The sequence below is a fragment of the Dendropsophus ebraccatus genome, chromosome 10 (assembly GCF_027789765.1).
Source record: "Dendropsophus ebraccatus isolate aDenEbr1 chromosome 10, aDenEbr1.pat, whole genome shotgun sequence".
NCBI lineage: Eukaryota > Metazoa > Chordata > Amphibia > Anura > Hylidae > Dendropsophus > Dendropsophus ebraccatus.
In genome coordinates this window covers 83,818,750-83,890,838 of record NC_091463.1, presented here as the reverse complement: position 1 = coordinate 83,890,838, position 72,089 = coordinate 83,818,750, and the positions used below count along the sequence as shown (strand labels likewise).

At 44.4% G+C, this 72,089-nt stretch overlaps 2 protein-coding genes across 3 annotated transcripts; one reads left to right on the top strand and one right to left on the bottom strand.

The window, feature by feature from the left end:
* The first annotated feature begins 24,115 nt into the window (after positions 1–24,115).
* LOC138765653 (mRNA decay activator protein ZFP36L1-like) lies at positions 24,116–27,584 on the top strand. The gene is made up of 2 exons (XM_069942609.1): positions 24,116–24,229; positions 25,926–27,584. Exons 1-2 carry the CDS (start codon positions 24,155–24,157, stop codon positions 26,874–26,876), a joined length of 1,026 nt encoding a protein of 341 aa, XP_069798710.1. The 5' UTR covers positions 24,116–24,154; the 3' UTR covers positions 26,877–27,584.
* A 13,089-nt stretch (positions 27,585–40,673) lies between these two features.
* LOC138765652 (transmembrane protein 229B-like) lies at positions 40,674–54,468 on the bottom strand. Of its 2 annotated transcripts, none has more exons than XR_011358616.1 (2): positions 45,946–46,027; positions 40,674–43,048 (listed from the first exon to the last, which is right to left on the bottom strand). XR_011358616.1 is itself a non-coding variant. In XM_069942608.1 (2 exons), exons 1-2 carry the CDS (start codon positions 54,424–54,426, stop codon positions 42,567–42,569), a joined length of 507 nt encoding a protein of 168 aa, XP_069798709.1. In that variant the 5' UTR covers positions 54,427–54,468; the 3' UTR covers positions 40,674–42,566. The 2 variants fall into 2 exon arrangements, 1 of the variants encoding a protein (XP_069798709.1); XM_069942608.1 differs by lacking the exon at positions 45,946–46,027 and adding an exon at positions 54,402–54,468.
* Positions 54,469–72,089: the final 17,621 nt, after the last annotated feature.

Below are 72,089 nucleotides of genomic sequence, written 5' to 3'. Positions count from 1 at the left end.
AGGGAGCACACAAATAGCTCAAAGAGCAAAGTGATATCAATCAGCCGACTTGTCTCAGCTAAAAATGGAAAGGAGCTCGAAATGAGGCAGAACCCACAGAATAAACAAAACCTACACACCGCATGTGACTCAAAACAACCAAAGCAGCAGAGATCGGATGGTTGACACAGGAAGTGGACGCCTACTGCAGGTGAAAGTGAGCACAAGTGCTTACAGTTCTCCTCTAATATGTCTCCACTATAGTGCCAAGGGTCCATGGGCCCAGACTGAGAAGCCATTAGGTATAGAGGTAGCATAAGGGGAACATGGTATAGTAACAAGGTGATAAGAAGTCTCCAAGTAGTCTGGGGATGGGCAGGTGAGATACTGGAGAAATGTGTACAGTAGGCAGATTGGCGGAACAATGTGTAGGATAGGGTATGGAAGAAAGAGGGAGGGGTGGAGTGTGAAGAAGGTTATAAAGAAGGTTGGGTAGAGGCAGGGTCACTGCTTAAAGGAGAAATCTGGCAGATTGTAAAATCTGGCAGGAGCAGAGGGAAGATTGAAACAAGTACTAACTTACCTCTCCCCATACCCGCGGTGACAAGCCTCGAAACCCCCGCTGGAAGGCATTTTCCTCCGAGTTGTGATGACGTCACAAATCGTCGGGAAAGGCCTATCCTGGCTGATGGACTGGCCGCTCAGCCAATGAGTGACTAGAGCAGCATCCCACCCTAGTCACTGACTGGCTGAGCGGCCAGTCCATCAGCTGGGTCGTGACATGTCAGTGCCGGAGATCCCGTGGGCACGAGCAGAGGTAAGTTAGTACTTGTAAGCAATTTCCTCCCTACTCCCGCCGGCTGATGGATTTCATAATTCGCCGGACTTATCCTTTAAAGGGAATGTGTCATGACAAAATGACCTATTGTTTAAACCAAGTGTTTATGTTAAAGAGAACCCGGCCGACCCCCCAGGTGCAGACCCACATGCTTACCGCTTCCACGAAGACACGGTCCCGAAGCCCGTCCCACCACTGAGAAATCTCCGTCCGAAGCCACGCGCGCACCCATCCGAGATGAGTCCGGCGTCCATAGAGAATGACTGAGCCGTCATTCTCTATGGGCGTCTGACTCATCTCTGATGAGCACGTGCACGGCTTCGAATAGGGATTTCTCGGTGGCGGGACGGGCTTCGGGACCGGGACTTCGTGGATATTTTTTAAGATTTTTTTATTTTCCATTTTACTATCTATATTGTAGAATAAAATAAAATTTTGGCGACTAGACTTAAAATTAAGCCGACACTTCCTGTTCTGTACAGGTAATACACCAGCAGTGCCCTCCTTATCATCATAGACAGGAGTACAGTGACAGGTGTCCACAAAATAGTTGCTAACCAAAACATAGCCTACCCACAGGGCAGGGCATGCTCACAAACGTATCCCATAGAAAGAAGAGGGTGTGAGATGTTCATTGTGTCTATGACCATGAGGCTTGCCATAAAGCATGTCACTAAATGATGTTAAAAACAGCTCACGCAAAAAAATATTACAATAAAAAAACAGATACAGAGATGAGCAAATAAATACTTATTCACAGGCTGGCCCTAAAAAAGGTAGACTTTAGTACTCCGGCCACAACCCCTTTTTTCACAATAATCGGGAAGGGGGGGTATGAAAACAATTACATCTACTTACCTCCCTGGCTCCAGTGCTGCTGCCCGCATTCAGCTGCTTCCTGGTTTGAGACGGGACTTGAAATGGGACATGGACAGGCCCGTTCAGCCATTCAGTGGCTGTAGTGGTGTCCTACCTTTGCCCACATCATGTCTCAAGTCCCGTCTCAGACCAGGAAGCATTCAGATATTAGGAAGAGACCGGCACTCACCAAGTAAATTATGCTTCTTTATTGTAGTGTAGCACACATATGGTACAAGGACGCGTTTCGGCCAAGCATGGCCTTCATCAGCTTAGGGGTGTACACCATGTGAAGGCCATGCTTGGCCGAAACGCGTCCTTGTACCATATGTGTGCTACACTACAATAAAGAGGCATAATTTACTTGGTGAGTGCTGGGCTATTCCTAATATCTGAACATTTTTCTCACCTCGAGCACCACCGCCACGGAAGTGCCGTCTTCTACATATTTCTTCAGACCAGGAAGCATCCGGAGACCAAGGCCTGGAACAGCTAAAGCAGGGGAGGTAAGTGGATGTAATTGTTTTCAGTTACCCGTCCCCCGGCTATTGAGGAAAAAGGGGTCCGGACGGAGTGCCCCTTCAATGCAGCACTTTATTAGATTCAAAATACAGTCGCATTTTATATCTATTTTACTGTCATATTTGTTTTTTATTTTACTGTGTGTGAACATAGCCTTACAGATATTATATAGCGCTCATAATAGGTATAAAGCAGAGTTCCCCAATGTGTGGCTCTCCAGCTGATAGAAAACTACAACTCCCATCAATCTGGGCTATGGAGACACTTATAGCCAAAGGCATCTTGCTGGATGACTAACAAAAGGCATAAAACTAATTATAAGAAGAAGAAGAAGTGTCTTTTATGCCCCACGCAGATTGTTGTATGACACATACCGCTGGTATTCTAATAGCTGAAAATAACCTGTGTTTCCTGGACACGAGTGTAAGGAGAAGTCAATGAGGAAGGTGTCTATTCTTCTAATAGACTTTAAAGTGCAGCCCCATCCCCAATGTCTGATGATTTCTCTATAGGGTTACTCATTCATTGCCAAGAACCATGAATTGCCATTTCTTGGGAAAAATCAGTAGACTATGAGTTCACGTCTATATGTATGGTTGAAGGGTAATTTCCGGCTCATTACAAAAGAAAAACCTAGAAATATTAACCCTTCAGATTCTGCTACCTAGAGCCAATAGGGTTGAATATAGTGAGTGGCCTCCTGTAGGTAAAGGAAGCTTCTCCGTGTACCAATGTGTATGCCCAGCTTTAAGGTTTCCATAGACGCTCGTTCTGTTACAGCTGTTCCTCCCGGCCATACACATGCATGGAGAGGTGAATAAGTCAACATGCCCGATCGTGATGCCCCAGAGTTGGGATACCTCCATAATCAGTAGCTCAGTGGTCTTCAACTGGTGGCAAAACTACAAGTCGCAGACTGAAGACCAGTGCATTAGATAATTGACTGGTTCCACTGGTTTGGTGGACTTGTGTATGGGCACCTGTAGACCAGTTTATCACATTGCTTCATCCTGTGTCAGACAGAGACTCTTAGGGCAATCTATATGTCATGGCTTGATAGCTTTGGTCACCGTGGACCTCTTGGACCCTTAGCACCACCTTGGGTTTAGCAACTAAAAGAAGAGGAGCTAAAATGCCCTGATGCACCACATACTGATAGAACTGGATAGTGCAGACGTTGTTGGGTCACGTAGAGACAGAAAAAACTATTCGTAGAGTAGTGCAGGTTAGTGGGCAAGTTTACTAAGCAATAACAGATCTTCTACATATGAGGATAGTCTGTAGGTGTTCTGTGTTGAGGTCCCCATACACCTTTAGTAACGGCTTAATGGCTGTCAGTTATCTCCATCGCCCGCCACTTTTCCTCAGCGATTCTGTTTTCTCTTTGGGGAGGATAGGGGTTATATGATTGCTAATCATAGACAACCCACACAACATGTTATATCGGCGAACAACTTATTACACAAACAGATATGTGAATGATCGGTGAACTACCAACGATAATTTTTCAACATGTTGAAAGACAAAAACGACAATTTTTCATTTGTTGTTTGATCGTTGGGTGTTATTTCACGGACAGATAATCCCTCCACGTCATAGGGCCTTAACAAGGGGGCCAGGCGGTGATTTTCCATCATGTCCAACGCCTATCACCACCGACATAATCTGTCAGTGGTTGTTTGGGAGAGCCCCAAACACCTTGGACTGATGGCGGGTATGGCCAATAAATATATAAGTTGTATTGGGGACCTTTAGTCTCTGAGATGTTAGGTACCTGAGGTGGGGAGTTCCCTTTGGTTGGCTCCTATTGGTGCAAGAATGTCCAAATCTAACCAGAGGCCCACCATTGTTCTCATCTTTATGTTTTTTTTTTTCACTTGTTTAAATCTATTCTGCATGTTATGGATTATGGTCTTCTGTGGCATGTAATACCTTGGGCTCTTCTAATCATGTGTAGAGTATAGAGTTCTACATATTAGGGTACAGAGGGGTATTTGAATACACTTCAGTAGGGTCCATCCATCGCAGGGAGCAGCTGATAGTGGTACACACCCTAACTGAATACAAATATTTTAAAGGGTTATCCTAAGGGCCCTATTACACGGAGCAATAATTGGTTGAATCAGGATGATTCGTCTGGTTATCACTCTGTGTAATAGAGAGAACGATCAGACAAGGAAACGATCGTCGGCTGATCATTTCTTTAGGTCCAGACCTAAAATCATCGGGCATCAGGTGCGAATCAGCTGATGATTTTAGTATAAAATAATAAAGTAATTATTCACCTTACCACGTTCCCTGGTGTCCTCGGGCCTTCCCCGGTGTCTGCACTGACATGCCTTCTCTGCACTGACATGACACCGGAAAAGGCCAGAGGACACCTGGGAACATGGAAAGGCGAGTTATTATTTTATACTGAAGGCATGGGTTGCACAGACATCGCTAACAATGCCCTTGCTGCCCGATAGTCGGCCCGTCTAATTGCTCAGTAAACGAGCACCAGTCTAGCAGATCGGTGCTTTTTTACAGTTTATAATCGTGCAATGTAATAGGACCCTAAGGGGCCTATTCCACGAAGCGATAATCGGCCGAATCGGCCCGATAGGGCTGATTATTGCGCTGTGAAATAGAGAGAACGATCAGCCTATGATCGTGTCATTGGGTGATCGTTCATTTAGGTTCAAACCTAAAATCATCGGTCGCCACCCGCGCATCGCTATGTGGAATAGCGGTGCACAGCGGGCGACCGACTATTTAAAAACATTATACTTTACCTATCCAGACTGCAGGACTTCTCCTGTGCTCCTTCTCCTGGTCCCGGGCGCAGCAATAGCTTCGGAGAGGCCTGTCTGAGCTGACAGATTGCTCAGCCAATCACTGGCCGGGACCGCCGTGGCCTGTGATTGGTTGAGCAATCTGTCAGTTTAGACAGGCTGCTCCGAAGCTGCTGTTGCGCGCGGCACCGAAAGAAGGAGAAGACCTGCGGCCTGGATAGGTTAAGTATGAAACAAGGGCTGCAAAGACATCGGTAATATTCCTGGAGCCCTCGCTAAACGGTTATCGGGCCGTGGAATAGGAACAGAATCATGGATAAACAGCTTATCGGTGGGGGGGGGTTGGGGGGGGGGGGGCTGACCACAGGGTGATTTGTCTCCTGAGTGCTAGGAGTTGTAATATGTATGATGGGATAATTATTTACCACCCTAGCGCCCGCCTGCATGTTTTGTGTTTTCCACTACACATAAGGCTATGGGCAGGTTTAGCATCTACCTCAAGAGCTTTCCCTATGTACACGCTAAGCGGACATGATGAATGTGATATCCTTAGAAGAGTCAAATACTAAGGGCAGCTTTTGCATGGGGGCAGAAAGTAAAAGCAACTCTATCAAAATGAGAACATGGTAAACGCCAACCAGCTTTCAGCAGCTCCCTCCTTCTAGAAGCGATTACGGCATGAATGACTAGAGATGTATAACACCTCAGGAGACCTGCTGATGTTGACTCATGAAACAAGGATGTCATGTTTGCCCGGCTAAACACATTACCTCATGCCAGGAGATCACTGATTCACTGCAATATATGTAAACAAGTCCCTGAAACGTGATAGACGGCCCTATGGCCATGGAAGGCTCCGCAGGTGATCACACATAGGTAAGGCAGAGCATCAACAACAGTCATCAATACAGATACTAAGGGGTTGGTTTACAGGATATCATCTATGGAGAAATAGTCAGGACAGGAAGTCTATATAACCTGGGGACAGTCCCAGAATATACGATCCCCAAGACTGCTCCAGTGTACTATGTAGGTTATGGGCGGATATAAACATAGGGATTGGTTTTAAAGGGATATTCCACTCAAACATAACTTTTGATATGTTGCTGCCCATGGTGAGACTAACAATCCCTTCCATACTTGTTATTATCTATTCAGTCTCCTTCAACCAGTTCTAAGCTGCTGCTTTCTGCTGAAAACACAAAAATCTGTGTGTGAGCTTTTCTCTCTGTCTCCCCTCTTCCCCCCTCCCTTCCGAGACAAGTCCCTGGCAGGCTTTTTCTGCAACATTGTAGCTTCTTTATAATGCTGGGAGGAGTTATCACAGTGAGTTCATTAGCAACTTGACCTCAGAATAACCCTCCCAGCATTACAAAAAAGCTACAATGTTGCAGATAAAGCCTGTCAGAGACTTGTTTAAATCAGCTGTCTAAGAAGAGAGGGGGGAAGAGGGGAGACAGAGAGAAAAGCTCACACACAGATTTTTGTGTCTTGACCAGAAAGCAGCAGCTCAAAACTGGGGGAAGGAGACTGAATAGATAATAACAAGTATGGAAGGAATTGTTAGTCTCATCATATCAAAAGTTATGTACGAGTGGAATACTCCTTTAGGGTATAAACCCACACACCGTATATGCAGCGTATTTACTACTGCGATACGCAGCAAATACATAGCAGATTAGATCTAAATAACTGAACACAGCATCAAATCTTCACCATCACATCTGCTGCGTATTTGCTGCGTATACGGTGTGTGGGTTTTTACCCATAACACATGATTAACTTATATCTAACAACATGGCATTGACAGCAATACAACCTGGATGTGCAAGGAATCGGCAAGTTGGATGCCCCCCTATTTGGTGTATTGTCAAACAGTGAAGTTGCCCCGATAACAATGCCCTACATTGGCCAGATTGCACTTCTAGGCTATGTTCACACTACGTAAATTTACGGCCGTAGTTCTCGCCGCAGAACTACAGCCGTAGATTTGCGGGGTGGAACATAGCATTGTTTGCTATGGGATCCCGGCCGGAGCGTACACACATCATATACACTCCGACGGTTCCCATGCGGCGCCGCAAACAACTGACAGGTCCATTATTTGCGGACGGAAATCAATGAATTCCGTCCGCAGAAGGACCTGACAGTTCACACAGTGAAGCGAGCGGCTCTGGCACTGTGGGCTATGGGAAGCTCTGATGCGGGCACGTGCTGATGCGCCCGCATCAGAGCTCCACGGAGGAAAGATCATCCGGCCGGCACTTAAGTACCGGCCGTGATGATCCGGGCTGAGACCGGCCGTTCCGTGACCCGGCCGGAGTCACGGAACGGCTGGTCTCATCCGTAGTGTGAACATAGCCCTATACTGTTGCCTTAATATTAATATAATGTGTCACACCGCCACACATTGCAAAAAGAAAAAAAAAACACCATAGTGCGTACATAAAAATACCTCCATACGGTGAGCAAAATACACCAAGCAAATATCAGCGTATTGCACATCCACCATGCCAAGTGATACATACAACTACAGACTGGATAGTCATAAAAGGGAGCAAAAACATCCAGACGCACACCCCAAAATTTACCTAAAAAAAAAAGAGACACCTAGGAGGAGTAAAAAATCTCTGACCTTGCAGCTTGCATCTGAATATGTGCCAGGAAAACATGGCTCCAGAACACTGCACAGGATTAGGAAGCATACGGAGGGGCACAAGGGTCAGACATCACTTAGGTAACACAGGATATAGACAACTACAAAGAAAGCTACACAAAGGCCTGAAACACACAGCATGTACTAAAGGTATACTAAAACAGGAAAACACAAGCCGCTTCACTTCCCGTCATATCCCAGTGGACTCCATTGTTAGGCTTGAACGTTACGTCACGGTGAGAAAAGCTTCTATGTCCTTGGGTGAGATTGGCAGGGTCCAGCGCTATGGATTCACAGGGTAGGCGTCAACAACGGCAGCCTACAGACCATCTACTTATAGGAGGTGAAGATCTATGGGGAACAGTACAAGGGACTAAACCTTAGGGTCCTATTCCACTGGACGATTATCGTTCAGATTATCGTTAAATTGTTTGAAACTAAACGATAATCGTTCAGTTGAAATGTAGTTGACGATTAACGACCGAACGAGAATTCGTTGATCGCTTTATAAGACCTGGACCTATTTTTAATCGTTGCTCGTTCGCAAAACGTTCGCAAATTGTTCGCATTGAATAAGACGTTGTTCGGTCGTCAGCAGTAGATACGAACGCAATAGCGAAGAAATAGGGCAGAAAAAAACTATCGCAAATACGATCATAAGTAACGATTATCGTTCCATGGAAATGAGTGAACGTTTTCAGGTCTTTTGCAATTGCGGTCGTTTGAGATAGTTAATCGTTAACGATTATGCGAGCGATAATCGTACGGTGGAATAGGGCCCTTACGTAGGGACAACAATAAAGACACGACCCGTCTGACAGTGGAGAAGAAGGGACACGACCATCTAGACCAGGGATGGGGAACCTTTGTCCCTACAGCTGTTACAAAACTACAATTCCCATCATGCCTGGACATATCTAGACAATAATGGAGAGCTGAGATCTTGGCCTTGACTATATGCCCTAGCATTGCTGCTCACTATAGTAATTCATGATATGATGTAGGATGCAGGAGCAGGGAGTCCGGAGACAGACAGGAGTCCCTGCTCCTGTACATCTATACCATGGTGCGCTGTGGTAAGAGCACCCAGCCTGGTGAATGTACAGCATATAGTAGTGAGTGACTATGTATACACTGTATGCATCGCCACTCACTCTACATTTTAGTAGGCCAAGCTGAGCTGCCTATATTTTTGTTTTTCCTTTTTTTATGGAAATTTCCATTGAGCCATGCGGGTTGCAAATGTTGCAATAAATTGCAAAAAAAAAAACAAAAAAAAAAAACAGAAGGAAATGTGGAGATACACACAGACATAAAAAAGGAAGAATCTCACCACAAGGTGATTTCGAAATACATTGGAAATGGCATTGACTGAAGTCAAGGTGGTCGGTTCTTCAGAAGTCCCCTGCCTTTTTCTAACTGATCAGCAGGGGCGTAGCTATGATTCTTGGGGCCCCCCTCCCATACACGTATGATGCCTGCCCCCTCTCATATGTATATAATACCCTTGTATATACCCCTCTTATATGTATATAAGACCCTTGTATATACCCCTCTCATATGTATATATTACCCTTGTATATATATATATATATATATATATATATATATATATATATATATACATATACATGAATGTATTAGATACATATTAGAGGGGTGCTCTTGGTGAGCTGTTAGAAGGGCTACTTGTAGCTGCTACCATTACTACTATGGAGGCAGGCCACATGCTTTGCCATGGGTGCCCTGGGCCCCCCTGCTGCCCCATAGCAGCTGCATGGTCTGCCTTCATGGTAGCTAAGCCAGTGGTGATCAGTGATTAACCCATACCGAACCAGCTTCAGACAACTAATAATTCAAGGTGTATTTGGTCAGGATAGAACTGCTGGAAACACCACACATGCATACAGCATTGGGGGTCACTTTTCCAAAAATAATGTCACTCCCTACCAGTAAGAGTGCCGTAATTGTAACACATGCCCATTCACTGGGAAGGATTCTGCACCATGCCAGAGGAGGGGTGAAGAAGAACTAATAATACAGACCCTTTATCTTGCAAATAGCCATGGTCATCGCTATGTAGTGTTCCCCTACAGCCCTTGATGACATCAGCTAACGGCGGTGGGTTACCGTAGTTTACCACAAACAAAACATTTACAGTCCCTACAATTGGTCCAAGTGGTAGTTGTTGGGGATGATATAAATCAGCAGGTGTCAAACAGCTATACAGATTTGTAATTTTACTTCTATTTAAAAAAATCTTGTCTTCCAGTACTTATCAGCTGCTGTATGTCCTACAGGAAGTGGTGTATTCTTTCCAGTCTGACACAGTGCTCTCTGCTGCCACCTCTGTCCGTGTCAGGAACTGTCCAGAGCAGTAGCAAATCCCCATAAAAAACATCTTATGCTCAAGATAGTTCCAGTTATGGACAGAGGTGGCAGCAGAGAGCACTGTGTCAGACTGGAGAGAATACACCACTTCCTGCAGGACATACAGCAGCTGATAAGTAATAAAAGACTAGAGATTTTAAAATGGAAGTAAACTATAAATATGTATAGACACTAGTTGATTTGCAAACAATTTCTTTTCTTCCGAGTACTCCTTTCAGTAAGGGGGTAATATATACATGGCTGTGGTCCACTAAGGCCAATGAACCTCAACTTAAAGAGTTAAAGCACGATGTGGGCTACTGAGTGAGTGGTCTTGGCTACTTGTGCTTCAAGGAGAACCAGAAGCTTATTTTGTGTCAAGAACAGTCACCATTTCCCTTCACGCTCTTCACAACTTGCTGTAAAGGCTGCGATCAGAGATAACGCCAACCGCAACTGTTTAACCCTTAGATGGTGTGGTCAATAGTGCCAGTAGGGACAGTGACAGCTAAGCTAGAGTGAGGGTGCTCGTCTGTCATCCCATTGGCCCCCGTAGTGATGTGACTGCTGGTAGCCTAGTTGGCCCCCTTAGTGATGTGACTAGTTGTCATGGGAACCAGAGACCTAATGGTGTCCCCCTCCCCCCCGGTCTGCCATATTGTACCCGTATTGGATCCTGATCCAGACAGGCATCACAGCAATACAGAATTACTGCAGTGTATTATACAAGTGACTTTAGGACCTTGTGGAATTAAAAATACAGGTTTTTTTTTTTAACAATAATTATAAAAAAAAGTTTTAAAATAATAAAAAAAAAATAAGAAAAAATTAAGTCATAAAATGCCTGTAATATTGGCAAAAAAAAAAAAAATTCTACACACAATTGGCATCACTCATAACAATCCAAAATATAAAAAATATACACTGAAAATTTCATCTATGTGTAACCTTCCCTGATTGTGAAACACTACAGTATAGGTTGGCGCTATCCCTTTAATTGGTAGAGTTCCAGAGATTTGTCCATTCATGGATTGTTGTGGGAGTCTGAGTAATATGAACGCTCCACCTTATCCACAAGTGTTAGATTAGTGAACTGGAAGGTTTTATGGATCTAAAAGCTAAGACAGCTATGTGGAGACTTGAAGTATGTGGAATTGTGAAAAATCGTTAGTGTTAGAGTGCCACCTAGTGGATATCATGTATTACTGTGCATGTTGCGAACTGCAAGTTTGCTTCAGCCTTGGTCTTCGCTCAGTTATATGAGTTATAGATACTGTGCCCCCTGATGTCTATTCTAATGCATATTATGACAAGTGACCATCATCACGTATAAAGGGGCAGATGTATGAAAACCTCTCTTATTACAGAAAACAATTACAGCTCAGCTTGTATTGCTTACCCAACTCTGGTAAAAAGAAGGCTGAGATGTGACTGGTTTCTATGAGCCATAGACCATAACAATCATATGCCCAGTATAAGCAGCAAAATAGTCATTCAGATTGGCCTCAGATCTGCCCTCTTCTGCTCTTGTAAAGAATTACACAGTAAATAACCCAGAATTAAAGTGTCGCTGTCGTTATAACTTTCAAAATCTAAATCAACAGTAGATGTGATATAAAGCAAGTTTGCAATTTACATTCATTATTTTTGTTGTTGTTATCATGCTGTAATATAAAGCTGGACTTACCAGAAACCCAGGTCCAGTCTCCTGAAGGCAGATTTTCTGACTTGTGCTGCTTGAAAAAAAAACAAAACAAACAGAATAAACACAGGAATTCCGGCCAGTGCAGAGAGTCACAGCTCAATGTGTCCATCAATCACATGACTGCCTTCTCTCTGTCAGCGCTCAGATGGCCTGGGACACACTGCACTTCCTGTTTTCTGACTCTTTGTGAAAGAAAAAAAAACAGTCAGGAAACAGGAAGTGCCGTGTTCTCCATAATAACTAAAAATATTTAAAAAAAATTTAAGTTGCAAACTTGCTTTATATGACATCTACTGTTTATTTAGACTTTGAAAGTTATCACGACAGGTACACATTAAAGCCTAACAACATCCAGCTCACAGGCTGCATCATCTACTGCATATCAGAAGTACATGTATAGATAGATGATAGATAATAGATAAATAGATAGATAGGAGATAGATAGATAGGAGATAGATAGATAGATAGGAGATAGATAGATAGATAGATAGATAGGAGATAGATAGATAGATAGATAGATAGATAGATAGATAGATAGATAGATAGATAGATAGGAGATAGATAGATAGATAGGAGATAGATAGATAGGAGATAGATAGATGATAGATAATAGATAAATAGATAGATAGGAGATAGATAGATAGATAGATAGATAGGAGATAGATAGATAGATAGATAGATAGATAGATAGATAGATAGGAGATAGATAGATAGATAGAGATAGATAGATAGATAGATAGATGATAGATAGGAGATAGATAGATAGATAGATAGATAGGAGATAGATAGATAGATAGATAGATAGATAGATAGATAGATAGATAGATAGATAGATAGGAGATAGATAGATAGGAGATAGATAAATAGGAGATAGATAGATAGATAGATAGATAGATAGATAGATAGGAGATGGATAAATAGGAGATAGATAGATAGATAGATAGATAGATAGATAGATAGATAGATAGATAGATAGGAGATAGATAGAGAGATAGATAGATAGATAGATAGATAGATAGGAGATAGATAGAGAGATAGATAGGAGATAGATAAATAGGAGATAGATAGATAGATAGACAGACAGACAGACAGACAGACAGACAGATAGATAGATAGATAGATAGATAGATAGAGATAGGAAATAGATAGATGATACTAATGTTGGCCATGTTATTGATGCTCCTGCTCTACATGATAATACATCTCCATCCCTCCCAGGATCCTGAATCCCAGGAATGTGAGTGCAGCAGATGGGACCATTGAGACCCCGGCCCTCCCCATTCCTTCACCCCCTCCCCTCCGCTGTCATTGTGCCTCCATCCTATCCCACTCACTTTTCATTCTACCATCACTTCTATGGGGAGGAGAGCGGCTTGGAATACATTATCTTCCTACCCCTCATGGAGTCATGTAGGATCATCTCTCCTCCTCTTTATCTGTCACTTTATCTGTGTTCATTGGAGGATGGTAACAGGATTTAGGGAAGCTGGGCCCTGGGCGGAGGCAGTTTCTTTTAAATTACCGCCATATAGTGCCAAGGCAATACTGCCATATATACCCCAAATAAGGTTACCATAGTGATAGAAAATAACATCCAGTCATCCTCTGGCTAGAGTTACAAAACTCCATCTCTGCTGGCTGTGAGGGCATGCTGGGGGTTGTAGTTCTACAGCAGCTAGGAGGCCGCAGGCTGCTTTATCTCTTAGTATTTCCAACTTCTCCCTTTAAATATTAACCTTTTCCCCTCCACAGGTGGAGTCGCCCTCTTCCACACGTTCACACCAGATTTCACGCTCTTTTTAATGGACAATAAGACAATAAATCTTTTCTTTTTTTTTTTCTTGTCCTCCAACAGACAAAGAAAAGATGGCAGATCCTCATAAAAGTGGGGGACAATAGAGAGGGGAACCCCTTCCATTGTCTGGTCTATAGGGGGCATCCCATAAAGGCCTCAATAAAGGTTTTGTTGGGCTGACTTGTAATTTATGACTCTGCGGTGGAGACCTGGGTCCCATAGTCACGGCCACTGAGGTGGAAGGTCGAGGGCAGAGGGAGCATGACCACAATGAGCTCCTGCTGCTATGGATGATGGGTGAGTAGTCCATGTCAGAACCATCCATGACCCTCTCCTTCCCTTTGGAGTAAATATACCATGGTGACCCCTAAGGCAAGTGAATAGCGTCCATCATGGCCGTCACCCAGCTTTCCCGGTGACAGATTTCATTTGGTTTTACTAACTCTTTGTTATGTTAACCTTGGCGGACAATGGCGGATCTAATGGGATTGTGCAGATATTGTGCAGACAACACTAAGTAACTGGATAAGACTAATGATGACTTATTATGGAGGAGGGAGGGGGGTCGCATTGGTTGTTGACATCTGGCTGCAGGGTAGCGGAATGGAGAGGTTAAGACCCCGGTGACCTCCCCAACCCAAGCAACAAATTCCTGCTCCTAATGACAGCCAGCTGCCCCTTTAACCATCCTCACTGCATTGCTGCACAGCAAGTGACAGCCAGCTGCTGCTCCTCAGGTCCTCCGCAGAGCATTCCTCCGGAGCTGCTGACAGCCAGCTGCTTCTCACTGCCACTGCAGACTATCACTCCCTGATCAGGAGAGCAGTGGCAGGCAGATGCTGATCCCATCCATAGACGGCTGCTGAGGAGCAAGTGTATAAGCTGCTGCAAAACTACAAATCCCAGCATGCCCTGACACCTGAAGGCATGTAGTTTTGCAAAAAAAAAACTTACTGGGAGTTGTAGTTTTTCAATGGAATAAAAATTAGCTGGGAGTTGCAGTTTTCCAAAGGAAAAGTTTTACCATCATGCAAAAAACTTTCTGGAAGTTGTAGTTCTACAGCTGGGCAAAAATGTACCTGTGATGCTCAGATTTGTTGTTTTGCAGCAGGCATGCTGAAAGTTGTAGGGTATTTTTTTTTACAATTTACACTTGCTGGGAGTGGTAGTAATCCAACAGAATATAAACTTGCTGGGAGTTGTAGTTTTCCAACAGAATATAAATTTATTGGGAGTTTTTCCAACTGGATAAAAACTTGCTGGGATTTGTAGTTTTCTAACTGAATAAAAACTAGCTGGGAGTTGTAGTTTTCCAACTAAATAGAAACTTGCTGGGAGTTGTAGTTTTCCAACTGAATACAAACTTGTTGAGACTCTCAACAAGTTTGTATTCAGTTGCGAAACTACAACTCCCAGCAAGTTTCTATTTAAATGGAAAACTACAACTCCCAGAAAGTTTTTATGCATGATGAACTAGAACTAGAACTATGAACTAGACCCATCATGTCCAGGCATGATGGGAGTTGTAGTTTTGCAACAGCCGGAGGGCCAAGGTTCCCTACCCCTGGTTTAGTGTTGTATTTTAATAGACCTGATCTTTTCCCCCAGAGATAAGTGGAAGAACCTGGCAGCTGCTTATCCGGTCTTCCTATGGCATAAGACACAATTCTAGACTGTAGGGTCAGTTTAGACACATGGGGCATATAGGACCTCCGAACAAAGAGAGCAAGAAGTCCCAGTTACAATGCTCACTGCTGGGAACGGCTGGAAAAGGCTTCATGGAATTAGGAAATAGAGGCCCCTAAGGTGTGGAGGCCCCTAGGCATCTGCCCCTGTCTCCCACCCCTAAAGCTGTCTGTAAATGGGTGTGCTGGTCCCAGCTGTGGCCCTGGTGGCTGCTCAGTGTCAGGGGCCGCTCATTGTTGTGCTGCTGTCAGGTTGGCAGTCCTGTGTTCTATCCCCAGAAAATCAATCCTGTTGCATATAAATCCCACTGCATGGAATGACTCGGCAGCAAGCGTCTGCCATCTCTGTGCCGCCACCATCTGTGAGGACAGGCCAGCGGAGAATCCGAGCACGACTACCCCCCAAACAAGTACATGGTCACTATGGGGCGGATGACATTGGTGAACAGTAGTATCCATGTTATATTGCACTACTTTTATGATAGATGGATCCTTCTTGGGTTCTGCTGAACTGGACCCGAACCACAACTGGATCCTTTCACTGGATCCACTTAGAAGGACATTTAGGAAGGGTCTGGCGGGAGCATACACCAGGGAGACGGCGCAGATTCAACCCTTCTCCCTGGCGTACCCCTGATGGGCAGGGCGGGGAGGAAGTATGGCCATGCCAGGATCCAAATTTAGGGCCCATTGATTTTTATAGGTCTGTTCTCACGCTCTATATTTACACAATCCGCAAATTACTGACTAGTACGGACCTTAATGGCGTCACGGATTGTCCCATAGAAGTCTATAGGAACGTCCGTCCTTTTGCCGTAATTTTTACAGAAGAAACATCCGTAATGTCCCCAAATCCGTAAGAAATAATAATCATTTTAAACCATTCCCACCATTATTTACCTATCCCCTTCTCTGCTGATGCGGATGCAATACCAACTCATTTCTTCATATACAGTCCTGAAAAACTACGCAACATGTGAATGTCGCCTAAGTCCGCTCCAGTGGATTCACAGTCATATAACTGTAGACAGTACCAGCCACAAGATCCCCATTACAGTACCAGTCACAAGATCCCCATTACAGTACCAGCCACAAGATCCCCATTACAGTACCAGCCACAAGATCCCCATTACAGTACCAGCCACAAGATCCCCATTACAGTACCAGCCACAAGATCCCCATTACAGTACCAGCCACAAGATCCCCATTACAGTACCAGCCACAAGATCCCCATTACAGTACCAGCCACAAGATCCCCATTACAGTACCAGCCACAAGATCCCAATTACAGTACCAGCCACAAGATCCCCATTACAGTACCAGCCACAAGATCCCCATTACAGTACCAGCCACAAGATCCCCATTACAGTACCAGCCACAAGATCCCAATTACAGTACCAGCCACAAGATCCCTATTACAGAACCAGCAACAAGATCCCCATTACAGTACCAGCCACAAGATCCCCATTACAGTACCAGCCACAACATCCACATTACAGTACCAGCCACAAGATCCCCATTACAGTACCAGCCACAACATCCCTATTACAAAACCAACCACAACATCCTCATTACATTACCAGCCACAAGATCCCAATTACAGTACCAGCCACAACATCCACATTACAGTACCAGCCACAAGATCCCCATTACAGTACCAGCCACAAGATCCCCATTACAGTACCAGCCACAAGATCCCAATTACAGTACCAGCCACAAGATCCCCATTACAGTACCAGCCACAAGATCCCCATTACAGTACCAGCCACAAGATCCCCATTACAGTACCAGCCACAAGATCCCCATTACAGTACCAGCCACAAGATCCCCATTACAGTACCAGCCACAAGATCCCCATTACAGTACCAGCCACAAGATCCCCATTACAGTACCAGCCACAAGATCCCAATTACAGTAACAGCCACAAGATCCCTATTACAGTACCAGCAACAAGATCCCCATTACAGTACCAACCACAAGATCCCCATTACAGTACCAGCCACAACATCCACATTACAGCACCAGCCACAAGATCCCCATTACAGTACCAGCCACAAGATCCCCATTACAGAACCAACCACAACATCCTCGTTACAGTACCAGCCACAAGATCCCCATTACAGAACCAACCACAACATCCACATTACAGTACCAACCACAAGATCCCCATTACAGTACCAGCCACAAGATCCCCATTACAGAACCAGCCACAAGATCCCCATTACAATACCAGCCACAAGATCCCCATTACAGTACCAGCCACAAGATCCCCATTACAGTACCAGCTACAACATCCCCATTACAGTACCAGCCACAACATCCACATTACCAGCCACAAGATCCCCATTACAGAACCAGCCACAAGATCCCCATTACAATACCAGCCACAAGATCCCCATTACAGTACCAGCTACAACATCCCCATTACAGTACCAGCCACAAGATCCCCATTACAGTACCAGCTACAACATCCCCATTACAGTACCAGCCACAAGATCCCCATTACAGTACCAGCCACAACATCCTCATTACAGAACCAGCCACAAGATCCCCATTACAGTACCAGCCACAACATCCCCATTACAGTACCAGCTACAACATCCCCATTACAGTACCAGCCACAACATCCTCATTACAGTACCAGCCACAAGATCCCCATTACAGAACCAGCCACAAGATCCCCATTACAGTACCAGCCACAAGATCCCCATTACAGTACCAGCTACAACATCCCCATTACAATACCAGCTACAAGATCCCCATTACAGTAACAGCCACAAGATCCCCATTACAGAACCAGCCACAAGATCCCCATTACAGTACCAGCCAAGGGATTGCCCATAACAGTACCAGTTACAGGATTATTATAACAATACCAGCCCTAGGATCCATATAACAGTGCAGCTATAGGATCACAATGAGAATAACAGCTATAGGATCCCCACAACAGTACCAGCTACAGGATTATGATAACAAAACCAGCCATATGTTCCCTATTACATTACCAGCCAAAGGATTTCCTTAACAATACCAGCTATAGGATCCCTATAACAGTACCAGCCAAAGGATTTCCATAACAGTACCAGCTAAAAGATCATAATAACAATCCAAGCCATAGGATCCTCATAACAGTACCAGCCAAGGGGTTCCCATAATGGCATCAGTATCTAAATAACAGCACCAGCCACAGCGTCACAATAACAGTATCAGCCACAATATCCTCATAACAGAAGAGATGGTACTGTGCTGTGAGAGTACATGGTGCACATCCAATATACTGTGCCAGATGGTGAACTGATGGCCGGGAAGGATTGTACATGTGACCTTCTATAATGATGATGAGATTGAATAAGGAGACGACTACCGGGGAGAGCGGGGCCCGCAGGACCTTTGTGTTGTTTGCTTTTCCTGTAATGAGTGAACAAAACAGTGAGACATGACACATTGTGTAAGAGCGGCCTAATGATCCTGCACCAATCATTAACCTCTGACCCTGCACATCGCTAATGCATCAGGTGTCCAACAGTACCAGCCAAGGGTAACCATAGCAGTATCAACCACAGCATGCCTATAACAGTACCAGCCAAGGGATACCCATAGCAGTACCCATCACAACATGCCCATAACAGTACCAGCCAAGGGTAAATAACAGTACCAGCCAAGGGTAAATAACAGTACCAGCCAAGGGTAACCATAGCAGTACCCATCACAACATGCCCATAACAGTACCAGCCAATGGTTACCATAACAGTATCAACCACAGCATGCCCATAACAGTACCAGCCAAGGGATGACCATAGCAGTACCCATCACAGCATGCCCATAACAGTACCAGCCAAGGGTTACCATAGTAGTATCAACCACAGCATGCCTATAACAGTACCAGACAAGGGATATCCATAGCAGTACCCATCACAGCATGCCCATAACAGTACCAGCCAAGGGTAAATAACAGTTCCAGCCAAGGGATGACCATAGCAGTACCCATCACAGTATGCCCATAACAGTTCCAGCCAAGGGTAAATAACAGTACCAGCCAAGGGAGACCATAGCAGTACCCATCACAGTATGCACATATCAGTACCAGCCAAGGGTAAATAACAGTACCAGCCAAGTACCCATCACAGTATGCCCATAACAGTACCAGCCAAGGGTAAATAACAGTACCAGCCAAGGGATGACCATAGCAGTACCCATCACAGTATGCCCATAACAATACCAGCCAAGGGAAAATAACAGTACCAGCCAAGGGATGACCATAGCAGTTCCCGCACAAGAAAGATCCCCAAACAATACCAATCAAAGGATTCTCATAGCAGTACCAGCGAAGGATCCACATAACAATACCAGCCAAGGGATAACCAGAGCAGTACCAGCTACAGGATCCCCATAGAAGTACCCGTCATAGCATGCCAATAACAGTATCAGCCAAGGGATTCTCATAGCAGTATCAGCACAAGATCCCCATAACATTACCAACCAAGGGATAACCAGAGCAGTACCAGCTACAGGATCCCCATAACAGTACGAGCCAACGGATAACCATAGCAGTACCAGCACAAGATCCCCATAACAATACCAACCAAGGGATAACCATAGCAGTACCCGTCATAGCATGCCCATAACAGTATCAGCCAAGGGAGTCTCATAGCAGTATCAACACAAGATCCCCATAACAATACGAGCCAAGGGATAACCATAGCAGTATCAACCACAGCATGCCCAGAACAATACCAGCCAAGGGATAACCATAGAAATACCAGCATAAGATTCACAAAGTCAGACGATACTTTGTCCTCACGGTGTCTGCTGTGTTTTTAATCATGGAATAAAGATTGGACGTTGGATGATGAGTGCAGCTTTATTCGTATTCTACACTGTATTGTTTTACTAGCATAGGATTCCCATAATAGTACCAGTCAATGGATACTCATACCAGTCCCAGCACAAGATCCTCATAACAATACCAGCCAAGGGATACTCATAGCAGTACCAGCAAAAGATCCCCATAATAGTACCAGCCAAGGGATAACCATAGCAGTACCAGCACAAGATCCCCATAATAGTACCAGCCAATGGATAAGCATAGCAGTACCAGCACAAGATCCCCATAACAATACCAGCCATGGGATAACCATAGCAGTACCCATCACAGCATGCCCATAACAGTACCAGCCAATAATCCCCATAACAATACCAGCAAACAATAACCATAGCAGTATCAGCACAAGATCCCCAATAACAATACCAACCAAGTGATTCTCAAAGCAGTATCAACCACAGCATGCAATAACAATACCAGCCAAGGGATAATCACAGCATGCCCATAAAGGCTTTAGCTTTGACTGCGCAGGCATGATGGGAATTGTAGTTTTACAACAACTGGAGGGCCACAGGTTTGACACCTGCAAATTAGGAGATAACTAAAGGTCTCTGTGGGCCTTTTGTGCCCCTGTTACCCCCTGTTAATATTTTGGACACTTACGTTTACTGTACCCAAGTACATATACAGTACATACATACATAATACATACATATTTACATAATTTAATTTACACATAATAATATATACACTCATATATTCAATCCCATCAAAACAAAACTGTGTATGACTTCTCTTGCTGGGACAAGTAAACACTACATATCAAAATGCTGCCCCCGCAGGCAGGGGGGAGTGCTGCCTGAGCTGAAGATCAAACCCTATGGGCTATTTGCCACTGGTCACATAACTCGTTATTAGGGTTTATGGGATAACGATTGGCTAGAGCTTGGTAATGGTTAATTTTAAACACCAACTAGAGGTGAACACTCTCACAGATATGAATGCATACAGTGTTTACCAGTCATCAGTGTAGGAAACTTTTTCTTCTCGTGGGCCGGAGAGCAAATCCCTCAATCAATACCAAATTGTGAGTATATATATATATATATATATATATATATATATATTTTTTTTTTTTTTTATAAAAACTACAACTAAATTTCCAGCACAAAGCTGCAGACAAGACCTCGGCATTTCTACTTCATGTGAATTCTCCTTATTCATTGGCTCTCAAAACAGATCTTCACAAACACCCCCGGCCTCCATAGTGTGTGCATGGCGGCATCTTCCATGGAGGCGGGGGAAGGGATATAAATTGCTCCTGTGGAGGGGGAGGAGGTTGTCTGTCATTCATCTTATTATGAGGCGATCTTCTTGGGATCACTGAACACACATACAGCCCAGTGGTGTATGCACACATCAGCTCTGCTACCTCTACAAAGAAGATCTCCTTTGTCCTTAGAGCCATGGGGGGGTGGGGGGTAACCTGTATGAGGGATGGAGGAGGGGGCTCTCCATGCAGGATGGGGACGTACTCAGATCTTGTTCTTCTTGGACTACAATGGTCAATAGGAGCAGGCCCGGTCCTCTTATGGCCATATGGAACATAGGCCTTACAATCTAATAGTGGTGTTTCCCCACTATAATCTCAGTGGTTTCCCTTATATCATATACATCCCATATATATATATATATTTTTTTTTTTTTTTTATATATAATGCAATGTAACTATGCAGAGTTACAAAAGCTGACATGAGGTGTAAAGTGGCCATAATGATTGTCAGCATCCAACATGGAAGTTCCCTTTAAGCATTATACATGTACAGATGTTCTGCTGTGTAGTCACTGATTCTGACCCAGTTGTATTGGCATATAACTCTACAGTCAGCCTCTCCCCGGGCTGATATAGACAGCATTTATGTCTACACAGCAAGATAAAGTACACAAGTCTTTTTTTCTTCTTTGAAATCAAGTGGTTTTAGAAATTTATATAGATTTGAAATTTACTTCTGTTTCAAAATTATAAGTATTCCAGTACTTATCAGCTGCTGTATGTCCCGAAGGAAGTGGTGTATACTTTTCAGTCTGACACAGTGCTCTCTGATGCCACCTCTGTCCATGTCAGGAACTGTCCAGAGTAGTAAATCCCCATAGAAAACCTCTCCTGCTATGGACAGTTCCTGACACGGACAGAGGTGGCAGCAGAGAGCACTGTGTCAGACTTGAAAGAATACACCACTTCCTGCAGGACATACAGCAGCTGATAAGTACTGAAAGAATGGACATTTTTTTTTTTTAAATAGAAATAAATTACAAGTCTCACTTTCTGACACCAGTTGATTTGAAAGAAAAAGATTTTTGCCAAAGTACCCCTTTAATACATACATAATATGGCTACAAATCCCAGACTTAGAGTCCTATTAAACAAAGCCATTTTGTATTTTATTTAATATTCACCATTGCAAACAAGCGGCCTGAAATTGTTCACCATAATAAACTGAAAGCCCCAAACTGACAACGTTATAGACCTTTATGATCGCTGTAATCTCTATGATCCCTGGATCTCTATGATCTCTGTAATCTCTATGATCCAAGAGGCTTACTTCCCATCCATATTACAGCCGTCCTGGCCCAACCACAGGTCTGATGATCCAAATGGATAGCTGTCACTTGAAATTGTTGACCTTAAAGGGGTACTCCAGCGGGGGGGGGGGGGGGGGCACTTTTGTGCTGGGACCGGGGAGGAGGTGGCCGAGGGAAAAGACGTCCACTCACCTCCTTGGTTCCTGCGGTGGGTCCCGCATCACGACGCTCCGGTGCCGGTTCCCAGCCGCTTCCGGGTGTCTGACGTGACGTCTCAGGTCCGCTCAGCCACTCAGTGAAGGAGGCGGGATCTTTTTCAAATCCGCTCAGATCCCGCCTCCTTCACTGAGTGGCTGAGCGGACCTGTCTCGGGCCTGCGTCAGACACCCGGAAGTGGCCAGGAACCGGGCACCGGAGCGCCGCGATGCGGGACCCGCCGCTGGAATCGGGGAGGTGAGTGGACGTCTTTTCCCTTGGCCACCTCCTCCCCGGTCCTAACACAAAAGTGCCCCCTCGGCAGCCAGCAGGGGGAAAATTTGATTACAAGTAGGAACTTACCTCTCCCCGTGGCCAGGGTGACTGGGACTGGCCTCGGGACCCCCTGAGTTGTGATGACGTCACGAATCCGGGGGGGAAAAGGCCTGCCCTGGCTGCTCAGCCAATCAGTGACTGGAGCAGCGTCCCGCCCCAGTCACTGACTGGATGAGTGGCCAGTCCATCAGCTGGGTCGTGACGTGTCAGTGCCGGAGATCCCGGAGCCCGTTGGGGGTCCTGAGGCCGGTCCCGCCACTCACCGCAGGCGCGGGGAGAGGTAAGTTCGTAGTCTATGCTGCTGACAGAAAATGACACACACTGACTTCTTCCGGCTCGTTCTCCTGAACACTCAGAACCAATCAAAACTTTTGTTAAAAGTTTTTTTTTTTAACTCCCTGCAAAAATGCCACCAAAGCATCCAACAAACCACCAGTAGTTTTTCATGCTCATTGGCAGTTTTTTTTCCAGTACAAGTCATGTGATTCTTTATCATGTAATTCCAGGTGTTAAAGTATAGAAATTGGGGAAAAATGCACAAAAAAACAAGGACTCCATATCAAAAACAGGACCAAAGTCTGGGAGGGTCAGCTCTGATATCAATGTGGATTTTTCTAATCTGAACATGTTCTAAAGGTTCGTCAAGCTTTTCCCAGACCCTGGATGGCCTATACATGCGCCTCATTTCTGCTCTGACACAATGTCAGTCCTCACTGCTGCTCTGGAATTGTATTCATGAAGCAGGAGGCTCAGGATGAGCAGAGCCATAGGTAAATATTTGAAACTGTTCCAGGATTATGGCAGAACAAAGGATTGGAGAGGAGAGTCTGTGCAGATAAACAGGAGGAGGAGGAGGAGAGAAAAGTTTTGTGAGGGGCTGGAAGTTTTTGTGCAGTCATCATGGCTAATGTGGGACCAGTGTGGGTGGGTGGGACAGGCAGAGGCGGGTCTATGAGGGGCTCACCATCTGCCCTGCTTACAAACATTTCAGATCTGCAGGACACGAGGTGGAAGTGGTGAGAGGGACCTCCAGACCATGCCAGCAGGAGCCCCCAACATGCCCTCCAGCCTGCTCAGCCCCTTCCCTGAGCTGGACACTGACATCTCCAAGGTAATGCAGGGGGGGCTGCATGCATGCATGGGAATGTGCTGCATTGTTGCAGCAAACTTGTTGCATGCTTGATAATAGAGTATGTGTTGTCCAGTACAAGGGCTGGTGCAATGTGATCTACCAGCCAGCTTGGACCAGTCCTATCACACTGTGATACAGATGGGCAAAGTCTCTGGAAACTTCTCTAACTTAGTTTTGTTCCTCAGATTGACTTCTGGATTGCTCAAACTGACTCTGGTCTTTCTTTGCTTCCTCTACTAACTCTATAGCAGCAAAACTACAACTCCCAGCATGCCCTGACAGACTTTGACTGGGAGCTGTAGATTTTGCTATAGGGAGAAGCTGGGATGATCTTGGGCTATGTTCACATGGTCAGGTGTTATTGTAAATGTTGAATATAAAGCTAGGAATGGATGTGAAAACTCCTTTGTGCCTTGTGTGTATGACAGGTCCCTGGTGTTATTGCAATAAAAAAAAAAAACCTGAATGTGTGTACAGACCCCTAGGATGTGGATCCAGTTCTGTTAATTTGTGTAATTTGTTCCATTAAGTGGTTTGGCTTCAGGTGTGAATATCACAGGTTGATGGGGGTGGCTTTGGGCATCAATGGGGGATAGCTGTTAATGATGTTTCTGTGTTTGTTACCAAAATTCTTAAAGGGGAAGTCCCACCATCAAGTTATCCTCTATTCATCAGGGTTGTGGATAACTGTCTGATTAGTGGAGGTTTGGCTATGGGGTCCCCCAGTATGAACAGAGGTCACTGTGAGATGTAGATGGCAGCCAAAATTGCCCCCATATTCTGCTTTACCACAAACTTCTGCAAATCTATTGCTGTTGGTAATGCTGCGTTTACACGGAACGACTATCGTTCGAATTTTTGCAATAACGACTGCATTTGAGCGATAATCGTTACGTGTAAACACAGCGAACGATCGAGCAACAAGCGAAAAATCGTTCATTTTGATCTTTCAACATGTTCTCAAATCGTCGTTCGCTAAAAATTCGCAGATCGCTTTGTGTAAAGTCTTTCAAAGATTTACGCTATGTAAAAAGGGCTTAAGCGATCTTAAAAACGATCGCAATAACGATTTTTCTTGCAAATTTTCTAACGATTTATTCGTCTAAATGCTGATCGTTATAAAAAAACAAAAACAAATCTTTGCTTCAAAATCGTTAAACGATTGGGCGAATTATCGCTTCGTGTAAACGCAGCATTAGCTGATGTATACCTGCAAAACCGGTGTTTGTGGCTTCAACTCGGCCGCCACATAGGATGTTTTTTGCCATCCCTTACATGGGGTCTAGTTCATACTCTGCAGTTTATGTGCAGGTTTTTCATGCAGCTGTTTTAGCAACAAGATTCTAAGTATGAGTAAAAGCTTTAGGAGTTTGTTCAGACATGGTGGAGTTTGTTGTGCAGATGCTGCTCCGCACGTCTGCCCCAGTTTCAGGTATATGTAAATTTCAATTTAAAAATTAGATCCGTTCAGCGTGGACAAATGTGTATGAAAAATTCCACTTCTACTGTGTCAAAACTGCTTGTGTGAACAGGGCTGACCATGGCTTTGCAGGTCCTTGTCATGTATGCCTCCTGTTGGCTGCTGTGGTATCAATGTAGAATTTTTGGAACCAAAAAGTTACAGATAACCTTTTGATGTTTTTTGTTCCTTTTTCTCTTTTTGTTTACTTTATAGGATTTTGCATCCCTGCTGGCAGGGGTAAGCCTGAAAAGTCCTAAGAAGGAGCAGTCAAGCGCACACACCTCCTGTCCCGTCAACCTCAACGAAGACACAAGGAGCAAGGAACTGACGACTGATTCCACTACGTGGCCCATACCAAGCCCATGGAGTCGGGATTCGGAGCTGCCTGTTTCAAACGCCCTGAGACTCATCCCTTTCCAAGCGGAGCGCTCCGTCAGTATGATCGAGGAAACTAAAAAGTCTCCAACTTCTTCAAAGCCATCTTCCTCCCGCTACAAGACTGAGCTGTGCCGCACTTACCATGAGAGCGGCTCTTGCAAATACGGCACGAAGTGTCAGTTTGCCCACGGGACTGGGGAACTGCGTGGCCTGACCCGTCATCCCAAGTACAAGACGGAGCTGTGCAGAACTTATCACACCATCGGCTTCTGTCCCTATGGATCCCGCTGTCACTTTATCCACAATGCTGAGGAGCAGAGGTTCAGCAGTAGTAACAAGGGGCAACGCCCTCCGCTCCTAAGACACAGCGTCAGCTGCTCTGGAATACCATCATCATCGTCTTCATCCTCCTCCTCTTCTCTCTCCCTTTTATCCTCTTCCCTTGCCTCTTCTCTTACTTCCTTATCCTCCTTCTCTCCCGGTAGCCCGGTGACCCCTACTTCCAATCCTTTCTCCGCTGTAAGCTCTGGTTCCTCGGCCTCCTCTCCAGTCACACTGGGCCTACCACTATTTGGGTCCTTGTCTCCACCTCCCTCAAGTGCAGAGAACCCATTGGTCAGTAGCCTTCAGCTGCCGCTTGTTTCTTGGGAACAACAAGGAGAGCCCAAAATGGTGGATGAGTGGGAGCCCTTACCAAAGCAAGAGGGCGAAGAAGAATCGGCATCTGTTTGTGCTAACCCTCAGGAAGCAAAGCGTCTTCCAATTTTCAGCTTTCTTTCAGACTAAAAGGGCTTCCTGTTCTCCTAAGCTTCTTTGTGCTTGCCTTTATTGACTGACTATTGGCATTGAGCACTCAGAAGAGAGCAGAAGCCGGGTATCTTATTTGGGTATTAATCTTCTAGATATAACGGGACAAGTCTTGTTCCGGTGTTCTTGTAATGGGGTGTTTAAGCAACAAGTCCATACAATTGTCCTGCTGGGACTAAGTGCCTACTGATAAAAAAAAAAAATGGGGTTTTAAGTTCTGTAGTGTCAAAGAAATAGAAGTTACGTGACTCGTCCTGTGGTCACAGTTGTCTTTTTAGAAATTACTGTATGGGTTTCTCTTCCATTTTTAGCTGCTTTTTGGTCTAGATACAGATTTTCTTTTTTTACCTTTTTTGATCTTGTTCATCGTTACATTGACGAGATGGATCAACAATTGTTGAAACTGAGTGATCCCCAAAATTTGTATGGGTGGTTGTGTGGTTCCTCCAAGAAGTCTCCCATATTTTATAAAAGGTTCATGAAGAATGGGTTTGGTCATCCTACAAGATGTTAACCAATGGTCAAAGTGGAGAACCACCAGTTTGGGCCTTAGTCTAACTAGATCAACAAACTATTTAGATGCTTAGGTGACTCTGTTACTCTTCATGGACTTTTTATGGTTTCTAATAGGTTAGTTCCCAAGAGCTGGGAATTGGGGTTTACGGTCTTCTATGACCACCATAGGTGAGGGGCTCCATTCTACCCAAAGGGCAAGTGTTGACTACACAAAGAAGACCCAAAGATAAGCAGCTCTTATCTTTGGGTCTCCTTTGTGTAGTAAACACTTGCCCGTTGGGTAGAATGGAGCCTCCCACCTATGGTGCTCAAAGAAGACAACCCCCAGTTCCCAATCATCCCTAATCAAAAGGGATTCCTTAAGTAGTTGTCCTAAAAGGTGGTCATGTGACCCGAGCCTCATCTTTTACTGGTAATTCTATGTTTGCCTTTGGCAGATTGGTTGTGTTTTCTATGAGAACACCTAGTGTAGGTTACTTATCCTCTATAGTATAGTCCTTGATCCTAGTACTCCCCTACGTTCCCAGTTTGGGGCGCTTGTTTTGTCCTTTTTTGTGAAATTTAAAACTGAAATTCAGTAATGATTTACGTGCGATAAACCAAAAGAAAGACGTTTTAACCTTTTTGTTGTCAGTGTTGCCTGGTGTTTATTTTTAATCTTATATAGTTAGTATTTAAATTTTAAGTTTATCTTCTGTTTTTAGGCATCGATCTGTCAGTCTGTATCTATATGCCCCTTGTGTCTATCTGTCATGGTCCTTTGTGGTTGTGGTGTAGGACCCTCACCAAGCAGCTGGATTAAGAATTATTTATCCTTGTAGTAATGTTACTGGGGTTCTGTAGCTTTAAGTAAATCCTTAAGATCCAGGGCTTATAGTTTCCTAGATTCATCATGGACTAAGGAAATGTTCACCAAAACCAGACCAACACCACTAGTCCTCAAGGAATCCCAGCAGGCCATGTCTTAGAAAATTAAGGAGAACCTAAAGACAGGGATGGGGAACCTTCAGCCCTCTAGCTGTTGCTAAAGAATTTTCCATCAAGTTTTAGCTGTCCAGGCATGATGGGAATTGTAGATTTGCAACAGCTGGAGGGCCGAAGGTTCCCCATACCTGCCTTGAGCCTTGACCTGGCCATAGGTGATTCATTTGGGTCCCTACCCATGGATCTCTGCTCTGTTCTGGTGGGAGTACGTGAAGACTGGCATTGACGTTCCTTTGACGAACCAGTCGTATGGATAACACACTTACACAAATATGTATGTGCAGAATATTGGGGGGAGGGCATGTGGTTCAGTAGATTAACAAAAACTTAATTTATTCCGTTTGTTTAATTTAAGATTTTTTTTCAGCTTAGTGTGTCAATGGGGGGGGTATTACAGTGACCAACCTAGGGCTTCTGGGAAGCCGTATTTTCTCAATTTCGCCCCTCCCTAAAATTGAGAAGAGACCAAATATTAATCTTATCCTAATTTATTTGTAAAGCTCACTTTCGCCCTTTTAAACCTGAAGATGTAAGAAAATGTAAAACAAGCCGCAGGATAATGTAACTCCTGAGATGTCATTCAGTGTTGGCAGTGATGCAGCTTTTTTTTTTTATTTTTTTAATTTATTATTTTTTCACATTGTTTTTGTCTTGGTGTAACCACTGATAATTTATTTCTTTTTTTTATTATTTGCATTGTTACTAATTTTGATTGAATAAACTGAATGTTTATTACTTATGTTGTGCGTGTTATGTTCTGTTGGGATTGGTGCAGTACCGATCATGGAGTCTAGTGATAAGCTACAGTTGGTGTCAATTATGGAATATATAAATTGGGAATCTATATACTATATATATATATATATATATATATATATATATATATATATATATAGTGATCTCCAACCTGTGGCTCTATTGGCATGTTGGAAGATCTTGGTAGTCTTGCAGCAGTTTGGAATATGTTGCTTTTAGGGGTTATCCAGGCTCAGAAAACATGGCTGCTTTCTTTCAGAAATAGCACCACTCCCATTTCCCATTCCTGTCTTAGAGGGACTATATGTCCTACAGTCACACACAGGCGTTTATGTGGGGTTACCTTCCTGAGGAAGGTACTCCTATTAGATGCAGTACTTGGAATGACTGTATTACAATGGCCGCCATGGAGTGAGCCATTTGTGATTGTGCACCTAAGGGATTATTCAGATGTGTATTTAGCAGCAGAAAGGATGTGGCATTGCAGACACCTCTAGGGCCAGTGCGTGGCCATGCCACATATTGGGGATAGTCCGAACCTCAACTTAGTGATACTGTGGGCCGCCTGTACTCTTGCGTCGTTTCATTTGTGCATAGTCACCTAGGCAGGGCTTCACGGCAGTTCCATTTCCCAGCTGGGTAGAGGATCTATGGTCGTGAAGACCCACCTAGGTGACACTGTCCAGCAATGAAATAAAGCAATTTTAGAGCAAGAAGTATACAAGTTTTATACAGGTATATATCAAATGTGCAGCATCTAAGCTTGTGGATGGTGCAGAGAGCCGCACATAGAGTAAGAGGGTGACAGTATCACTTTAAGTAAAGTTAACTCCCCTGTCCCTGCATTTTACAGTAGGCAGGGGTGTTTCTCTATACGATGGTCTTGAAACGTGTTGCTATGTTGGCAAATGTAGATATACAAGGGATGAGGTTTCAGTATTGTATGGCTGGGGATGAAGTGGTTAATTGAAGGGGGTGTATCTGGTGGGTTAAACATTACTCCCCCTCAATACGTGTGCCCGGACAGGCAGCAAACATCTGTCCCAGAGCAGTCAGAGGTGCCCCCCTTGCTATACTACCCCCACCCAAATAAAAACGCTAATTTTACAAAAAAAAATTTAAGTAAACCCCTCACTTAAAGGAGAAGTCCGGCCAAAATTAATTTTTGATATGTTGTTACTTATGAAAAGTTATACAAATTTCTAATGTACATTAATTATGGGAAATGCACATATAGAGCTATTTCCCTTAATTTAGTAGATCAGGAAGTGTTAGAAATATCTCTGAAGAAGTGACGTCACGACCCAGGGTGTAATTCCTATGGAGTGTCCAGCAGGGGGCGCTCTCTATATAGAAGTCTATGGGACTTTATTGTTTCTATGGGTTTCTATGTAATGTAATGTAATGTAATATAGTGTACAGTGCTTTATTGAATGAATACATCTATGGAATACTTTGGGGAGCAAGTGTCCTTGCTCCCCAAAGTATTGCATAAATGTATTCATTCAATACATTCAATACACAGTAAGCCCGCCGATCCGCCGCATTTCCGCCGAATTTCCGCCGCATTCCCGCCGATCCGCCACACGCTGATCCGCCGCATTCCCGCCGATCCGGACCATATACATTGAACTACAGCTCCCATCATCTGCTTCTAGTATGAACAGGTGATGGGAGCTGTAGTTGGGTAAGGGATATGACATGCCGCCGGGCGCAGGGGGGAGCCGCTCAGTACACAGGAGCTCTCCCCCCTCCTCCTCCTCCTCCTTCCGGGATAACTTCCGCCTATACCAATGCTGACTCCCTGCCTGGCCGCCGCTCTCCGCTCACATATACCGGCTCCCGGCATCAGCGCAGACACCAGGATGCATCGGGAGCCGGTATGTATGGGGGGGGGGAGCGGAGAGCGGCGGCCAGGCAGGGAGTCAGCATTGGTATAGGCGGAAGTTATCCCGGAAGGAGGAGGAGGAGGAGGGGGGAGAGCTCCTGTGTACTGAGCGGCTCCCCCCTGCGCCCGGCGGCATGTCATATCCCTTACCCAACTACAGCTCCCATCACCTGTTCATACTAGAAGCAGATGATGGGAGCTGTAGTTCAATGTATATGGTCCGGATCGGCGGGAATGCGGCGGATCAGCGTGTGGCGGATCGGCGGGAATGCGGCGGAAATTCGGCGGAAATGCGGCGGATCGGCGGGCTTACTGTGTATTGAATGTATTGAATGAATACATTTATGCAATACTTTGGGGAGCAAGGACACTTGCTCCCCAAAGTATTCCATAGATGTATTCATTCAATAAAGCACTGTACACTACATTACATTACATAGAAACCCATAGAAACAATAAAGTCCCATAGACTTCTATATAGAGAGCGCCCCCTGCTGGACACTCCATAGGAATTACACCCTGGGTCGTGACGTCACTTCTTCAGAGATATTTCTAACACTTCCTGATCTACTAAATTAAGGGAAATAGCTCTATATGTGCATTTCCCATAATTAATGTACATTAGAAATTTGTATAACTTTTCATAAGTAACAACATATCAAAAATTAATTTTGGCCGGACTTCTCCTTTAACCTATTGTCAGGGGGGCTTTTGTGACAATAAGGCAATGGACAAGGCCCAGGGTTGATGGGTATGTAATGCGGGTGCCCCCCCACCCCCTCGGCCTCAGGCCTGTTTATCACACTTTACTCTTTACTGCCAAGTGAGATACACAAATTTAATTCCTTTGTTTCCCTAACTCCTGTGGTGTTTTCTCTCCATACACCCCCCCTCCAGTCATATGGAAATGAGGGGCATTGTGGATTGGAGGAAGGGGGGGGGGGGGGTAAACATACAGTGTCCCGCCTGCTTTGTATTATCATGGTGCTCATCAGCAAAGGAACTGAAGGAATATTCTAATCCCTGTATATGCGCAGGGTGTCAGGCATCATGGCTGGGGGAGGGGACTTATTGTTGCAGGTCCGGACCACAAGTAATTGTATAAAGAAAGTGGATTCCAAGTGCACAACTAATGTGAAAGTAAAATATACAAATTCATGCTGGGTGGATGATTTGCATTTATGGAAGTCAATGGCGGGGAATCGCAGAACTGCCCCCTTTCCCTCTGATCTTCATATGTACACCCACTATCAACAGTGTATGAGGAAGACAAGGCAAAGAGGGTTTCTTTTGGCATAGACAGGCCTGGTATTAGCTGGTGGCAGACAAGCGGGGTAGTTGCCTAGGGTCCCAATTCTTAGGGGGTGTCGGGAGCATTAAAACCACCTGTATTGTAATCCACCTGCCCCCCCTTCAAACTCATGAAGACCTGGACTTCACACTCCTTGGTACTGACCACCGCAAAGTTATTGCCATAAGATCCCTGTGGATCAGATTACGATCTGGGGAGTCTGGAAACCCGGGTCACCATCTTGGCTTTTGTCATGTTTTTGCAAAGTAGCTGGGGTAATCTCCTGCTGGATAAGGGGATACCACTGCCATGAATAGCAGAACCCACAGTCTCCAGCAGAACATTGCTGTGCCTTCCTGTGTATGGGGAGGATGGAAAAGAACTTTTATGAGTAGAACGGTCATTCGACTGACATATGGAAGGTCTACTGCGGCCGCCTTTTACTGTGTGCTTGGATTGGGACTGTAAAATACATGGCCACCAGATGGCAGCACAGTGCTCACTACTTTTACTTTTTTTCTTTCTTTTTTAAACTGCGTGATGGGTGACAACTAGTAAATAGAGAACTTACAGTAAGTTTGGGTTTACATGAACCCAACCACTCTGAGATTTATCAAACTGGTGTAAAGTAAAATCGTCTTAGTTGCCCCTAGCGACCCATCAGATTCCACTTTTTATTTTTTAAAGAATCTGAGGAATGGAAAGTAGAATCTGATTGGTTGCTAGGGGCAACTGAGACAATTATATTTTACACCAGTTTGATAAATTTCCCCCCTTTAGTGTTTAAATCCCACTGCCTGGAGAATATGGATGTATCCTCTCCAGCCACTGGAAGTTGAAGGCTGAACATTCAGATCTCTAGTGACAACCACCTCTCCACTCCACAAAAAAAAACAAAAACTTGCCCATAGCAAAAAGTTTTTTAACCTGCTCTGGTGTAATGAAAGCTGCGCTGTGATTGGTTGCAATAGGCAACAGAGGGTTTTTTTTGTCCCCCCCCCCCCCCCCCTCTAAGGGTAGCTTCACACGTTCCGACTCGCAGCATTAATAACGCTGCAAGTCGGCTAGGTCCTGGAAGATCACTTTCACTACATACACGCAGCGGTCTGAACCTGGCAGATCCCTTTCACTACATACACGCAGCGGTCTGAACCTGGCAGATCACTTTCACTACATACACACAGCGGTCTGCACGACCGCTGCGTGTATGTGATCCTGCCGGCCGCTTAACCCCTTCAGCTGCCGCCCGGCTCCCACTCCGCATACATTACCTGTCCTCGCTGTACGGGGTCCTGGCGCACTGCTCTCCCGCCCGGCCAATCAGTGTGTTGCCCTGCCGCAGCCACTGATTGGCTGGGCAGGAGATTAGTACGCCGGGACCCCGTGCAGCAAGGACAGGTAATGTATACAGAGCGGGAGCCGGGCGGCAACAGAAGGGGTTAAGCGGCTGGCAGAATTATATACACGCAGCAGTCGTTCAGACCTGTATGTAGTGAAAGTGATCTGCCAGGACCTAGCCGACTTGCATCGTTAACGCTGCGAGTCGGTATGTGTGAAGCTACCCTAATACACATTTGATATTCTGCTCCTCCATTATAACACAAGTTACATGTGGAAACCCAAGCACTAGACTTAATGGGACTTTATTAATGGATGTGGATTTCAACACTGAATCTACATGTAATCCACACCTAAATAGTCAGTGTGCACGTGGCCTGACAGGGTCCCCTGAGAGACGCAGATTTGGTTGCTAAGCAACAGGTCCATCACATTCTGCTCAGTATATTATACATTGTGGAGTTCACATTAAAGGGGGAATTCTAGTCTAAAGTGGTTATGCCCGTATTCCTAACTACTCACTACTGGGACCCCCACCAATCACACGATTGGGGCTAAATTTCTCCCCAGAATGAATGGTGTGCTGATGTGCAGCCATTGCTCCATTCATTCTCTATGGGGCCGACTAATATGATCAGTTACAAATGTGAGCGGAGCGCACCATTTATCCCTGGGAGCGTTTTCTCTCCAGCCGAGTTGGACCCCTATCACTTGTTATCACCCGTTTTATGGATATGGCATAACCACTGGAGCTGGGTATTACCCCATTTAATCTGTTTCATCTATGCAATTCTATGTACTAAATATTCATGGGTCATGACTGTCTATTGTTTAGAAGTGGTTTTCCCATGGTGTCCCACTGTGTACCTGTTGGGATAGCGCTTCATAATGCCTCTTTTTCATGTGCTTTGTGCCTTTTGTACCTTTGTTTCATAGTAATGTTATGCTGTTATACCAATTATTTGGCTGTAGGAGTTGCTCCATGTACTACACTTGTACAAGCTTATGGGTTTAAAGCGAATGTACCAGTTCAATCTACATATTAAGTTTTTTTTATATGACTTTATGGGCACCGCCGCGCTGTTTCTGCTCTTGTGGTCGTTTGTTCAATCCACTGATAGATGAGGGGTTATTGGTGCACTGGGGACACTGGGCCCGCCTCCAGTGCACCAAACAACTTCATTTGCATATTATGAAAACTGCGCACATTGCGGAAACCAAGTGGCGGGTTAAATAAAGGACTGCACCAGTGGAATCAGCGCAGTGGTGCCCATGAGGTCGTATGAAAAGCATAAGCTGTGGATTGAACTGGTACTTTTGCTTTAAAGGGGTTATCCAGCGCTACAAAAACATGGCCACTTTTCCCCCTACTGTTGTCTCCAGTTCAGGTGCAGTTTGCAATTAAGCTCCATTTACTTCAATGGAACTGAGTTTCAAGACCCCACCCAATCTGGGGACAACAGTAGGGGGAAAGTGGCCATGTTTTTGTAGCGCTGGATAACCCCTTTAAGCCCATTCACTAGAATGGGGAGCAGTTCACTCCCAATACTAAGGGGAGAAAGTTATGGTACTTTTACACGGAGCGATAATTTGCCCGATTGCACGATTAACGATTTAGAATGAACAATGTTTTTTCATAACTATCAGCGTTTACACGGAACGATACATCGTACGGGAAAATCGTTTTGCGATCGCTTAAGCCTATCTCATACATAGGTGAAATCGTTGAAAGACTGTTTACATGGAACGATCTGCAAATTTTTTGCAAACAATCAACGACGATTTGAGAAGTTGTTGGAAGATCAAAATGAACGATTTCTCGCTTGTCGCTTGATCGTTCACTGCGTTTACATGTATGATTATCGTTCCGATTCGACCGTTATCGTGCAAATTCGAACGATAAATCGTTCCATGTAAAACCACCATAAGTCTAGTACGTGCTGTACTTAACCCCTTTTAAGTGAAACATGTTTGCTTATACATCCCAGTGTCTGACACTGAGATGAAAACTGAACACTTTATTGGATGTAACCTGGAGGAACCATCACAGACTGCAGGGCAATACTATACCTGGCCAGGCCGCTGAAGTATAAGGCACCACTTGCCTTGTACCTCATTGATACTACTAGTGACTTCTCAGCCATATTGTGGCTCCTGTGCCAGCGCAGTGGCACTCATCCTAGGAGTGCCCATATCACAGGACCGTTCCGTTCCAGAAAAAATAGAGACTATTGTTCTTGGAGCTGAGATGTTTATCGGAGCAGAACAACCAGTGTAAAGGAGTCAATTACCTCATTTGTCATTGGCGCAAATGTTAGTTTCTTAAAGGGGTTATCCAGGATTAGAAAAACATGCTTGCTATCTTCACAAAACAGTACTACTCCTGTCCTCGGGTGGTGTGTGGTATTGCACTTACACAAAAGGTGTTGAACCAGCGGCCCTCCAGCTGCTGCAAAACTACAATTCCCATCATGCTTTAGCGTTGACTGTCCAGGCATGATGGGAATTGTAGTTTTGGAACAGCTGGAAGGCCACATGGTTTGACACCCTGACTGCAGTGTGTTATGATCTGACCAATCTATTAGTACAGGGTATATTAGGAGTAGAAAGAAGGCAGGCTTATGGGTCTGCTGACATCTTAAAGGGGTTGTTCGCCCCCCAACTTATTTTCTTTCAAATTAACTGGTGCTAGAAAGTGGCAGAGATTTGTCATTTACTTTTATAAAAAAAAAATCTCAAGTCTTCCAGTACTTGTCAGCTGCTGTATGTCCTGCAGGATGTGGTGTATTCTCTCCAGTCTGACAGTGCTCTTTGTTGCCACCTCTGTCCGTGTCAGGAACTGTCCAGAGCAGTAGCAAATCCCCTAGAAAATGGCTCTTGCTATCAGGCTGGAAAGAATACAACTTCCTGCAGGACACACAGTAGCTGATAAGTACTTTAAGACTTAAGATTCTTTAATATAAGGAAATTACAAATCTCTGCCACTTTCTGGCATCAGTTGATTTGAAAGAAAAAATTTTTTGTGAACTACCCCTTTAACTGCTTGGCAGCCCTTGATTTGGCTAATATAAGTGCTTAAAATATACAGCGGTCTCGTATCTCTCTCTGCCAGCCCGGTGATTGACAAGCTGCTCAGGATACATGTCACCCCCTACTGGGCAGTGTCATAGTGTGTAAGAGGAAGGGTTACAACCAGCTGTCAAATTTTCATACATTTCCAGGAAGAGTAACAGAGGAACGACACAATACACCCTTCCAGAATGTTAAGTGAATGCGGCGGCATCTGCCAACATGTCAGGAATGCTGACAGCTCCCCTTTTAATGGCATCAAAAGCCCACAAAGCAGTTGCATATGAATACCCCCTACGTGTACATTCACACCTATAGTGTTTGCTGTGGATTTCATACTGTGTAAACCAATGCAAACAAATGACTGAACACAGCATAAAATCCGCACGTGTGGACGTACCCTTCAAGGTTCTGTTCGCTGTAGACTGGCCTACCAGATCCCTACAGTGTAGTAATATTTCCATATCATACCTCAGCGAGTATTCATTGTGGTAGAACAGGAAATAATATATAGAATACATATAATCTATCTGTGATTAATAGTATGATAATTATATATACAGGATATATTAGGGCATAGATGCACTTATAGGGTTCCATAAAGGTGAATGGCTGCTACCTGGCTTCGCCCATACATATACAGGCGGTGAGTCAGCTGTCGGATCTAGGGCAGGTGATGTCCTGGGGCTGTTGATCAGGAAGATGTGAGCAGGGCTTGGTGCTGTCTGATGGTTGGGAGACGCTGCCGGCAGAGGACGACCTGTTATTCTGAACTATATGTTTACTACTCGACAGGAATCTATGATGTATCACAAGATGGTTCGGCCTCTCCTGCCGTCCTGATCACACAGACTGTAGAGGGGTCGAAATTGTTGAGCTGTTACCCAATAGAATCTCAGTATCTTGTGTAAGTCAGGGCTGTCCGCCATGTCACATGTAGGTATCTGCACCAGGGGCGGACATACTATATGTGCAACTTGTGTCCTAGACAGAAGGGGGCACTACTATCTTATTAACATAACACCCCCTACTTACAGTCAGACGTATGCAAAGGATTGTGGGAAAGTGACGTTGTGTGAGTGACTACATATGGAGAGTGTAGGCCCTATTAGGCTACGTTTACACAGAGCGATAATTCGCCCGATTAACGATTTCAAAGTAACAATTTTTTTTATAACGATCAGCGTTTAGATGGAACGATATATCGTACAGAAAATTTGTTTTGCGATCGCTTAAGCCTATCTCGCACATAGGTAGAATCTGTGAACGACTGTTTACACGGAACGATCTGCGAATTTTTTGCGAACGATCAACGATGATTTATTAACATGTTTAAAGATCAAAACGAACGATTTTTAGCTAATCCCTTGAACGTTTGCTGCGTTTACACGGAACAATTATCGCTCAATGCGATCGTTATCGCGAAAATTCGCCCGATAATCGTTCCATGTAAACGTAGCATTACATTGAGCGATTAACGTGCAAAAACCTGTCAGAGCGATCGAACGCTAGTGATAACTTGCAATATAGTAGCGAACAATTTTAGCATTAATACATTCACAATCATTTTTGTGGTCATTATATGGTCGCTAATCGTTCGTGGCAAGAGAAAATGGTTGACGGAAAGATTTTTTATTACACGAACGGATTGGTGAACTATCAGCGAAAGGCCGACGAGGATTTTTCGACATGCTGGAAGATCACGATCAGCGACAATCCATGATTTTGTGATCGTCGTGCACTGACTTAACCCTATTACACCTATCGATGATCCTAGTTAGTTCTATTAGGGGGTCCAATTACATGGCCGATCATAAAGTGTAAACGAGCACTCGTTTACACGGGCAGACTATCGGGCCTTAGCACGGACATTAGCGATGTCCGTGCAGCCTTTGCCTTTACGGTAAAATAATAAAGTATTTACTCACCTTACCACGTTCCCTGGTGTCTGAGCTGTGTCTCTGGTGTCTCTGCCTTCTGGTCCTGCTTAGCCAATCAGTGGCTGTGATCCTGTCTCGGCCAGTGATTGGCTGAGTGGCTGTCAGTGCAGAGACTGGACCAGAAGGAAACCAAGCTGCAGCTGCCGAGATCAGGGAAGGCCTGAGGACACCGGGAACATTTTATACTACAATCATCAGCCGCCGGCCACGCGTCGCTATTACGCGTAGCGATGAGCACCCGACGCTTGTTGATTTTAGGTCTGGACCTAAAGAAGCGATCAGCCGGTGATCGTTTCATTAGCTTATTGTTCTCTCTATAATACGGAAAGATAATCGTTAAGCGATTTTTCATTTTCTCCAATTAACGATAAACGATCGCAACTGAGCGCTTTTGCAAACGACCTGAAACCGGTCACCAAAATACACGGAACGATAGTCGAGATTCACAATCATAATTACAATCGTTCCCATACTCTATACTCCCGTCTGATTCCAGTGAATGAACAATGTGTACATACACCAAACGTTTTGCAATCGATTGACAATGATTTTATGGTCAGCTCAAAAGATGCGATCAATGACACACGAACAAATTTTCGTTAGTCATTGCCGGCATACACACAGAAAGATGATCGCTTACGTTCAAACAATCTAATGATTTTTCTCACAATAATGTTTCCGGCTAAGGGGCCTCTGCAGTCTGTATCGGCCTCTGTCCTGAACCATCTGGTAGAACTGGTCACTGACTAAGGCCAATAAACCTCTACAGCACTGATCAGAACAGGAAGAGGAAATGACGTGTTAGTATTCACTTATTGGTTCCTCATATGTCACTTCCTGCCATATATACTTTTATATATGGGAGATATACTAACTAGAGATGAGCACAACTAGAGCATGCCCGAGTCTGATCGTTCAGCATTTGATTATCGGTGACTGGCTGGATAACATGGACACAGCCATAGCACTATAGCTGTCTCTTTTATAGGCTATTACATAGGCTGTGATACAGGCCCTCTGGCATTCACTTTGATGGAGCTTTTTAGCTGGCTGTGTTACAGAGACACTTTAGCTATCCCTTCTATTGTACTCTGGATCTGTCATTTTTAGCACCTGCTATGTAATGGGGGCACTGCCGCTGTGTTATGGGCCCTTTGGCAATCCCTTTCATTGTGTACTCTAAAAGGCAGTATTATGGGGGTACCTCACTTTCCAGGAACTGTCCAGAGCAGCAGCAAAGCCCCATAGAAAACCTCTACTGCTCTGGACAGTTCCTAACATGAACAGAGGTGGCAGCTGAAAAGAATACACCACTTCCTGCAGGACATACAGCAGCTGATGAGTATGGGAAGATTTGAGATTTTTAAATAGAAGTAAATTTACAAATCTCTATAACTTTCAGAAATTATTTGATTTAAAAGACAATATTTTCGCTGGAGTACCCCTTTAACAAAAATAATTTGAAAAGTTATTCGAATAGCTGATATTTCTTTATAATGGGGCACCTGACATGGCCTCGGTACATGCACAGCATATGATCTACCATCATGTGTGTTTATGATTCCGGAGAGAAGACAAGGAAGATTCCTCCAGGCGGGTTATACAAATACCAATATTTACTCACCTGCTGGCAGGGCAATTCATGTGAAGAATAGACAAGGTGCTTGTATTCTGTTATATCACTGCTCTACTGTCTCCGCTGGAGAGAGTCCCATTGCTCCACATTACAGCGAATGGTTATGTTTAGTCTAAACACATCCAGACTTGCACTGATAAGCTTCTTATACAGTCAGAGATACATTTTACTGATACCCTGCATACATATCGAATTCAATGATATAATTCTCCTCACTTACAGTCACCACTAGGGGGAGCTTACTGCATACTGTGTATACACGGAACTGAAAAAAGCCTGCTTTTCTGTGGTCACTATCTGAAGGAGTATTTGTCGCACCTTCACACCAATGTAGTGATGAGATGAAAGCACAGTCATATTTACAACATAAATAATAATTTATTGAAGTTCTAGTCACATAAATATACAAAGAAAATGGTGCAAGAATATAGAATATCTCAGTAACTAGCTCTTTTGAGAATGAAAAGAGAGAACTACTGGTTCCTAATATAGTCCCTGCTACAATTTGGTCCCTATGAGGTGTCGGTCACAGCTCTGACTGATCTATTTTCATGGCAGTGATCTCTGCTGATAGACCCCCAACACACGGAGAGGAAGCAACATAAGCAAATGGTTCCCGGCTGCTGACATCACTACCTGCAGCCCTGGAGCAAAATGGATACAGCTTACTAAAGTCCCCCTTACACATCAGATATCACAGGGCTGCCTATTGCTGTTAATGGAGCTGCTCTAGTTTGCATTTATATGGAAGCGATGCTTCTATGTTTTCTTGGCAGTCCTCAGGTTTCATCAACCTTCTCCGGGCAGTGGGATTCAAATGTCTTCAGGCTTCCCGATACACATGTATGTTTGGCACAGCCAAATGTTCATGTGTTCTCTATGAGCAGGGATATGCTGAAGCAAGAAAGTTATGGCCCTATCTTTTCTCTCCAAGAACAAAAGGGTCAGACAGTTAAAGGGGAACTCCAGATAGGGAAAATTATTATTATAGATATCTCTGTATAATGTATTACCAGGTCTGTGCAATGGTAGTTGTTTGAAATCCAGGAAGTGAAGAAAACTGTGCTCCCTGCAATCCACTCTGTCTCCTGCTCCCTCTGCTGCCCCCCCCCCACTGGAGACAAAGATCATGTGACCACTATTTCGCATTTAGTTTGCTTGTTGAGTACAGGCTGAGGATGCAGACTTGACAAGGTGTGGAACATGGGAGGAGTGGGGCAGGGCAAAGCTTGAGTGGGAGGGGTAGGGTTATGCCTTTCTTTGTATAATTGCTCTTCTTGTCTAGTCGTGAAGTTGTCCGTGCTCACAGATCCATGCGCACGGACACTTTTACAGCCCATTGCCTTCTATTGGGCCATTCAGACATTCCGTGATTTCACGGATCTGTGATCCGTGACGTAAAAAAATAGTACACATCATTACTCGGAACGGATGCACGGAAAGGATTCCCCATAGAAATCAATGAGATCCGTGTTTTTCACGGATCTACACGGATGTGACATCCGTGTTCGTCCGTGAAAAATACGGATGTGATGTAATCAATGTAATATAAAATGCTTTAAAACAGATCCATGAAAAAAACGAACACGGATGCAAAACGGACTGTTTTGCACGGATCACGAAGGTAGCTAGCAGACCACAATCCTGGACCAAGAAAAACACTGAACGTGTGAATGCAGCCTAACAGCAAAATAATGGCTTCCATAAGTGACGGTCTGTACACTGCTTATGGAGTCACATACAGAGGCCACGCCTCCTCCCGCCTGGCCGCACCTGGCCTTTTCTGTGGTGTACACCTGGGCGCATTTAGATAAATATCCCTCATTGTGCAAATATGTCCAGTATATAGAATAGTATATAAAAATAGGGGATGACCAAGATTAGAAAATAGCATCTTTTTTTTCTTCTTCCAAGAATAGCGCCACTCTTGTCCATTGGTTAGGCCTGGTATTGCAGCCCAATCCATTCACTTCTATTGGAACATGAAAAAAATCTATCAATCCATTTATCTATATAATTACATTGCTCTAAAACATGGAGGGCACCCAGAAATTACAACTAAACTTCCTTCATCCCACACACAGAGTGTGGATAGCGTTGTCTGGCACTGACTGTATCTGTGTCGTTCACTTGAAGGGTACGCCAAATATTCTCAAGTCATTAATCAGTCTTCTTCAGGTATGGGCTCAGCGCCTCTTCCGTGGACTCAGTTCTTCACATTTAGGATGTAGCATTTGACCAAGATGGAGACCTAGGCCACCTTCAGAATCTCGGGTTCCCAGCTCCCTTCCAGACGCAGCCGCAGTGTGTGCCAGATCACCATTTTCTCCAGGATAACACAGCCCATGAACCAGAAGGGGGCGTACTCCAGAGTCACCAGGCCCCTGTAGTTATATCTATAGTGACTGTAGTCCCATGGACACGCACCAAAACACTTAAGGATCCACCCGGAGCTGAACTCACACAGGTAGACCCAGAGAGTGTACAGAAGGGAGCGCACAATGAAGCCACATTGGAACCTCAGTGTCAGGTAGATATACTCCACTCCCAGCATTGCTGCTCCATAGATGAAGAGCGCCCAAACGCTGGACACGCCTCGAAGTCTCCAGTCTCTGTGGCTGGCGATAAAGTCAAAGAAGGCAGTGAAGAGGATCTCACACACATAGCCATGGATGGCATAGATGTAGAAGCGAGGGAGGAGGCCTAGAGGCTCTGCAGAGTCCATGGTGAAACCTGTAAAAAAAAAAAACCCTGATGAGTACTATAGAGGAAACCTGTAGGGGTGTAGCTATAAGGGTCAGAGGTAGTAGATGAACCAAAATCATGGTGCTTTATGGGGCCAAAGACCCCTTTTCTTCATAGTTAGACATAAAGGGGGAGATTTATCAAACATGGTGTAAAGTGAAACTGGCTCAGTTGCCCCTAGCAACCAATCAGATTCCACCTTTCATTTTCTAAAGAGTCTGTGAGGAATGAAAGGTGGAATCTGATTGGTTGCTAGGGGCAACTGAGCCAGTTTCACTTTACACCATGTTTGATAAATCTCCCCCAAATACTATAAATGATTGAATGTGGAGGTCCTTGTACAGATTTTACACTGGGGACTGAAAGTTTAAAGGGTAAATTACTCCTATTTATGCTGCGTTTACACGTAACGGTTATCGTGCGAATTTGCACAATAACGATCGAATTCGGACGATAATCGTACGTGTAAACGCAGCCAACGATCAAACGACGAGCGAAAAATCGTTCATTTTGATCTTTGAACAGGTTCTGAAATTGTCGTTGATCGCTCGCAAAAAATTCGCAGATCGTTCCATGTCAACAGTCGTTCGCCGATTTAACCAATGTGTGAGATAGGCTTAAGCGATCGCAAAACGAATTTTCCGTACAATATATCGTACCTTCTAAACGCTGATCGTTATAAAAAAAAAAATCGTTACTCCAACATCGTTAATCGTACGATCGGGCGAATTATCGTTACGTGTAAACGCAGCATTAGAAATCTCAAGTCTTCCAGGACTTATCAGCTTCAGTATGTCCAGCGGGAACTGGTTTAATTTTTTCCAGTCTGACACAGTGCTCTCTGCTGCCACCTCTGTCCATGTCAGGAACTGTCCAGAGAAGGAGAGGTTTTCTATGGGGATTTGCTGCTACTCCTGTTTCAGACAGAGGTGGCAGCAGAGAGCACTGTGTCAGACTGGAAAGAATACACCACTTCCTGCAGGACATACCGCAGCTGATAAGTACTGGAAGACTTGTTTTAATAGAAGTAAATAACAAATCTGTATAACTTCCTGTCACCACGTGATTTGAAAGAAAAATAATTTTGCCGGAGTACCCCTTTAAGGTTGAACCTTTGAATGTTATCTGGATGCTCTGATGCTGGATCGAGAATGCTGTGAGACAGGGAGTGAAGCCCTTATGCGTGTGCTTCTTCCTCTCAGCACTGGGGTCCTAAATGTTCTTTTGACATGCCCCATCCTTATTAGACTCCCATTCAATGTAAGTACCACAGCCCCTCCAAAAAGTTGTTCAGACCCCTCATTGATCTAATATTGATTGTCAGTCCAGAGGAGAGGCCATCAATTAAAAAAAAAAACCCCTTTAATTACATATCTACAGTCCATCTGCTTTACACATTTAAATAGATCTGTCGATACAATAAATTGTAGGTTGAAATATGGACAAGAGCAACCACACAACTACCTGATCACAGCAGATCTGTTGTCTCAGGGTGTGTTTACACAGAGACATTTATCTGACAGATCTTTGAAGCCAAAGCCAGGAATAGATTTGAAAAGAGGATAGATCGCAGTTTTTCCTTTATGACCTTTTCTCTGTTTATAGTCTGTTCCTGGCTTTGGCTGCAAAGATCTGTCAGATAACTCTGTCTGTGTAAACACACCATTATACCTTCGGCGATCAGCTGTGACTGGTGTTGGTTATTCCTTCAGGACAAGACTCTCTTTCATGGCGGCCTCTGCTGGTAAAACTGCGGCACTACATCCCAGCCATTTCAAGTGTCTTTTCTGTCACTAGTTTAATGAAACATATTATGATGATATATGATCACTCCGAATGACTAAACATTGTTGTACCTTCAGTCAAGAACAGGTCTCTGAGTCCTCAGGATAGTTCGCCGTCCCTCACTGACAGATCTCTCTCTCTATATGCATATAGGTATACATAGTGAAAAGATCCCTTTAAGTGGGCCAGGTCTGTTACCTAAGACATCTGTATATCATAATTTGGACTTGGGTTATCTTCACGACACCACCCCTTAAAGGGGTACTCCAGTGAATATCTTTTTCTTTTCAAATAAACTGGTTTCAGAAAGTTATATAGATTTGTAATTTACTTCTATTTAAAAATCTCAAGTCTTTCCATACTTATCAGCTGCTGTATGTCCTGCAGGAAGTGGTATATTCTTTCCAGTCTGACACGGTGCTCTCTGCTGCCACCTCTGTCTGAGACAGGAACTGTCTAGAGCAGCAGCAAATTCCTATAGAAAACCTCTCCTGCTCTGGACAGTTCTTGTCTCAGACAGAGGTGGCAGCAGAGAAAACTGTGTCAGACTGGAAATAATACACTTCCTGCAGGACATACAGCAGCTGATAAGTACCGGAAGACTGAATATTTTTAAACAGAAGTAAATTACAAATCTATATAACTTTCTGAAACCAGTTGATTTGAAAGAAAAAGAAAACCCCTTTAAAGGTGGACATATCACCAATATAGACAGACATCAGATACCTCATGCCATTACACTATAGTAAAGTAAAAACACAATTTCTGTGTGTGATGGTAGCAAGTGAACAAGCACCAGCTGCCTTATGATGGTCAGTCCTCTATAGCAGGGATAGGGAGCCTTGGCTCTCCAGCTGTTGCAAAACTACAACTCCCATCATGCCTGGAAAGCCAAAGCTTTAGGCATGATGGAAGTTGTAGTTTTGCAACAGCTGGAGAGCCAAGGTTCCCTACCACTGGCCTATAGAGTCCCAAGGTACTAAGACTTAGAAAGTACCGGATAATGTGTGACCTATACAAGGATGATATACTGTGTACGATCTAGCACCTGCACCGCTGGAGGAGGAGGAGGAGCGGGAGAGAAGTGTTTGTTGTGTTACCTGAGACGTCCCGGTGTCTGGAAGGTGACCGGCCTCCTCAGGTATGTCAGGTTCACAGTCTCTTCTCTGACAGAGTCTTCTGTCCTGTCTCAGGATTTGTCTTATGTACCCACAGCTCACCCCTCCCTCCTGGATGTACCCACACCTCACCCCTCCCTCAATCTTTTCTGTCGGCTGCCAGAATAGGTGGCACGGCCAGGATGTTACAGTATGTACACACAAAACACACAAAGTCAACACTTTAATGCTAAAATAATGAGCATACTCTGCTCCCGGCCCGATGCAGTGTTACCGCGGAGGGCTCCTTGTTACATTATCACCGATTATTTACATAAAATACTGTGGGGTATCACTATGTGACTTCCATATTCCCCACACACATGTATACAGGTCCGGCGTCAGCACAGGGCTTACCCGGGCAAGTGCTGGGGTCCAGACAGGGAGAGGGGCCCAGTCTTCGAATGTTCAGCCCGCTAACCGTAGTGCGGGGTGAGGGGCTGAACATCAGAAGACATGGAAGACAGAGCAGGCTCTACAGAGAGGAAAGGGTGAAGGACCTGATCACATGACCCGAAGGTCCTCAACCTTATATTGTGGAGAGCAGCCCGACAGAAAGGAAGAGGGAGAAGACTGAGCTGTAACTGCTGTGTGTCAGTGTCTGAGCGTGCCAGACGGAGCAGGACCTACAGAGAGAGAGAGAGAGAAAAGGGTGAAGGACCTGATCACATGACCCAAAGGTCCTCAACCGTACAGTGTGGAGAACAGCCCGACAGAAAGGAAGATGGAGAAGACTGAACTGTAAGTGCTGTGTGTCAGTGTCTGAGCGTGTCAGACAGAGCAGGACCTACAGAGAGAGAGAGAAAAAAGGGTGAAGGACCTGATCACATGACCCAAAGGTCTTCAACCGTACAGTGTGGAGAACAGCCCGACAGAGAGGAAGATGGAGAAGACTGAGCTGTAAGTGCTGTGTGTCAGTGTCTGAGCGTGTCAGACGGAGCAGGACCTACAGAGAGAGAGAAAAAAGGGTGAAGGACCTGATCACATGACCCAAAGGTCTTCAACTGTACAGTGTGGAGAACATCCCGACAGAGAGGAAGATGGAGAAGACTGAGCTGTAAGTGCTGTGTGTCAGTGTCTGAGCGTGTCAGACGGAGCAGGACCTACAGAGAGAGAGAGAGAAAAGGGTGAAGGACCTCCTGATCACATTACCTGAAGGTCCTTAACCTTACAGTGTGGAGAACAGCCCGACAGAGAGGAAGATGGTGAAGACTGAGCTGTAAGTGCTGTGTGTCAGTGTCTGATTGTGCATAGTGGATGGATGAGAGGCCCGCTGAGGCTCTGTAGCCCGAGGGCTCGCAAAAACCAGGAGCCGGCCCTGCATGTGTATACTATACAACTATACAATGCCCACACTTCGAGGATGGCCTTGTGGCTTAGTAACATCATTACAAATATGTAAATCACAGATGTGGTATAACACAATGTTTAGTTGCTGAACAGCCTGGCATCCTAAAACTAAGGATAATGGCGGATCAAGAGAAAGTCCTTATAGATTGTACCAAGCTGTGGGACATGGCTAATACAGAGTAGACACGGCGCCAACAAGAAAGATGCCAGTTGTATCAATGGAAAGATTATAAAAGCCCAACATGGAGGGTGGCAAAAAGATGTTGGTTGTTCCCAGTTATTAGGTACAAGCAAAAAAAAAAAGGGGAAGGTAGTAAAAGGAAAACATGAGAGATGAGTGAACCTCGAGCACGCTTGGTGCATCAGTATAGGAATATTCTTATAAAATAGAAAATGCTCATCATAACAAGAGAAACAAATGGATGAAACCAGGGTGTTTGTTACTAAACAGTAATAAAAAGGATAAATGAAATATATATAAAAAAACTCAGCATAAAAGACAGCACTTAGGATGGGTTCACACTGCATTTTTTCCAATCTTTTTTTATTTTTCTCCCGTCCATTTTATGCAAAAAAACGGATGAAAAAACTTGCATTTGTGGCATCTGCTTTAATTCGTTTTTCTATTGACTTCCATTATAGAGAAAGGGATCAAAAAATGCATACTTTTTTTTAGCCTACACAAACATGGTTGACAACATTTTTGTGTACGCTAAAAAAAATAAAAAATTTTTTTTCCTTTTTTTTTTTAAATAGTGGAATGGTCAATGGAAAAACGAAATGCAAAAACACAGTGTGAGCCCAGCCTAACACCAAAACAGAAGAAAACAGGGATATGTGGGCTAAAGAGAAAGAATTGTGGGGTGTGGGGGATTGGATGCAAGTGATACTCAATAATCTGCACTGGTCAAAGAAAAGATGCGGGAACTTGTGTTTGGTGCCGTCCTAATGAAACCTATATGGGTGGTGCCACAAAAGGATAATTACTAGGGATGAGCGCAACTCGAGCAAGTTGGGTCTGATTGTTCTGCATTTGATTACCAGTGGCTGAAGAGGTTGGATGCAGCCCTAGGGAGTCCAGGAAAACAGCCTATCTACTGCTGGACACAGCTTATGGCCTATGGCTGCTACACATTAAAGGCATAGCAATGTCGCAAATGGTACAAATGCCGCCACAAAATAAATGTCTTTTGAAATGCTTACTCTGAGGAGAATTATTTGAGGGGTGTTATTCCCAATAAAGAGGTCATTTGGGGTAAATCTGGGAAAAAAAATATTTTCAAATCAACTGGTTTCAGAGAGTAATATATAGATTTGTTTCTATTTAAAAATATCAATATATCCAGTACTTATCAGATGCTATATGTCCTGCAGGAAGTGGTGTATTTGTTCCAGTCTGATACAGTGCTCTCTGCTGCCACCTCTGTCCATGTTAGGAACTGCCCAGAGTAGCAGGAAATCACCATAGAAAACCTCTCCTGCTCTGGACAGTTCCTGTCATGGACAGAGGTGGCAGCAGAGAGCACTGTGTCAGACTGGAACAAATACACCACTTCCTGCAGGACATACAGCAGCTGATAAGTACTGGAAGACTTGATATTTTTTTAATCTATATAACTCTCTGACACCAGTTGATTTGAAAATATTTTTAGTACTGAGATTTTTAAATAGAAGTAAATTACAATTTCCCCCTTTAACTTAAGCACACACAGTGCCATTACCAACCTAGTCTATGGATGGAGAAGAGGAGGATAGGAAGAATACACTTATATCCACTAATTGAATCGTTTCCATCCATGAGTGGCCGGGCGTGGCTCCTAATTCACACTGGGATGTGCAGCAGCGATGCCGAGGCTGACAGGATTAGGAAGACCTTACACAATGCTGTGAATATGAAAGGTGATGACACTAAAATCGGAGTATTGTTTCATGTGATCACATACAATGTTCCTTTCCTGACGCTGATGCGGGTCGGATTACGCTGCCTTATTAATTGCAGGCAGGATTAACCCCTCGAAGGCAGTCTATCAACAGATATATGGCACGTAAACCACAGGCGGCAATAAATCCTGACAGGCTTTCCCATTACTGAGGAGCTTCAGCGGTAAGTGGTGCCAAAAAGTGCCAGAAATTTGTAATTTACTTCTATTAACAAAAAAATCTTATGTCTTCCAATACTTATCAGCTGCTGCATGTCCCGATGGCCCGCAAAGACCTGGAGCCAGCCGTGACTAAACCAGCGTTCATCATGGTTCTCTAGCAACAACATTGTCGGTTTTTCCCATGCAGGCACACACTTGCCTGGATTTAGGGTTTGTATTATCTCCTGTACATATCAGTGTTTGTCAGACACGTTCTATATACGCTGACAGCAATGCAATACCAAATAAACTCTCCACCTTCCTCCATGATGCACACACCTATGTGCCCACCGATGAATCATACCATACCAGTCATTCTCGTCTGAGCTGGGATACAGATGAGGTTAGAAGGACACAGAACCCAGAGTTACAATAGGGTAAGAACACCTCCATGTTTTCTGGGCCTTAGTTTGGTTCTGCTGCTAGAACATTCAGCTATTATGGGACCCTTGAAGGCAGAAGGACCAGCTCTGGTTGGTGCCATCCACTTTCTAAAGCAGAGATGGGGAACCTACGGCTGTCCAGCTGTTGCAAAACTACAATTCCCATCATGCCTGGGCAGGCATGATGGGAATTGTAGTTTTGCAACAGCTGGAGGGCCTAAGGTTCCCCATCCCTGTTCTAAAGCTTTCCTGTTAATGTGTATGGCGGCCTCCAGACTCTACTCCAGGGATAGGGAACCTTCGGCCCTCCAGCTGTTGCAAAACTACAACTCCCATCATGCCTGGACAGCCAAAGCTAAAGCTAAAGTTGTAGTTATCAGTAATACCACCCTAAGAGGGAATGTAACACAATAGGACTATGTTCACACTGTGTATAAACAACGGTCGTTGTTGTTCATGTTCCTGTGGCCGATGTTACCATCGGCCACAGGAACATGTTGCGCCATGCGGGAACGTTGGGGTGTACGTGCAATCCAAATAACCATTGAAGTCCATGCAATCTACAGCTGTCAGAACGGCCATACATTGTGTGGACAGAGCGGGTACAACGGACGTTTTTCCTGCATAAGTAGCTGCAAATAATTGACAATAGGGATGGTCCGAACCTGCCGAGGTTCGGGTTCGTATGAACCCGAACGCTCGGCATCAGATTCCCGCTGTCTGCCCGCTCCGTGCAGCGGGTGGATACAGCCTGAGGACCGCCTGGAAAACTGGGATACAGCCTATGGCTATGGCTGTATCCCATTTTTCCAGGCGGTCCTCCCGCTGTATCCATCCTCTCCACGGAGCGGGCAGACAGCGGGAATAATTTCCAAGAGTTCTGGTTCATACGAACCCGAACCGAAGCAGGTTCGGACCATCCCTAATTGACAAGTCAATTATTTGTGTGGCCGTAAGGGAGCAACGGCCATTGTTCAATTCAGTGTGTGAACAACGGCCGTTTTTCCCCATAGAGGTCAATGCAGTGCATTATTTTAAGGCAAGAATGGCCGTTGTTAATCGCCAACAACAGCTGTTTTTGTCTTAAAAAATGCACAATGTGAACATAGCCTAGAACTGTCTCCCCGTGCCTGTAGTGAGTGGCGGGACATCACAGACCCCCCAATGGCATCATGGTTGCTATGGTTACCAGGTTGGTCGAGATGTAAAGGCCCGGCATCTATAATGAAGCCTCTGCAACCACATGTATGTGACTTTTATAACTTCTTGCCCTGAAATTACCTTTGTCCCCTTAACCTTCTTACAGGGATCGAAACCCTTCAGATTAGGAAACCCTTTCGCCGTACGTTGTGTATTACAAGTATATAGACAATGAAGGAATGCCGTCCTGTCAGATGCTTATACCGAATGGAATAATAATTATACCTCTCTCCATACATATAGGTCACTGACTGGCGCTTCTTCACCGCTGCAATATTGTGCAAGGAAAACTCCTCCCCGTGAGGAAAAGAGTTCTGACACTCCTGAAATGAAGCTGTAAAGCCTCCGGCGCGTCTGTCATGTCAGTGGAGAGCGGCCAAGAATCTACAACTACAGCCAAAGAAGTATATGTATTATTGCGTTTTTTTTTTTTTTGTTTTTTTTTTAGAAAACAGCGCCACACCTGTCCACAGGCTCGGAGAGGTACTGCAGTTCAGTCCTATTCAGTTAAAGGTGTTATCCAGCAAAAATCTTTTTTTTTTCAAATTCACTGGTTTCAGAAAGTTATATAGATTTATAATTTACTTCTATTTAAAAATCTCATGTCTTCCAGTACTTATCAGATGCTTTATGTCCTGCAGGAAGTGGTGTATTCTTTTCAGTCTGACACAGTGCTCTCTGATGCCATCTCTGTCTGAGACAGAAACTGTCCAGAGCAGTAGCAAATCATGTAGAAAACCTCTCCTGCTCTGGGCTGTTGTGGCAGCAGAGAGCACTGTGTCAGACTGGAAAGAATACACCACTTCCTGCAGGACATACGGCAGCTGATAAGTACTGAAAGACTTGAGATTTTTAAATAGAAGTAAATTAGAAATCTATCTAACTTCTGAAACCAGTTGATTTAAAAGAAAAAGATTTTCACTGGATAAACCCTTTAAGAAGAAGTACTAGACACAACCTATGGAGAGATGTCTAAAGAAAGACGCCACGTTTACTCTAATCCTGTGCAGTATGTCATAGGAAAAACATAATGCCTTCCTGTTGTGTAGGTCCATGTAGCTAACATCTGCAATGTCCAGGATTGGAGATGACCTGACCATTTAACCTCTTAGATGCCACAGCCATTACCAACTATGGCAGGAGAGTTAACTGGAGGAGAGTTAAACCCTATGGCCCCCACTTTCTCATTGTGACCATCCAGTCCTCTAGTGGGATATACTGTAAAGTAAGTCCATTATTTGCAATGTCTAGATCTGGACATGACCCCTTAGATGCCGCAGTCCATAGCTTTAGCCTTAAAGGTGTTTTACCACCATAGACACTTATGCCTTATTTACAAGATATCGAATAAGATCCGATCGCAGGGGATATGACTGCTGGGACCCTCAAGAATCACAAGCACATGATTTCTGAACAAGCAGTAGTATGCATACTTAACCCCCTCTCCATTCATTGTCTATGGGAATATTAATAGCCTTGTACAGCCCTCAGCTATCTTCAGCTCTCCCATAGACAGTGATGGGGCCTAATTCTCTCCAGGTGACAGATGGGAAATATAGAATTTCAAAATGTCCAGGATGACCTCCCCCCTCTCCAACAAGCTCCATGGGGGGTGGGGGGAGATTTATCAAACTTGTTGTAAAGTGAAACTGGCTCAGTTGCCCCTAGCAACCAATCAGATTTCACTTTTCATTCTTCACACATTCCTTGGAAAATTAAAGGTGGATTCTGATTAGTTACCAGAGGCAACTGGGCCAATTCTACTTCACACCAGTTAGATAAATCTGCCCCCATATCTCTAATTTTGGTGTTTATATGTGACATCCCCCTAGTAGGCCCCAATGTGGAGCCTTCATCCTGCACCGTGCGCACCGCTCTACCGTCACCCTCCTGATGTTGATTTTGGCTTATAGTTCCCAGCATGACTGACAGCTCCTTCCGCACGACGTGAATAATATTTGCATTGCGTCGGCTTATGAGAAATAATGATAACAGTGGGATGCTTCGCTTTGTTCTGTAATGTTATCCCATTTGTGTTGATGCTGGAGTGACGGGTATTATGGGGGCTCGTCCGGGATGATAGAACCGTTAGAATAATGTCATCCAAAACCAATAATGAACCAGTGCCTAGGAATGGCATACACATAGTACAGCCCTATAATGTGCCGGAAGGCACTGCATACATATTTATACAGCTACTATCCAAGCCAATACATAGGCTAATGTGCAACCTGTGCAGGTGCATCACCGGCTGTGCCAGGAGTATGGGAGATCTCATCTATATACTGCTATGGGATCAATTGTAACAACTGTCAGTGCATCTTCAATACACTGCCCCTATAATTTGTGGGGGAACTCGCATCAAGGGTCCATTCCCTCAGCAGCGCCACCACAGGAGAATTGAAGCATTGCATGATGAACATGGAAATTAAAGGGGTACCCCGACTTTTTTTTCCCCCAAATCATCTGGTTTCAGAAAGTTATATAGATTTGTCATTTACGTTTGTAGTAGTTTGAAGTTTGTCTATTTAAAAATCTCAAGTCTTCCCATACTTATCAGCTGCTGTATGTCCTCCTGCATGAAGTGGTGGATTCTTTCCAGTGTGACACAGTGATCTCCAGAACTGTCCAGAGCAGTAGAGGTTTTCTGTGGTGATTTGGTACTATTTTGGACAGTTCCTGACATGGACAGAGGTGGCAGCAGAGAGCATGGTGTCAGACTGGAAAGAATCCACCACTTCCTGCAGGACATACAGCGGCTGATAAGTATGGGAAGACGGGATTTTTAAATAGAAGTAATTTACAGATCTATATAACTTTCTGAAACCAGTTGATTTGAGAGAAAAAAAAAATGCTGGAGTACCCCTTTAATGGACCACCTGCATCACAGCTGTTAAAGGGGTTGTCCAGCGCCACAAAAACATGGCCACTTTTCCCTCTTTCTTGTCTCCAGGTCAGGTGCGGTTTGCAATTAAGCTCCATTTACTTCAATGGAACTGAGTTTGAAACCCCACCCAATCTGGGGACAATAGAGGGGGAAAGTGGCCATGTTTTTGTAGCGCTGGATAACCCCTTTAAACTCAGGCCCTCCAGCTGTTACAAAACTACAATTCCCATCATGCCTTTAGCTTTGGCTGTCCAGGTATGATGGGAATTGTAGTTTAGAGAGCCTGAGTTTGACATCCCTGTTCTACATACTGCATGAAAGTATTGGGTCCTCCGGAGCTAAACCTGGCTGAACAGATGAGGACAGACCCCAGCAAGATAGTATATGTGAGAATGGTATCGCTAAACCATACAGCCCCTTTAAGAGATACCAGATTACCTGGGAGATCTTGGCGTCTTCCCATGTAGTCTCATGGCCTGCAGTCATGTAGGACGTTGTGCACCTACACAGGCCGCAGATGAAAGTGTCCCTGTACTTGGCTTTGTTCCCATGTACTCCACCCAGGAGAAGCAGCTTTTATCTGAGACATCCAGCTTTACATTTGAGACATGTAACCACATAGATAAGGTGACTTAAGGTTATCAGATACTAGAGCGCTGCGGCTTCTGATGCTGTTACATATGTCAGTACATCAGGGAACTGCCTGAATATCAGTCGCCTTATAGTAGGTAATTATTATCCATTAGGAGCCATTAAAGTGGTACTCCAGCGAAAATCTCTTTCAAATCAACTGAGAAAGTTATATAGATCTGTAATTTACTTTTATTTAAAAATCTCATGTCTTCCAGTACTTATCAGCTGCTGTATGCCCTGCAGGAAGTGGTGCATTCTTTCAAGCCTGACACAGTGCTCTCTGCTGCCACCTCTGTCCAGAGCAGTAGCAAATTCCCATAGAAAACCTTTCTTGCTCTGGACAGTTCCTGTCTCAGACAGAGGTGGCAGTAGGGAGCACTGTGTCTGATTGCAAAGAAAACACCACTTCTTGCAGGACATACAGCAGCTAAAAGGTATGGGAAGACTTGAGATTTTTAAATAGAAGTAAATTACAAATCTATATAGCTTTCTGAAACCAGTAGATTAAAAAAATATATATATTTCGCTGGATAATCCCTTTAAGCTACAGGAGCAATCTCATAGCAACCCGCAGGGCTGCAATAATAAGGACTGCAGAAGAGCCTGGTGATGAATCTACAAGACAGGCTGGAGTGTTATATGGGACTGTAAGCAGGAATAGTGTGTAAGGTTAGATACAGGGTTTAGATACAGACAGCTTTGGGTCAAGGGAAGACAGTACAAACAGGAAATTACATCCAAGTAGGTCTTGGGTGTAGGGATAATGGCGCCACCTAGTGGACAGATTTGTGCATTACAATAAATAAAAGTCTTTACATTCAAAGATGTGTTTTCATATTGGATAAATGTTGCAGTTTTTGCCACCCTGTCATTGCACGCACTCCTAGTCTCTGGACTGAGCAGAGGAGCTGTAAAAACAATACACTTTTCATTATTTTTTTTTCTTTTAAATCAACTGGTGTCAGAAAGTTATATAGATTTGTCATTTACTTCTATTAAAAAAATCTCACGTCTTGCAGTACTTATCAGCTGCTGTGTGTCCTGCAGGAAGTGGTGTATTCTCTCCAGTCTGACACAGTGTTCTCTGCTGCCACCTCTGTCCATGTCAGGAACTGTCCAGAGCAGTAGCAAATCCCCATAGAAAACCTCTCCTGCTCTCCAGACTGAAATACATACACACAGGACATACAGCAGCTCATAAGTACTGGAAGACTTGATATTTTTACATAGAAATAAAGTACAAATCTTTTTTTTTTTTTTTTACACTTTAAAAGGCGTTCCAGGATTGGAAACAGTGCCACACTTGTCCTTAGTTTGTTTGTGGAATTGCATCTCTGTTCCAATGAAGTGAAGTGAAGTTTTAATACCACACATAACCTGAGGACATGGGTGGCGCTGTTGTTGAAAGAAAGCAACTATCTTTTTCTAATCCTGAATAACTCCTTTACGAGTGACCCTAGGAACCTAGCCTTCATATTGAGGCTTGTCTAAGGGGTTCTCCACTTTTAGACATTCTCTACTTGTTGGAAGGATTCCATGACTATAAACAGATCACAAAGTGTCCTCTTGCTAGGACCCCCAGAGATCAGCTGTAATTTGTGAGAAAACCTGGTAGTAATACAGCGCCACCACAGGCGAAATTAGGCATTACATGGTGCATATTCACATCAATGAGTTGACTGTGCACTGTAGTACAGGAAATGGGGAATGCTGGTATAACCCTGTGCAAATCAATCATCTGACCTGGGTATAGGAGGAACCATCTAGTAACTGGTGCCCTGCAAATGTTCCCTCTAAATAGCTGGCCCCCAATCCCCCCTGAAGTAGGGAGCAGGGTGTGTGGGCGCTCAGAGGGGCTGAAGCCAAAGGATGAACTGAACACTAGGTTTAAGGGTTTATTCAAAAGTAGATAAACAAAGCCGCTTTCTTCCATAAACAGCGCCACACCTGTCCTCAGGTTGTATGCAGTTTTACAGCTAGGCTCCATTCATGTCAATGGAACTGCGCTGTAATACCACACACAAACTGAGGACAAGAGTGGCGCTATTTCTGGAAGAAAGATGTCTTTCTATGTCTTTCTAATCCTGGATAACCCCTTTAAGGCACCCATTGCTACCGCTCATCAAAACCCCAAAACAGGGGGCTGGGCTGCAAAGAATTAGAGGGCGGCTATGGTGGATGACGAAGCCCCAGGTGGTTAGATGAAAAACTATACCAACTCCAACTATATACACAATACTGTGAGAACAGGAAAGACGACTTCACCTCCTCCAGCTCATAGCATTGCATATCAATTACATGAAAAATAATACAGTGTATCATAGATATTCTGTAGACAATGCAGCCTATGACTCACACTATACAGGGTGTATGTAGTTCTGTATTGTGCCTGCAGGGGGCAATGTTTCCCACATCTTTATTTCTGCTGCTATGTCATGCTCATTACAGGCCATACATCTCTCTATATATTTATAGGAAGGCTGATAGAAGTATGAGGGATTCTTGTCAATGAAATCTATGAAAAACACACAATGCGGTCCTTATCCATAGGTTCTAGGGTTCTAGAGTTAGATGGTGGTCGCCAAAACCATCGTACCCACCATTATAGCACTGTCTTTAGACTATAGGGCCCAATCCCTTCTCAGCTGCCATCTGCCCCATGTAGGAAATAATGGTCACATGACCCATGGGCCCACTTACCCTACTTTTTCCCTATGAGAAGGAAAGAAGAGATGTGTCACTGGTAGGGATGGTCCGAACCGAGTTCGGTTCGGGTTCGTACGAACCCGAACCCTCGGTAATGATTCCCGCTGTCTGGCCGCTCCGTGGAGAGGGTGGATACAGCGGGAGGTCCGCCTGGATAACTGGGATACAGCCATAGCCACAGGCTGTATCCCAGTTTTCCAGGCGTTCCTCCCGCTGTATCCGCCCGCTCCTTGGGGAATCTGCTGCCCGCTCCTCGGAAATCTGCTGCCAAACCCGATGGCAGGTTTGGACCATCCCTAGTCACTGGCCATTGGTCTGTTCTTATCCACAATGGCTGCATCAATACTATATACATAGGGGGAGATTTATCAAACTGGTGTAAAGTAGAACTGGCTCAGTTGCCCCTAGCAACCAATCAGATTCCACCTTTCATTCCTCACAGACTCTTTGGAAAGTGAGAAGTGGAATCTGATTGGTTGCTAGGGGCGACTGAGCCAGTTTCACTTTACACCATGTTTGATAAATCTCCCCCTTGTTATGCTAGGTGTCCCCATTGCTGGATAATGGGTACTATGACTTATGCTAAGGGAATGGGGTTTTTACAGGAATAAGACTGGATGCGATGTCTTACCGCCCCCCGCTGAATGCTCTGGCTTCTACTTCCAAGATTCATCTTGGTAGTGACGGCCATTTAACCAATCACTGTCTGTGAATGAGAGTTATATGTGAAGATCTGGATATGGCTCAAGTTAATCTTTGTGCCCATACTGATATCCAGTTAAAAGGGTATTCCAGCAATAAAAAAAATGTCTTTTAGATCAACTGGTGTTATATAGATTTGTAATTTACTTCTATTTAAAAAAAATCTCAAGCCTTCCAGTACTTATCAGCTGCTGTATGTCCTGCAGGAAGTGGTGTATTCATTCCTGTCTGATACAGTGCTCTCTGCTGCCACCTCTGTCCATGTCAGGAACTGTCCAGCGCAGTAGAGGTTTTCTATGGGGATTTGCTACTGCTCTGGACAGTTCCTGACATGGACAGAGGTGGCATCAGAGAGAGCTGTGTCAGACTAGAGGAAATACATCACTTCCTGCAGGACATACAGCAGCTGGAAGACTGTTAAGTACAGGAAGATTTTTAAATGGAAGTAAATAACAAATATACATAACTTTCTGACACCAGTTGATTTGAAAGATTTTTTTTCTCACCGGAGTACTCCTCTGACTTGAAGAACCGCCCTCATGAAGGACTAAAGGTTTCCAGATGAACATTTCCCATAATATCGACATTAAGATTCGGACCTCGTGATTTTATGGGACCAGCCCTAGATTATCATAGATACCTATGGGTATTTCAGTCATCACAGGGCTGTTGTCATTGGAATATTGAGGTAACATTGGTTCCATATTACTGCCACCTAAAGGCAACATAAGTCATACATTCTATCCATATAGCTTGCCCTGATAACATATTACTACAATTGTAAGCCAATGGAGAATTGAAAATAAGGCTTAAGTTCTAAGAGGTGAAGAGGTACCATGCGCACCCCAGAGACTAGGAGTAAGGATGGTCCGAACCTGCCGAGGTTCGGGTTCGTACGAACCTGAACTCTCAGCAATGATTCCCGCTGTCTTCCACCTCCGTGCAGCGGGTGGATACAGCCGGAGGACCGCCTGGAAAACTGGGATACAGCCTATGGCTATGGCTGTATCCCAGTTTTCCAGGCGGTCCTCCGGCTGTATTCACCCGCTGCACGGAGGTGGAAGACAGCGAAAATCATTGCCGAGAGTTCAGGTTCATACGAACCCAAACCTCGGCAGGTTCGGACCATCCCTAACTAGGAGGTCAAAAGGTCTCTCTACCATGTAAGAAGACACCAGTATTATAAGTAGATTTTGTATTGGGGACCAAGTGGTTCTTGCTCCTTGGACGGTATCAAATTTTGCGATAAGATATTTGGATCTGAAGATACTTAGGTTCACACTTTTCCTATTGTTTTTATGAAGTTTACAAGTCACTCGCGGAGAGCTTCCTCCAGATGTGGCTGTGGGACATCTCGCACACATCGGCCCCGGCATGTTGTACGTATGATCCGCAGGGTTCCCCGCGCTTTGCTCCGGAAATCTCTGATCTATAGGGGCTTGTGTTAACCACCCAGATAAACTCTGCTCCTTATACTGAGACATTGTAGCAGGAGCGGGATTAATGTAATTAGAAGCAGTTGTAGTTCTGGCCGGAGTGGAGGAGGGGACGGAGGTCTTGTCTGACTGAGGATTCCCATGACATTAGGGTCTAGAGTGAGTAATCCAGATCTGTAACAGCCCGAGAGCCTGACTATAAAAGGAAGGGAAGGGCTGTGTGGTCTTGGGGAGGAACCCAGACCTGTAGCCATAGAGACCAAAAATGGACCATGAGGAGGAAGAGAATATTTTGGGGAGGGGAGGAGATGTGTGGTCCCCGAGAGGGAGTGACGTTCTGAGGAGGACATGAGGCCTGGAGCAAAGAAAGGATTGTACGATCCAAGGAGGGAAATGTAAATCCGAGGGGATGAATATGGGCCCCGAGTAAGAAAAGGAATTCACTTCCGGAAAGATGTAATTTGCAAGGGGTCAAGATATGATAGAGATGAGGAAAGGACGTGTGTGGTCCTTGGGGAGGGAGTATAGTCCTCGGGGAAATGGACAGCGATGAGTAAAAGATGGGAATCTTATCCCAGAAAATGAGCATCTTCATGAAGACTGAGATGGATCAAAGAGTGAGTATAGGCCCTACTCCACCAGACGATTATCGTTCAGATTATCGTTAAATCGTTCGAATCGTTGATCGTTTAAGACCTGAACTTATTTTTATCGTTGCTCGTTCGCAAATCGTTCACATTGAATAAGAAGTCGTTTGGTCGTTCGCAGTAGTGACGAACGCAATAGCGACGACAAGACGACCGCAAGAACGATCATAAGTAACGATTATCTTTCCATGAAAATTGGTGAACGATTTTAGGTCTTTCGTAATAGCGGTCGTTCGTATCGTTTATCGTTAATGATTATGTGAACGCTAATCGTTCCGTGGAATAGGGCCCTATGGCTACTGGACGAGATGAAAGGATATGGATTATGGAGGGGGGGGGGGTGCAACCAAGTCCATGCTCAATGCAAGAGATGTACACTCATTGAGTAGACTGTGGGCTGAGGATGCAAAAGGTGTTGTATGGGTTAAAAGGTGTTTGAGCTGATGCTTCTTAAAGGGAACCTGTCATGTTGAACATACAATCTAAACTGCCAGCTTCATGCTACAAAGAAGGAGGAGCTTAGCAGGTTCATATATGGTTTTGTGGGAAAAGATTCAGTAGAACTTGTCATTTCCTCACTTAAATCTCTGCTAATTCTAAGCTCAGGAGTCCAGTGGGCGGTCCTAATCAATAACTGACAGTTGTTTTTGTGTAAAGTGATGTAATCAATGCTGTCAATCCCTGATTAGGACCACCCACTGGACTCCAGAATGAGTAGACACTGAAATAAAAAATTATAAGTTCTGCTGAATCTATTCTCAAAGATCCCTTTGAAGGTCAGTCCAATATACAGGCGTCAAATGTATGGTCCTATTTGAGGAGTCAAATGGGCGGTCCCATTGATCACTGTCAATTGTTGGGTAGGACCACCCACTTAACTACTCGATTCTAAAACGCAATACAATGAGCTTAGTGTGCAGGATTTGATTTGTTGTGACTTTCTGTGTCACCTTACTATAGAATTGTATTTTTCTATGTTTATATATTGCAGATAGTATATTAATAGCCTTAAAGGGGTACTCCGGCAAAAATCTTTTTATTTCAAATCAAGTTATATAGATTTGTTTTATTAAAAAATCTCCAGTCTTCCTGTACTTATTAGCTGCTGTATGTCCTGCAGGAAGTGGTACATTCTTTCCAGTCTAACACAGTGCTCTCTGCTGCCACCTCTGTCTATGTCATTAACTGTCCAGAGCAGGAGAGGTTTTCTATGGGGATTATCTATTGCTCATGGACAGAGGTGGCAGCCGAGAGCGCTGTGTCAGACTGGAAAGAATACACCACTTCCTGTAGGACATACAGCGGCTGATAAGTACCGGAAGACTGGAGATTTTTAAATAGAAGTAAGTTACAAATCTATATAACTTTCTGACATCCGTTTAATCTCTACAGCTACACAGAAGAGCATTAGCCAGCTTTGCTTATCGCTCCGCACCGGTCGCGGTTATTTCTTCGGACTGTGGGAATTTTCCTATTGCTGGAATATTTTCATCATGAGGAAAACATGATTTGTTTTATTGAAGATCTTAGAATAGAAAAGTGGATAAAAATACTCGAGACAGGTTTATTATTGGATGTCTGTCTGCAGAAGTCAACGGCAGCCATGTCCCCTGCAGATTTATCGCAACGCACTCATCTTCCTCAGTACTGTAGAGACTCTCCCCACCATCCACTATTCTACCGAAATGTGGAGTCGGTTTCCCATAATTCAGTGCGGTGCCCGCTGTTAAGTGAGTTTCTGAAAATACACATCTTTAGTTTCCCACAATTTGCCCCCATGCCTCGGTGGTATGTACCTTTCCCAAAAATCATCTTGTGCCAATTGAGTCAGATTATGGACTTGCCTAAACTTTCAGTAACTTTCCCACAGTAAATCCATTGTGTTTGCTCAACAAACCGTCCGTCTCAAACAACAACATAGTAACATAGAAAACCTTACCCATAATGCATGGTTTATTGGTTACATCCCGACCAAATACTGCACCATGCAATTCACTTTTGGCCCTGGTATAGTAGAAATATAAATGTGTGAGGTAGTTATATTAAAGTGACTCTGTCAATAGGTTTTTGGTTTACTATCTAAGGGCAGCACAAACTAGTGACAGAGAAGCTGAACAGAATGATGTATCACTTCCATTGGTCTATGCAGCTGATCCAGAGATCTCCTCCTGAATAACATGGACAATAAGTAGTCCTCTCCATTATGTGCATGAGCCAAGTAGTCCGGGATATTTATGAGAAGCTGAAACTCTGCCCACCAGCTGCTGATTGGCAGTTATCTATCCATGCTGTGTATAGACAGTCAAGTGTCAATCAGCAGCTGGAGGGTGGGGAAGGGTGGGGCAAGACTCCTATTCTCCTGCATATTAGGAGAACGGCTGAACAGAATGATGTAAGTAATAAACCGATCTGTTCAGCATTGACTTAATTATGGTGCCCTCATTCAAGGCAGCATAAACCTAATGACAGATTCCCCTTAATATTAGGAATTATTATAGGACAAGGTTGTAGAATTCATCGATATAATTGCAAAAGCTGTGTGGCTAGCAGTTCAGGGAAGAGGAGGACTACCGTGTTTCCCCGAAAATAAGACGGTGCCCCCCCCCCCCCCAAAAAAAAGCACTATGAAATAAGACATCTTCCCCAGACTGCCCCGGTATACTCACCAAGAGTGGTGGGTCTGGCATGCATTGGGTCAGTGGCGGGTTCGGCGCGCGGCGGGTCAGGCATGGGGCGGGATATGTGGAGGACGTGGGGGCCATGGACCGGGCTGCCTGCTGTGCTGGTTTTGGAGGTCCACGAGGGGATTAGATGAGTCATGGTTGATGGCGGGGGGTGGCAACGGGTGGCCTTAATTTGGAGGGGGTGCCTTACTTTCAGGGGGTGCCCTAGTTTAGAGTAGGGAGTGCCTTACTTTTGAGGGCATGCCTTACTTTAGGTTAGAGGGTAGAGTAGGTGGGGTGCTTTATTTTAGGATGGCGTCTTATTTTCGGGAAACACGGGAATAGGCATCTGTACTACACAGCCCTCTACGAACTGAAGTCCAGACAGGACACAAAGCAGAACAAGGAGGCAGAGGAAACCGGCCAAGCAGGGGAGCAGCCCCTCTTGCATTTGCCAGAAATGCCAGAAGGTCAGTCTGGCACTGCCTATATCTATGGTAAATCATAGTTACACTCACTGGATAGAAGGACAGTGGTGTAGCTATAAAGATGCAGCAGTAGTAGTCAGATCTGGGCCTTGGTCCTTGAGGTCCAGGAGTTTTACATTACACCCATGAGTAAAGAATGTTCTCTGGTATCATTCTAATTCTCCTGTTGATGCCCCAGTCTGCTGACTTTGTCTTACCTACCTGCCCCCTGGTTCACCAGCACGGTCTAGTCCCCGGGGCCAACTACTACCCACACTGGGTCCAGCTTCTGCATCCTGGAGCAGGATAAGGAGGGCACTTAGACTCCATTCCCTGGCTTTGGATGAGAATCAAACCAGTTAGGTAGTACACTGGGTAGAAATCTGCTTCTCATTACAGAGGCATGGAAGGGATCTCAGCCTTATGTCTTGGAATACTTAGATGTGATGATCTATGAGATGTTCTCTTCTCTGTGTATATTGCCATCCCTCTCCATGTTCACAATATTCTTATTTTCCTGCTGGAAAAATAAAGTAAAGTATACTTCCCCTATCTAGGACCCTCTGGAACACTTAAAATGTCAGATCTTCTTCCGTACAGAGGTCTCTAGATTCTTTGTGTAAATTTCCATAGCATCTGCGTTCAGCATCTGCGTTGACTGGTATTGACCAGGTGTCTGCATAAGTACATCTTTCTGTTAAGATTGTATAAGATGTAAAAGGAGTATTGGTGAGTATTCATCTCCTTACCCAGTTACTGAAGGTATCCTAATACCTGAGGCAGACCGAAATAACCCTCATTGTCACTTGTCCATAGGTAAGGTTGTCCAGTTTAGAAAATACATTTTCATATATACTCAGTGTCGGACTGGCCCACCAGAGGACTGGAGAATCCTCCGGTGGGCCCCCAGCTTTAGAACCGGCACTAACACTGACTGACATGTCTTTTCTCACTGGTTCTTCATTGGTGGGCCCCCAGGATGATTTCCTCTGGTGGGCCCCAGATACACTTAGTCCGACACTGTATATACTGTACTCTGTTCAGTTTGGTTACAAAGAGTGTCCCTCGCTCTGGAGGTCCCTTCCTGTCCTGCATTACAGACATCCCACTGAATGATGATGAATACTGTGTAATACTTAATTCCTCCTGTGGTTGCGCTGCAGGGAAATTGAACATTTCTTGCCCAGCTAATTACATACATTCCAGGATCAAGTGACTCTCTAACAAGAAGAGATTGTCCGAAGCGCATAACCCCTTTAAGGAATGACTGTCTCCAGAGAGACCCTATTATGTTACAATAGACTTGGCCACCAACTGACTGGCCACCCAATGCTCTGATTTTTTTGTCCTCTTTGTCCATTAATTTTGACTAAGCCTTCTTATTAAGTCATAGGCTGAGAAGACTCCTTCTATTTGTCTTAGCGTTATATTTCTATGTGCTGACAGACACTTGATATATGAAGGTCTTGCCACCAGTTCACACAGTAACCTCTGCTCTGTATCTGTGCACGGACATCTGGTGGACCTGCCCTGGAGATGGCCGTAACACCTAGCGCTATCTCTCAGGAAGCCAACACCACTGTAGAATTTCACCACTTCCTAAAACTTAAATAAACTCATTTGTCGCGGTTAGATGCCAGCAAGAATTTTTATAGCTTCCCAGTGGAAAATATCTCAGCAGCGATTGTTCCCAGGATTTTTTTTTTATTTTAGCTGATATGTATTCGGTTTTAGCTTATTATGGCTTTTCTTCTTGAAAAATTGATTGAAATGTCAACCGCCAGTCTGGAAACACCAAGGAACATGACAACGCCGGGTGGGATATGCTGCCAGATCTTGCTTGAGACTTAAAGGAGTCTGAGATTAGAAAGAAAGATCTGCTTTCTTTTCAGAAACAGCATCACTCTTGTGCATAGTCCAGGCTTGACAATGCAGCAACATGAGTGAATAGTACTCGGCTCCAATTCCAGACTCAGGCTAAGCCCAAGGAGAATTTTTTTTTAAATTTATATATATATATATATATATATAGTAGGTGGACAGTATGTGTAATAGGGTTATCAAGGGGGAGATTATTCCAACATGGTGTAAAGTGAAACTGGCTCAGTTGCCCCTAGCAACCAATCAGATTCCACTTTTCATTTTCCACAGAGTGTGAGGAATGAAAGGTGGAATCTGATTGGTTGCTAGGGGCAACTGAGCCAGTTCTACTTTACACCATGTTTGATAAATCTCCCCCATAGTTACTAGAGATGAGCGCAACTCGAGCATGCTTGAGAACGATCGTTCGTCATTTGAATACCAGTGGCTGAAGAAGTTGGATCCAGCCCTAGGGAGTCTGAAAAACATGGATCCAGTCATAGGCCATAGGCTTTATTTGTGTTTTCCTAGGACTCCCTAGGGCTGAAACCAACTTCGTCAGTATTCAAATACTGAACGATCGGACACGAGCATGCTGGAGTTGCGCTCATGTCTAGTAATAACTTGTGTATCAGTCATGTTGTCTGAGGAATGTTCTGCCACGCTGAATGAGCTTGGTCACACAAATCATGAAAATCTGCCACTGACGGATCCTTTTGCAATTGCCGACCAGTGACGTCTCAAATGTATTCAATGAGCGACAGGTCCGGAGCCGTCGCAGGCCATGGTAGGATGCATAGGCTACGCAGGCTGCCTACAGTATCGCAAGCCATATGCCATGTTTTCCAGGACTCCCTAGGGTTGGATCCATCTTCTCCAGCCACCTGGAATCAAATGCTAAGTGTTCAGGTTTGGAACAACCCAAACTTACTGTAAGTACTTAAGTACTCTAAGTAAATGTGACGTACCCTCCAGAAGACCTCTTCATGATGTGGCCCATGTGGCCTCCAAATCAATATCGCCTATCATTGCATCAGAAGTGGTACTCATCACCGAAGAGCATAGACTTCCATTCCAGGCTCCATAGCCATATTACTCTGCACCATGATAGCCTTTGTGAGAGGTGGCATGAGGTCAACGAAACACTTGTAACTTGCTCGATGTCTGGCTCATAGCCCAATGTAATATAAACGTCATGTGATGGTTTGTCTGGACACTCTGCCCAAGGCTTGATATGTGACGTCCCATTTCACTTGTATTACAGAATGGATCACTATGTGCCATTCTTCTAATCCTATGATCCCTCCGGGCAGATGTTTGCCTCTGAGCACTTCTTCTGGTTTGTCATCGGTCTCTCAGTTACTGGGACACACAACGTTGAACGGTGCGGAAATCTCGACATATGTGCATAGTGATCTATGGTTTCTCAGTTCAAGAAGAGGCATTGCACAACCGTTACTGTACTCAATCTGATTTCTGAGCTTTCATGTGGCTGAAAGAGGTTTGTTTTCCATCTGTCTTTTATACCATTAATATCTTCCTATGTTCCACAGATTGAAGCGAGGTGCTTGAAAATTTGATCATTTGCCCATTTAAGCAACACCTGCTCCTTCCCCAATTTGCAGAACCTTATGGCTTGTCCTTCGTTGATGTTGAAATTTCAGTGTTAAAATAAAAATATATTGACTTAAGGCCCTATATAAGGCCGCTACGGACGATAATCGTCCGGTGGAATAGAGTGCAACGATCAGCCGACATCGTTCATGTCGGCTGATCGTTGCAGTCGCTTGTTTTTCAACATGTTGAAAAACAAGCGACTGATATAGCAGCGATCTGCTGCCGTCGCTCCGTTGAATAGGAGCATCGGCAGCAGACGCTGCTATATCCTATAGGCTGCCCGGACGATCAGCGAACGATTTGCGAACTTTTGCGAATGAGCAACGATAAAAATAGGTCCAGGTCTTATAAAGCGATCAACGATTTCTCGTTCGGTCGTTAATCGTTAACTGCATTTCAACCGAACGATTATCGTTTAGATTCGAACGATTTAACGATAATCTGAACGATAATCGTCCGGTGGAATAGGGCCCTTATGGTACTTTTACACGGGACAATTGATCGTTCGTTTTTGCACGATAACGGTCGAATTCGAACGATAATCGTACGTGTAAACGCAGCGAACGATCAAACGACCAGCAGAAAATCATTCATTTTGATCTTTCAACATGTTCTTAAATCATCGTTGATCGTTCGCAAAAAATTCGAAGATCGTTCCGTGTAAACATTCTTTCAGCGATTTCACCTATGTGTGAGATAGGCTTAAACGATCGCATAGCGAATTTTCCGTACGATGTATCGTTCCGTCTAAACACTGATCGTTATAAAAAAAACATCGTTCATTCAAAATCGTTAATCGTGCGATCGGGCGAATTATCGCACCGTGTAAAAGTACCATTAGTTATAGACATAGACATAGCTTGACGATATCCGACCCTTAAAGGGGTTATCCAGCGCTACAAAAACATAGCCACTTTCTTCCAGAGACAGCCCCACTCTTGTCTCCAGCTTGGACGGGTTTTGCTGCTTAGTTCCATTGAAGTGAATGGAGCTTAATTGCAAACCGCACCTGAACTGGAGACAAGAGTCTTGTTGTCTCTGAAAGAAAGTGGCCATGTTTTTGTAGCACTGGATAACCCCTTTAATGCAAAATCTGGAGCAGGGTCCCCATACTTTCCAATGTCTGAATCCCAAATAGAAGGATATTGATAAGTCACACTCTGTTCAATCTTGGAACACCCCAAAAGTACCAGAAACAGCACACAAACCCTGTGCGTTTGCAGACCATTTTTGGGCTGTGTACCACTGTGGACAAGTGTGGATCCCTCAGAGAAACATGAAAATCCTGGATCCCAATGTAAAAAAAAATTACAACAGGGCCCTCACCTAAACCCCTTCCCCAAGTGGTGCAAAACAGCACAGACTCCTCCTAAATATGGGGTCTACCCAGGCCCATAAAGATCATCACTAGAGAAGAGCAAACCTCAAGCACGCTTGAATTATTCCATACCCGAGTGTGCGACATTTGATTACCGGTGGCAGCAATATACCATAGGCTATATCCATTTTTTCCCAGGACTCCATAGGGCTGCGTCCAACTTAAAATGTTAACCATCACTAAAGATGTTCTTGTGTATCTGAAACATGTTGGTGACTTTTCAAAATGGATCAACAAAGCTTCGAAGATTATTCGTGTCCAGGAACTGGCTTCTCTATTTCTACGTATCTATCACTATGATCATGAATCTATTGGGGCCATGTGTGCTGTTTGCGTAGTCCCGTCAGATCCTTGGCCGTCTCCTTGGCTCCGATAGTTAATTAATGTGTGACTTTCCTCTGTCATGGACTTATCCTTCACTACAGTGAGTACTAACATGCCAATATTTCTTTTCCCATGGTTTAGAGTCTTCTCAGCCATAAAGTCCATAGCGAAGCCTCCAACCCCCGGAGGAGTCTATAAACAAGTCATCATCAGTTCTAGGTCGTTTGAACTGTTAATATGTCATTCATTATTCAATGTTCTATAAAGATACAGAATTATTACTATATGTAACCAACTACAGGATGTTATCGGGCAAATAAACATCACAATTACCCCATAGGCAGCTGTAAATCTATACTAATAGAGTTCTCCCATCAGGACAATTACTATCAGCCTATGAATGCCATAGAGGAGGTAGCACCTAGATAGGGACCGTTTTCTATATGTGGTGACCCCAGGTGTGAGGGTACGGCTGGTCACTTGTCAGATGGTAAAGTGTGAGGCCAGTTCTATGGTGGTTGACCGAGATAAAAGCCCAGTAATGTTATGTCATGACGCCAGTGCCAGTTGGGCACACAGGTATGGTGGCACACCTGCTTTTAGTTTAAAGGGCCAGTTGCACCTTGTTCCCCTTTGGACAGTGACCTGCCGGGTTGTTGCAGGGTCCCTTGGGTTATCACGATGGTCCGTAGTGGAATAGTAACCCACCTGGACTATTGGTATTGCCACCCACAAAAAGGGGAGATGACCCAAGAAATGTAGGTGTACTGTGTTGGTGCTGGATGAGGAATCACAGAGTCTCTTTACCATAAATAAAATCTGCTTTACTCTGAAGATACTTGTATGCAGCAGGTCATACAGCTTTGCATTGATATAAGACTTTATACCTAATAAAGCACTTGATAGTTTAGGATCCAAATCTGTAGTGAGCGTATAGTGAGTAGTACAGGGAGCGTATAGGGAGTAGAGAGGAGGATGTCGTAAGATTCCCAACCCAAGTAGTACTGTGATGTGCCGGGATATTGGAGGTAGAGGAAGAAGTATACTTGAGAAGAGCAAAAATACCTGTGCACATGTTTTGACTCTTGGGTCTTTGCACCACCTATTGCCCACCAGTGTCGGGGGACCCGTCCTAGTGGGTGACACAAGCCCCAGACCTTGTTATCTGGGATGAGCGGAATGCTGAGGGTTCCCTGCCTACCCGCGCTGCGAGATAGAGTTCATAGGCTTCTAGCAACTTTGCTCTATCCTGATCAGTTCCTAGCCTTGCTTTGTCAATACTGTCCAGCACTGTGACTCTCCTTGTCCACAGCGTGGGTTGACATGATCTCTGACTTGTCCTCTCTAGTGAAGGGTTAAGCACTGCATAGTGTTGAGTGGAGTTAGGGGAGAAGGAAAGGTTAGCTTCATGTGCCTGAGTCTGCTTCTAGACTGCACACTAAGACTGGGGACCTGGCAGAGGGCCGGGCCCAACTGGACCGCTGTAGAGATCGTTCTGGCTTGTGTCCTTCCTCTACAGAGTCTAGTGACAAAAGACAACTACACTACTCTACCTACGTAACTTCCTATCTACAGCCCATGTAAGGTGTGCTGTGAATGGGTGAAGAGTGCAAATCTAAGAAGTAAAGAGAGAAATGATAGGACAGAAGAAAACACGCTCATTGGCCTACAGATCCATGGGACATACCAACAAACAATAACCCTTTCAATACTACAGCTGTGCAATAACAAAGTACATACACTTACAATAGCGACATCTTGTGGCGGAATTTTAACACTACTACATCACCACTTACATCCAAAAAGTACAGGCTTTTGTGAAGGGTGTAACTACTAGCAACACCCATGATGGGACACCACATATAAGTCAAAGTGGCTTTGAGATATATTACATAGACAGCCAATGAATCATCTCAATGGCCTCCATGTGATAGCTCATATGAAAGTTGTGGGTCTAACCTGTGCTTCCAGGTATTTTCCACTCCTTTGCATATTTTCTCTTTCCAGCTCTGAGCAGTCGGCGGCTCCTAGTGTGAAGTGAATACTAATCACAGAGGTCTCGGCCAATCACGTCTCCCCATTATGCCGTTCTCTCTTCTTATGGAGAGAGAGCTGCTGCAGCTGCATCCCCCTCCTCCCTCTCATGTTCCATGTAACTATCTACTGTGTTATACTACAAGGATTGAGCAGACATTTACAGGGCTTATATCTGACCTGGACACCATCTGCATGGACTCAATATATTCCATGTATTTGTATGGGCTTCTATATATTGAATACATGTGTCCCAAGTCGGATAATACCGCTTTGTGCTACATGGGTGAGTAATCTGCACATCAGTACGGCCTTTTATTCCTGCCATCTCCTCTTTCTCTTCTTCTCATTGATTCTCTCCAGGTTTAGATCTTCCCCTCCACCAGACAAGTTCTTCTGACCCTGGGAACTTAGAAAACAAGAACAGTCAGCCAAGCATGATGTCACAGTGTCACGCGGTGCTCAACATTTACAGTCCGCGTCAGCAGAGAAGACAGCAGATGCTTTTATGTTGCTTAAAAGAGACTGTAAAAGAGATGGTTTATTTCAAAGTACAAATTAGAACCCATTTTCAGACACCTTATTGGGGATTTCTGGGGTGTTCCCTATTCAGGTCCCTCAACATTTTGTCAGAGTAAAGATCAGCTATCACCCTGGGGGACATGACACATCCACGCATTACAAAGACAGCTCATTTACTTTAGCTGGGACAGTGTAATACCTATTATCCCCTGCGGAGGCACTGCAGGGAAATTCAACTTCTGCAGATTACAGCAGCTGCACAACATGTGATCAGTTTATTTCCAGGGAATTCTTACAACAAAAAGGGAGAATACAAAGTGGACAACCCCTTTAACCCTCTCCTATGATGATTTTTGACACTGACCTTGCATGTAATTGCTGGCTTATGTGACTGACTACAGCAGCGGGTGATGTGGTGGCCAGAACAATAACTAGGTTGCCCCTTCCTGTCTGTGCCACATAACTTCCGCCCTATAGATGTCCTGAATGCATTAAGCACTGAGGGACTGGATATTTTGTCTATTAAACTGACTAAGTGTCCTGTAAAAATAAATATCATTCTGAATGGCAACTCTCACGGCCTCTGTGCGCCCTCGCTATGTACTCATAACATAGTTACAAGATTGGATCAACGGACGCCTGCACCAGCAAAAGCTACAATTCAGGGACATTAATTGGGGAAAAGGAGCATTTAATCCACTGCAACCTCTGAGTAACATTACCCCTCATCTCCTGCTATATCCCAAAATAACATAGCATGGGAATTGTGAAGGCCCTGAACACGAGGAGCTTGGGGCCCAGGGAGTGTCTGTTACAGGTGTCCATGCTATATCTCTGTCCCAGATGTCTCTTCCAGTATTTTTCCAGTATCACTGTCTCAGGTACACTCTACAGTACCTGTTTCTGCTGTCTCTTCCAGTATAACTGTCTGAGGTACCCCCTCCAGTATGACTGTCCCAGGTGCCTTCTCTAGTATTACTGTCCCAGGTAATGGCCCAAATGGCCCTTGACAGGAAAATGGTTCCCCACCCCTGCTGTACACTAAACACTTTTATGTATAATCTGATTTTATTGGCAACCATGCAGAAGAACAGATACACATTAAATCACACGCAATAAACTGCGACCTGCAAGTCG

Excerpts from the sequence above, each read along its gene's own strand:
- LOC138765653 (XM_069942609.1), top strand. The coding sequence starts at position 24,155 with ATGCCAGCAGGAGCCCCCAACATGCCCTCCAGCCTGCTCAGCCCCTTC. Across the intron at positions 24,230-25,925 it reads TGGACACTGACATCTCCAAG|GATTTTGCATCCCTGCTGGC; the intron begins GTAATGCAGGGG and ends TTTACTTTATAG.
- LOC138765652 (XM_069942608.1), bottom strand. The coding sequence starts at position 54,426 with ATGGGAAGACGCCAAGATCTCCCAG. Across the intron at positions 43,049-54,401 it reads AAGACGCCAAGATCTCCCAG|GTTTCACCATGGACTCTGCA; the intron begins GTAATCTGGTAT and ends TTTTTTTTACAG.